The sequence below is a fragment of the Argopecten irradians genome, chromosome 5 (assembly GCF_041381155.1).
Source record: "Argopecten irradians isolate NY chromosome 5, Ai_NY, whole genome shotgun sequence".
Taxonomy (NCBI): domain Eukaryota; kingdom Metazoa; phylum Mollusca; class Bivalvia; order Pectinida; family Pectinidae; genus Argopecten; species Argopecten irradians.
Window position 1 is genome coordinate 16755675 of NC_091138.1, and position 72089 is coordinate 16827763.

At 36.3% G+C, this 72089-nt stretch overlaps 3 protein-coding genes across 4 annotated transcripts; all 3 read left to right on the top strand.

Moving 5' to 3' along the window:
- Positions 1 to 4805: 4805 nt before the first annotated feature.
- LOC138323031 (telomere length regulation protein TEL2 homolog) lies at positions 4806 to 13568 on the top strand. The gene is made up of 14 exons (XM_069267351.1): positions 4806 to 4872; positions 5592 to 5728; positions 6119 to 6201; positions 7892 to 7978; positions 8353 to 8441; positions 8588 to 8679; positions 9135 to 9251; positions 9413 to 9484; positions 10185 to 10432; positions 10647 to 10746; positions 11397 to 11461; positions 11651 to 11766; positions 12152 to 12234; positions 12592 to 13568. Exons 2-14 carry the CDS (start codon positions 5609 to 5611, stop codon positions 12619 to 12621), a joined length of 1302 nt encoding a protein of 433 aa, XP_069123452.1. The 5' UTR covers positions 4806 to 4872; positions 5592 to 5608; the 3' UTR covers positions 12622 to 13568.
- A 923-nt stretch (positions 13569 to 14491) lies between these two features.
- On the top strand, positions 14492 to 32660 carry LOC138323032 (fidgetin-like protein 1). 2 transcript variants are annotated; one of them, XM_069267353.1, is made up of 19 exons: positions 14492 to 14690; positions 15400 to 15554; positions 16112 to 16197; positions 17405 to 17458; positions 17780 to 17862; positions 18189 to 18513; positions 18943 to 19211; positions 20256 to 20363; positions 22296 to 22384; positions 23046 to 23105; positions 23327 to 23465; positions 23631 to 23731; positions 23838 to 23917; positions 24197 to 24267; positions 26407 to 26568; positions 26716 to 26771; positions 27141 to 27304; positions 28933 to 29033; positions 29325 to 32660. In XM_069267353.1, the coding sequence occupies exons 2-19, from the start codon at positions 15409 to 15411 to the stop codon at positions 29451 to 29453; spliced, it is 2223 nt and encodes a 740-aa protein (XP_069123454.1). In that variant the 5' UTR covers positions 14492 to 14690; positions 15400 to 15408; the 3' UTR covers positions 29454 to 32660. The 2 variants fall into 2 exon arrangements, with proteins under 2 accessions (XP_069123454.1, XP_069123453.1); XM_069267352.1 differs by lacking the exon at positions 14492 to 14690 and adding an exon at positions 14874 to 14893.
- A 1879-nt stretch (positions 32661 to 34539) lies between these two features.
- On the top strand, positions 34540 to 44360 carry LOC138324517 (gustatory receptor for sugar taste 64a-like). Its single transcript, XM_069269573.1, has 4 exons — positions 34540 to 35711; positions 37831 to 37899; positions 39407 to 39496; positions 43261 to 44360. Exons 1-4 carry the CDS (start codon positions 34695 to 34697, stop codon positions 43357 to 43359), a joined length of 1275 nt encoding a protein of 424 aa, XP_069125674.1. The 5' UTR covers positions 34540 to 34694; the 3' UTR covers positions 43360 to 44360.
- The last annotated feature ends 27729 nt before the right edge of the window (positions 44361 to 72089 follow it).

Genomic DNA, 72089 nt, shown 5'->3' on the forward strand with positions numbered 1-72089 from the left:
GAAAAACATTTTCTTGTGAATTACGCTATGCAGTATTGTAAGGGTGGTAAGGGGGACGGTACTCCCTAAGTACAAATGGCCAATAAAAAGTTAAATACAGTACAATAAATCAATGTAATAGATATATGTATTTATCTTTTGGACATAAATAAATAAGATAAAAAATGGAAAAAAAATAAAAAAAAAAAATATAAAACAAAATGTATGACTTACATGAAATAATATTATTTTTTTCCCATCAATTCCTACCAGATAAAAGATATTTATGATTTTGTATTTTAACGATAGTCAGTAAAGGTAAATAATACTTTTCTTAAAATGAAATGAAAAAAAATAGTTTATTTTAGTAATTTATTCCATTTACATCTGAGGAGTCATGATTCAATATTAGATTAATATATTAAGTCATTGTTTATTATTTTTTTCAAAATATTACTAGGAAGTGCAACTAAAAAAGAAATGTATTTAACACCATTTTAAAAAAAAATCATGAAGTGAAAGATATACCTTGCATGATGGATACTAATACAGTGATTATTATTATCATTATTACATGTATATATATATATAAATTTATCAATTATATGACTTTGATTTTGATATTTAACAATAATGAATAAACTTTACCCAAAGGTCACATGAATCAAATAGCCAAATACTTTGAACTGACTTCTTGTCATTAGTGCAGATGATCTCATACATTATTAGAACTGTAAAATTTAATACAAAGAATATGGCTTCAAAGTACAGTTTATGTCCAAAAATTGAATCAATTGCATTGACCTTTATTCAAAGTCACAGGGTTCAAATAAGCTATTTGTAACAACTTCCTGTCAATATTATAGCTAAGACGACTGATATTAAACCTGTGTTATGTTTTTATTTTAAGTGAATCCAAAATTGTCCTTTTATGTGACCTTGTATGAATTTTAGAAAAAAACCTAGTACATGTATTATTATATCTATGACCTTTTATACAGTATATTGACCGTTGTCCTTTGGATCTTATACTTAGATGATAGCATTAATAGATTGAAAATACCAGGTAGCAAGTGACCAATGTGTTCTATTGAACGCATGTATTTTCTTTTAATCACAATGAATCTTTGTAATGTATATATAAAAATAACAAAGGTATAGAAACATCTAAGGAGTTTAACGAAATACTTAAAAGGGCATGGTTATGAGGACAGATGGCAGAAAAGGTCAGTCTATATGTCTGGTGAAGTATTTCAAGTATAAAACAACCGACGGGAAAACTTAGTTCAGTATCATTAAAAGGCCAACTGTTGCTGATGGATATTTTATTATGAAATTTATTTCAAAGATTACGTCTAGAAAATATACAGCATGACAGTTAACTTAAGAAACCTGATGTATTTGTTTGCCATAATTTGCAGCATTTGACACTTCCTTTCGGATAAGATCATTGGAGAATACCGGTATGTGCATGGACTTTGAGGAAGCTGCTCAATGGTTTATCTTGATTAACAAAACACCATCTAGTTTTGAAATTGGGAAAAGAGGACGAGGCAATTACATGTCTTTTTCATGATTTTGTACGAGGGGTAGATATTGTACTGAGTACAGTGCTGAGGATAATAGCGCTGTGGTAGGACGCTTGAGAAAGGAGTACAATTATATCTTATTAAAACACACATAATTTGGTATGTGTTTTGTGAAAAGACATGTCAGACATCTTTCAATTAAGTGGAATTGTGAGAACGATGGGAAATGTTTTTGTATGAGAAAGAAATACATATAACATGTCCCTTTGAGTTTCCAATATAACAAGATTTATGTTATGCGTGTATTTACAATGTTGCGATAATTAATCTTAATTAAATGTCATACATAAGCATTAAATGTGCGGACAATTCGACTCAGCTCTAATTCTTTTACATATTACCCAAGAGAAGGCAAATTAGTGCTATAATTGTATTAGGTCTACAATGTCTCTTTTGAAACATATAACATAAAATATTGACAAGATTCCACCGTCATTTTTTAGTATTTCTAATTAAATATCGTTGGATATATTCAATTCGTTGTTCAATACGAGTAAGTAAGTTACAATATGGCCGCTGTAACCCATGCAGGGAGAGCAAAGTCACGCACGTTAAGCAATTAAACTACAAGACCACTGAGAAGGTTATGAATATGGTTTTTAGGCAAGACAATCACCTAATAAGGTAAACCACACTACTGTCAGACGCGAGTTTGAGCAAGTTCTAGACAAAAGTTTGCAGATACTCTACGAGCAAGGGACAGGGTTCGTCAGCATACAAGAAGTTCGGACCAAGAAATGTGTAATGAGCGGACAGTGAGCGAGTTTGAACATCTACTGACACTATGGTCACAACCATGGCCTCTTTTCAGGCATTATCACGGTTAAAAGCCGAATAATCTAATTTCCATTAGAATGGGGTTTTTTTCCGAAATAGGTACAAATTTTTAATGTTCTCTTTAGACTGAATTGTCCCTTTAAACATGTGAAAAATGACATTGAGAGTGAGAATTTTATTTTCTATGATGGAGGTTTTGGCCCTTGGTAACAGTTCAGTAGAATAGTCATAGTGATCATAGTGATATTTTTTAGTTCATGGTGTTCTACAGAATACTATTCTTAAGTGTTCCCAATATGTAATTGAATACCTAACGGTACATTTATTGTCGTTGGTGCTCCAGAAACCAATGAGTATTATGTTCCAAAGGGTACGGTAATTGTGGACATTGTTAGCATGGGGACTGCGATCCTGCGATCAAATACACCGCGTGGGTGGTACCTGATGTGTACTAAGATGTTACTTACTTCAGTTTATATCCGACATTGGTACAGTTACCATGTCGTCAATCTGAAAGAGACCTTGCGATTACAAATCTCAAATTTCACACATTGTATCCTGGTAATGAATTGACATTTACTTTTTAAAACTGGCCTAGAAGGGTTGGGTACAGTAGTTTACCCTGTGAAAGTTTTCTAACAATGTACTTACATAATTACATAATTAATAAATTACTGTATATAAGATTTATAATAATTGTTTTTTAAATGTTCTTCTGAAGAGAAGCATTTCAAACATGGACAGATCTCAAAAAATTGACATCAGGTTTGTGCTATTACATATGGCTGTCATTTGAGCTTCAGATATTGAGAATTATCTCCTGCTTTGTCTTTGATTACCTTAAAGTGAATAGTCTGGGCAAAGCAAAAACCAGTCTAAATGCGTTCATTGGCCTTCCAAAAGTTCTCACATATTAATACGACGGCCAAGTTCTGCTTACGTTTCCCAGTTCTGACCATTAAAGTAAAGGAAAGTTTTGAAAGCATTGAAAGCGAGGCTGTGTGTAAATGTAACCACGGACAATAGTTAAGCGGGAGGACGCAGGGGTGTTAAAAATCCACTAGCCCGACGCCCGGGGGCTACCAAATTTTCAGCTTGGCTAGTGGAAAAATTTTAGCCATTACTAGCCCGGGGCTAGTGACTTTTTCAAAGATATCTCAAAACGAAAAAACATCAATATTTAGTCATGAAATAACACTTTAAAACATTGCAATTCTATGTAATATTTGTATCTAACTTTAAATATTAATCTGGAGTCATGTTGGAGTCTAATTTATTTACGACTGTAGACAGGTACAGTAGACCTCCCGATCACCACAGTGAATGGTGTGCTGCATAGCATTTCATGTGAAAGTTTACGTAATTTGCAACACAAGTTCTAGAAAAACAATATACAAACCATCAAATAAGTCATCTCAGCTATCAGATCAGTAAATTTTATATAGTTACAAAAACGATGTTAAAGAACTGGAATCTATTCCTCAAAAAGTCGGCAGCAAAGCCATGCCTGCAGCAGGCAGCCATATTTGATTTATGGTTATTCTAATATCAGGTCAAAGGTCGGGGAATCCAGAATCCGGTTTCAGGATTAAAAAAAAAATCTAAAAATTGTGTTCTAGAAATATCACAGATTAAAGATTTTCTTAATGTTTATTTTGATTTAAATAAAAAAAAAGTAGATGCAAATAATAAAAAATACTCACTCAATTAAAAATATTTGAATTTTATACAGTATGTTAAAAATACTGGGTATTATAAATTTTTCATTATTTTTTTTGGCTGGGCTAGTAGATATTTAGGCCGGGCTAGTGAGATTTTGGTGTCTACTAGCCCTGGGCTAGTGCTTTTTGAAATAAATTTTTACACCCCTGAGGACGTTTTAGGATTCCTATACTTTAAAATTAATTTCTTCTGTACGCAGACAGATTTTGGCGAGATTTTTTATTTTTCTATTTCATAAAGAAATTATACTGGATACATATTCACACCATTTTTGTACCAACTTTAGCCATCCTTGCCCGACTGTTCACTTTAAATGTTGTCAGCATTTTTTTTCTCATATTAATTACTAATTACTGTACTAACATTGTAGGTAAATGTTGTTCCACAATATTTCTAGGATACTTTGCCACTTCACACACCAGACGTCATTTACTAATCAAGGTAAGTAAAACAAATGATGATGAATTAAAATGTCTTCAGTTGTTTAACCAGATTGTGCTACATAAGATCATAAATTCATGAAATCGTACATCTTATGTAAATATTCATAGCTTTATAGGTTTGTCTTGATTGTGTGATTGATTGAAAAAAATGTTAAAAAATAAAGAATTTGAAAAAGAAAATTTAGGAATAGACCTGATTTATACAATTTGCTCTACAGACGATGAACGGAGATGCTGAGGGTTTGGGGAGATGGAAGTGCTTTACGACACACAGTTCAGGAGAACAACACGCTACATCACTACAGCTTTACTGATCTGTTGTCACCACCTCACAGAGCGAGATACACCCGCACACAAAGATGGTATGCATTTTATTAAAAATTCTCAATGAAAGTTCTTTTATACATTTCTCAAGAAATGTTTCTTTCTGTCAGTATCACATTAGTCTCTCCAGGATTTCTTGTTTATATGATGTTTTATGAAGATATAACTGACAAAATTAATTGTGGTAAAGGTCTCTAAGATACATACGTGTATTAGATGAAAGATCACTATTATCTTGTTTATATACAGGTACGCATTATAGGTAGACTTGCCACCATTCTCTAGAATATTGAAATAATCACCAAAATTTGTGCTTGATAATTTTTGTCACTATAAAAGTCGTAAATTCCGTCTCTAATTCTTGACTATGGGTTAAGGAGAGAAATTATTTACTGTATTTTTGCGCGTATAGTACACACTCTTTTTTTTCATAAATTATCAAAGTGAAAAGTTGGGATGCGCACTATACGCAGGTACAAGGCATTGCCAGGTCCTTGGTGATGATCACATGACAGGCAGGTCCTAGCTAAAGTGTGCAGTAACATTTTGTACATGGTGTCGTGATAGGGTTATGATTAAATACGTGGACCTTTAAGTAATATTAGATCTTATTGACATCTTGAAATCATAGTGGTCAGTCTAAAGCTTGGATAATGTGTTGTTTATTACCAATTCTTGCCCTGTATTTCGATTGATGTGAAGAACTACTGCACATATGTTTCATTAATTCCTGTGTTTTTAATTGCATTGGAGGTAGAACTGCTGCGGCTGCTGATGCCAGGAGTTCAGTGTCACCTGGGGATGTCTGACCACAACACTCGTTCCCTAGGGATGGTGGTGGCCAAAACTGTTACCAAGGTGATTGACCCTCATGGACCAAAACTGGAATATGAGGTAAATAGTTAACTGGAGCAGTTTAACTTTGTTTTGAATATTAAGACCCATGCAGGTGTTCAAAAGGTGATTTAACTTAATCATTGATTAACATGTATATGCATTGATTTTGTTACTTTGAAAACCCAGTGACTTTTCCCTTAAATTGTTTACAAAACACCATTTTGAAGTTCTATTAAAGTTTGTAAAGGTAGTGTCACTGGAAACTTTTTGAACAACACTGTTGTTACATATGTGAAGAGAAATTATGTCTGATTAACCATATACCAGTTGTTAGTTGACTGTTACCAATACGAGTGGCCAGATAAAATTGTGATCATTTCCAGTAAGTTGTGCCTACATTGTGTTGTTGATCACAGAATAACTGATATCTTGTATTTTCATTGACAGCTCGATGAAACTGATGAGTATGTTAGCTCCCTACTGTCAGACACAGCTATACCAGAGGACCCCGCCATTACAGAATGTACTCAGTAGGTTATCACCAGTCTTAGATATTACATGTATTCTCTCTTATTATATATTACCTATAATACTGGGCCGTAAAATCACCAATTCAGATTGTATGATATCAAAAATGGTATGATCACATCAAGATACCGTAAAAACTTGTGTAATTTGCGCACCTTTTTCTGTGCAAAAAATAAAATTTGAAGTTGGGGGTGCGCAAATTATATTGATAGAGGGAGATTTAAAATTTTACGGGGGACAAAAATCTGTCCATTCTGAGGGGCTGACGATCTATGAAAAATGTTGATAGGTACCGCTCTGTGTATGGTAGCCATTTTATATGATACAAGGTATTAAAGATTGTAAAAACAATGCCTCACACCTATTAAAGTGGATTATCTAAGGCTAATTAAAGAGTTAAGTTATGATCACATCGTCTTGTTTCCATTTGCCCTGAGAATTCAATGGCGAATGACTGAGAGCATGGCTTCTACTGACAGCAAGCGATGTATACCCTGTGCACCTCGTAGTATAATGGGACAGCCACAGTCAGTGACTTTGGCCGGGTCAATCTAGTTTACCTGTATTTTTTTAGGGGAGAGAGGCTGTAGAGAAAGTCTGTAGAGAGTGTGTGTATACACAAACATAACGTATACCCCAGCTGCAGGCCGTGTGCAAAAAGTCAAAACACACGTGGGATTTATAAGATGCCTAAACTGACCTATATTTAGACTTTTAATAAGTGGTTTTGCAATTTTATTACTGCAGAATTAACAAGCTACAAGGTTAGTGACATATTTCAACCGTATTGATAAATATAAATTAGCCATTAGCTTTTGCACATGAAACCTTACGTAGGGCCCAGCTGAAGGCCGTGTGCAAAAAGTCAAAACACACGTGGGAATTTTTAGTATTTTAATAAGTGGTTTGCAATTTTATTACTGCTGAATTAACAAGCTACAAGGTTAGTGACATATTCAACCGTATTTATAAAATATTATAAGCCATCAGCTTGGATCTGGTACCGTACAGGTAGTGAGTTTACTCGCAATGTGATTGTTGCAAGCTAACATACGTATCCGCTAGCCGATTGCTGTTGATTGTTAATGATCTCAAACACACTAATTACTTATTGTGACAATTTTTTTAAACAAATAGATTCAAATCTTTTTAAATGTTCCTGATTACTATTTTCATGTGTAATATCTCAAAGCATTACACAGAAAAATGTCACCTTCATACATCGATTTTTATAATAAATTAAATATAATGGCAATGCTTTTAAGTTTTTACGGTACACAGAAAAAATGGTTATAATAAATTAAATATAATGGCAGCAATGCTTTTAAACCTCCTGCCGAATAAATTCAAACTGTGCAGAATATTCCAATGAAGTATTCAGTAAACACAAAATATTTTAGTTGATCTACTTCCCACATTGTTAATTCTACCAAGTAAATCAAATTCACTATCATGTCTGGATCCATTGTTAAATTATAAAACAAGGGAAGTAACTCATTATGATTTACGAAAATCAGCTACTCACTGAAAGAGTAATAAGATTCCTCTCATGATTATAATGTTAATATGGTAATAATTACTGTCCTTGCTAGTGTGTCCTTTTGGTTTCTAAGCGTGTTTCTTATGAACAAGAGATGTCATGGAAATAAGTAATAAACTGGAAATAGTATAAAACATCAATTCTGTGTGCAGGGAAGTTGAGAGGATGGAGATGGTGCAAGATGATATCAATATAGAAATGTCTGCTGACCAGCCTCAGCAGCAGTCTGATCTCGACAGGTAGGCTTCAGTTGGAAAGTTTAGGGGAAGGTAGTGTGCTATTACAGTACTAGTGGGTATGGTATTTCTCGCCAGGTAAAATTGTGTAGGATAGTGATTTGCATTCAAGAAATTCAAGATTTGGTAGCAATGTAAATACCAGTACTGGGTTGTTTATGCAGATAAACTGAAATTACAGGTTTGTTTTCATGTAATATTCAGTATAATATCTTGTCAGTTGTATATATTTACAAGTTTATCACGTACATACATGACCATGATATCACAGTCTTAATTTAAATTGCATTGCTATACCTGGTCTAGTAACAAAGCATTTAGAACCAATAGAATTTTGTGCTCTTAACAGCTATTCTCGGAATTTATTTTGTTGTCAGTGATGATGACTTGGAACCATATGACATGTCAAACGATGTGAAGGTCACCAAGGTCAAACGTCCAAAATACCTGAGGGATTGTATGGAAGGTAAAAAAATCAAGTCATCTACAGATTTAATTTTCAGATGAAGTTAAGAAATATAGGTTTTCTTTTTTTGCTTCTTTTCAAAATCTTCTGTACACTACTCTGTTGTGATATTGATAATGAATAAGATTGTTTGATTTTGCCCTAAGGTCTGATCTGCGCCGGTGACCCAGAGAGAGTAGATACTTGTCTAGAGGCAGCAGATGGATTGATAAGGGCTTTACCTGATGGTCTAGCAGAGGTAAGAAATGCAGCACTGAGATAATAACCATGATAACCGTAATCGACCCAATAAGTGTCCAGAGCACTTGAATTAATGAAAAAATTAGGATATGCTTAGTAGGACCAAATTTGGAATTACCTTTCACAAAATCATAGTGCAAAAATCAAGCCATCAATCAATTGGTTTATGTATTTTTCAGTCAGCATTTAATTTAAGGTAGGAAAGTAAAATTGAGGCTTCAAAAAAGGGAAAGCAGCATATAGCTAGGGGTAGGGGCATTTATTTGGTCTAATACGACAAATGCTTGCCTTTTACATTCAGTAGTTGAATGTATAAAGGCCAGCTACATACATTAACTACTCTAGTGTAATCCATTGCATATTGTGATCTGTCTACATGTGTACGTGCGGGGAGATAATTGATCTATTTACAGGTATGAAAAGTAAATAAATTATATTATTTTTCACTTCTAGGTGTGTGAGGAGTTTACTAAGATTCTCCTACATCTATCAGATAAATCTTCCAACCCAAACTTCACCAAACACAGATTTAGTGCCATGGTAGCTCTCACGGTAAACACACCTGTCCAGGTAAGTGTTTGCACAGGTATTACAATATCCCATTCTCTGTCAAATTTCCTCTAAGAAAGTTATTTGTTATGTGTGTATAAAGAGCTATGCTTTTAGTTAAGTAATTTCTCTGATCCCCAGGAATAACCATGTTTTACTGTATTTGGTGTTTTGTTTTACAGTGTGCCAAGTATTTAACCCATCAGTTTTATGAGAGGAACTACAATCTACGCCAAAGGATGGACATTCTAGAGGTAAGGGATTAAAAGGTGCCCTCTGACACTTATGATCCCATCTTTCATCTTGTCATCATTCCTTTAAAAAACGATAAAGGACTTCTTTATAATAAGTTAAAAATTCTAATTTTAATCAGCTACTAATGAAAGAGAGCAGAGTTTGTAATGTGGTGACCTGCACTAGATCATAGTGTCCACTTTCAATTTAAATGGAGATTCCTTCCATATACCGGTACTATGTGTACAGTCTTATGGCAGAAACATAATATGTGTCTACACCTTCTAAATGTTTGATGTTAGTACAAAAATGTGTATTGGAACCATGGTGTTATGCAGGATATTCCACTTGGTTTAAATAAGGAAGTACAAGTATGAAAATTAACTTTGTAACAGGAGAGGAGAAAGTGTAGTGGTCAAACTATGAGATTTAGGTTCTATCAAATATACCTGGTGCTAAATACTGTAGTTAACTCATGGTGAATTAATCATGTTTCAGTAAAATTAGTCCCACCTTTGAGTGATTTTGACTACATACGGTCTCACTAGAAATACAATATCCCAATTATTGGAAGTTGAACTAGTCACACTGATCAGTTGATGACATTTTAAAACCGATACATGTACCTGGTCACTTTTGACAGACCCTGTGCAGTCCTACTACAGCTACCGGTACATACCTGGTAGTGCCTTCAGTGATCCTACTTTACCTTCCTTCCAGGTACTTGCCACCAGTGCACAGGAACTTTCCCAACCTAACCAGTCTGTACCGAAACCTTCCAATGAGATTGTGGCCTCCTCCTCTACACCTGACCCAGAGGACTGGCATAGTGTTGTACAGCGAAGAATCGAGAGTAAAACCCGCCGATTTGTGAAGGGTCCCAGTAGGCCTGTACCAGCCCCACAAATCAATAGGTTTGCTGGAGTAGCTGGGCAATTCTTCTATCCACTGATGAAACATTATGACAGGTGAAGGGTTATTTTAGGTTCTAAAAGATACATGTAACTTTTTTTTGCATCTTTGCAAATTTTCATGAACTTCATATAATGATCATTTGCTTTGTAATACAAATTAGGATATACAAACTGTGCAATTTTGTATTGAAAATGACATTTATTATGAGAAGGTACTGTTCCTAATGTTTGCAGTAAAAATTCTTATTTTCATTTTTGAAATTTCCAGGAGAGAAAACACTTTTGATCTGATAGGAGAAGACAGCCTTGTGCTAGGCAGACTGGTATACACATTGGGTGTAATCATGTACTGTGCTGTCAACACTATGGTAATGATATTCTATAATTGTGATGTTTTATTATGTACAATTAACTACAACTAAGGTCAATTTTATATTTGTATACAATAAAATACTTCAAAGGTAAATATGATTAATTACATAAAGCCAACCATGGAAAAAAATTCAATTTAAAACTAGGGCTATGATAATATTGCCATAAATAAAATGATAACAATCTTCTTTAAAGATGCTCCACCGCTGACAAATGGTATTTTTTCACTATCAAAAACAAGAAACAACAAAAAAAAAAGCAGACGATTTAGTATTTTTCTTCAGTTACAAAAGTTACTTACTTTACACCACCACCATTGAAAAGTTTGAGCTTCTTATTTTACTTCAAGTTAAAATATGAAAAATAATTAATTGCATCCCGAAAAAATTCTGTGTCACTATATCCTATATGGAATGAAGTACTGATTGCGCATGCACCAAAGGCAAAACAAATTATTTTATATTATTTGTTGTGTTGATTAGACATATATATAAACGATAAAACACCAATTATTCTTCAAATGATTAATGTCATTTATGCTCTGTCGGCGATGGAGCATCTTTAACAGATCCAAAATTGTTTACATTTTGATATTGTTTATATACTGATACTAGGTAGTCAATGTATCACATTGTTTGTCCAACAGGAAGCTAAGAGGATGGGAGCCACCCTACTTGAATATGTCTGGGTTCTACGTCTTCATACAGACAGGTAAGTGAATTTTATTTTCAAGAAATTACTTAATTAAATGGTATTATGATCAGTAATGATGTTGTTGAGAATGTGACAATCTTAATTGTGCAGACTTGCAGACGGGTATCTTAAACTTAAACTTTTAATGTTCTTCTGTTTCAGCAATTGTACGACTTTCTAGATTTCCTGTCTGTTTTAAAATTTCAGAATGGTGTGTCACGCTATATTGTTTGCTGTTTCCATGGTGATGCTGTCTGTTCCTGCCCATATTCTCCTGTCTGACCTCCAGACTGAGGTCATGGAAATGAAGAGTTGGCTTGAGGGTGAGTTTCACCTTTGATCCTAGCGTCAGTTGATACAGAAAGAGATCACCCTATGCAAATAAATTATCATCTACTAAATACAATTCATGTTTAATTCATAAATTTATTTCTGTTCCATATCTTTTATATTGTATTTTTAAGCAAAAACAATATATGTGTTGGTAAAAAAGTGTCTGTTTTGCTTTTTAATATAAAGACAGTTGTGTAGTATAGGTTTAATTTAGTGGGAATCACAATATGAACCTGTGCCATCCTCAATACTAAAGGGGTTACAATCACTTTACACCACTTGAGGATAAACCTGTGCTAGTGTGTTTATATAAAATACATGTAAGTAGTTGTATCAGATTATTGATGGGAAAAACAATATTTTGTGATGTTACAGATGTTGTTGAGAAATCCATTGATAAGGAATCTCGCAAGCTTGCAGTTCAGTGTCTCATGTTGATGGAGAATGTCATCAGAAAGGTTAGAATCTGTCAATTGAAACAGTAATTTTCTATTGGAAACAAAATATTGTTGATTCTGCTATGAGTTTATCATAGAAATTATAAAAACCAATCTAATTTTTTATACAAAAGATCTAGACCTTTGATAAAGTTTTTGAATGATGTAGAAATTTTAAAATCAGACAAATACATTTAATTTCAAATAGATTTTGAATGTCTAATTTCAAATATGCCATAAATTAAGTACTTAAGTTTTCTTGGTAATGAACATCATCTCATTTAATTCCAATTAACTGGAATTGCATTTAAGTATTTTTTCTGAATCTAATGTTATTGATAATAAGAAATTTTGTTCATACTTTGGGTTTTTTTTCAGGAATTTCAAGAAAGTGTAGAACATACCTGAACATTTATTGAAATACACAGATAATGCCATTGTAGCCAGTATACCTGATGTTGGACCACTCTGATTCTGTGTCTTTGCTGATCTAAATCTGCTCTGTGTAATCATAGCAACTGCCTTTATCGGTTCAATAAATCAGAGTTTAACAAAATTGGACTGGAGGATTAGTCTTGCCATGAGATAAAACTAAAACAGAACATAAATTGGACTGGAGAATGAGTGTTACCATGAGATAAAATTCATAAGAGTACATAAATTGGACTGGTGAATGAGTGTTACCATGAGATAAAATTCATAGAGTACATAAATTGGACTGGAGAATGAGTGTTGCCATGAGATAAAATTCATAGAGAACATAAATTGGACTGGTGAATGAGTGTTGCCATGAGATAAATTTCATAGAGAACATAAATTGGACTGGTGAATGAGTGTTGCCATGAGATAAATTTCATAGAGAACATAAATTGGACTGGTGAATGAGTGTTGCCATGAGATAAATTTCATAGAGAACATAAATTGGACTGGTGAATGAGTGTTGCCATGAGATAAATTTCATAGAGAACATAAATTGGACTGGTGAATGAGTGTTGCCATGAGATAAATTTCATAGAGAATATAAATTGGACTTGCCATGAGATAAATTTCATAGAGAACATAAATTGGATTGGAGAATGAGTGTTGCCATGAGGTAAATTTCATAGAGACCATAAATTGGATTGGAGAATGAGTGTTGCCATGAGATAAAACTCGATCATACAGAACATTAGATGTCCTTCTGTCACCACGATACAGACTATTCGTAGCTATCTGAGCCACCACACCCTGTTTGATGTGGTGAATGCATGGCAGCGCCTGCTGATCCTACATACAGAACATTGTTAATCAAGTGAAAAAAAAGTGTTACATACATATCTGATAAATCATTATTAAATTATCTCTTAGAATGACAATATCTTTTGTGTTTTTTGTTTTTTGTTGTTTTTTTTTCACTATTTTATAAGTGTTTCTGTTTCAGTCCATGTTTCAATCCTTTTATATTGAATCTCAGGTCATACTATTGTTGCTAATGATTGATTCTGAATAACAAAACATGAATCAAAGAAAAGTGCAATCATGCATCTCATTGACCAATATGTAAAGCAAATTAAATCGCCAGGGAGGGTTTTGAATATTTGAATGAAAAAAAACCTTTTTTGTATACACGTACATACAGAACAAGTTGTCTTGTAAAAAAAGATAAATTATTTAACCTCCTTGGTTTACTTTATTGCATTGAAAGCTTGACATTTGATCTAATATAACAGCTGAGGTCAGTTCGATTTATATGGCATGATCAGCTTAACAGGATGACAATTTATTTAAAGTATATTCAGTTTAATTTTGTGTAGATATCATATACATTGTACATGCATATAGTAACTTGACTTTTGACAATATTTGAAATCTCAAGCATGCATTATGCAAATTATGGCACAGCTTGCTTTAAAAATTGAAAGCTTTCATAACAAATTATCAAAAAAAAAAATATATATATATAACATATATATTAGGCAGCGACTGATTGAGTCTCAAGACAGATGAGGTGTTCTAAAAGGTATATATAGAAATGTCAGCTACTTGTATACAAGCTGCTTCATCAAAGAGCTTGGTAAGCCCAAAAAGGTTAATGTATCACATTTTATCTATCCGACATTTACATACATGTACTGATGTAGTGATAATAAATTATTCACTTAAAAAAAATGGAGAAAAAAATCCAGCATTTCCAACTTGATAAAATTCATGGAGGAATTTACTAAAATTACATAAAAACATGATAATTCATATTTTGTGTTAAATATTGTGCTTGCACATGTTATTTAAAAAAAAATAGATATGTTTAGTACTTTTCTTATACATGTTTCTGAATCAAATGCACCTTTACGGTATACTCAAACGCACATATACGCTCTCCTATGTTGGAGTTACAAATATTATTGTAGCGGGAGAATGGAATTTTGTAAACAGTAAATTCCTTGTTCTGTGATGATTCCACCATAAATATACACGTTATTTGAATAACACATAGATAAGTATGTTCTATAGTTATATTCCGTCAAGATTTATTGGTCATTAATCGAGGAATTGTTCTATATTTACAGAGACCACGCGCGAGGTAAAAATTCACGGTCTCTGCTCGATGTTCAGTGGTCTTGCATTGTCAACTTGATGACAGACTGTGCGCATCGACATAAAAATGGATATCCATGGTCGACATAAAAATGGATATCCAATGGTATTGTATCCGTTCATGATCAGTAGCTATCAGATATCAACATACAAATGGACATTAAACATTTTGTTTTGACTAAAAATATAAAATGTAAACATATTTCGGACATTTTCGGTATGTAAACAATGCATGTTTAATTAGTTTTAGTAAAGCTAACAAAAGATTACTTTAAAAACCACTTTGATGATGATCAGTTTCAGTCTTAGTTAATCTTAGATACTCCAGTTATTCGGTATATTTCTACGAAATTATAACAAAATACCAAATACATATATATATAATTGTGAGGAACTTTAACAATGTTCAAAATATTTCAGAAATGTATTAATATTATGGCCATAATCGAGAATCGAATGTTAGTGTTTAAAAAGCAGCAAGTGGTGTTTGAAGTAATGCTTTGAAGATAAAGACTGCAAAACATGACATGAGTCTAACATATACTATAGCTAGTAGTAGTTGATAACCGTTTGGATGCTCTAACTTAGACAAATATAAAATCTAATCAACAGAGACTATCTATGGAATTCCCCGAAGATGGAGTGTTCCTGCATCACTTGCAGTCCCAATTGTTTGATCCTAAACTCAGTGAAGGTCGGGTATCAGAAAAGGCAGACCTCACAAGACAGATCATAGCCAACCTCAGACTGGCAGCAGATGCTAATATGTAAGCAGCATTTTTTTGTAGACATGATGAATAGCCTAGAACATGTACACCAATAACAGTTTCAAAATTTGATGGGTTTAAGTCTTATTGTTTACAAAATTCTGCACATGGATCACCATGGAACTAATGCCAAATAATGGGGAGACTGCACGATTTTCTAATTTGCTTCAATTAATTCATTTCTTGAATACTTTTAAGCTGTTTGGTTCATCATGCACCACAGTTTTGTTGTATGGACATTGGTGGACTGCAGTGCATGTCTAGGCCTTATAATATCAAAAACATATTAATTTGACTTTTTTCCTATAGGCTTTTTTAGCATACATTTATATGTGATTATATTTTGGTGCAGTCTTTCACTAAGTTAACTTTCATCACAGAAATATTAATGTACCAACCTGAATAAAACCAGATATTCAATACCCTTAGGCTAAGAAGCGTATTGAAGATCTGGTTTTAATTAAATTGAGGAATGTGTATTGCAGTTTGTTATTCAAAGTTATAAATTTATATTGGAATCAGTTTTGACCTTTTAAGACCTTTGTATTTTTCTTCAGAATATCAGCTGACAGTGCTAATCACCTGATAAGACCGTTTGAAAATTCCTATGCTTGCCTGATAGACTCCCTAGATAGCACGGCAGGTATTGATTTAAACAAATTATATTTGTGTATCATTGTAGTATATTGCATCAGGTTCAATAGGAATAATTAACATACCAAGTGATACCCGATGATGTTTATGTGGGACTATTGTTATCCCCCCCGAAACGCATTTGCAGGGGATATTAATATTAAATTGTGCTTCATCCGTCCGAGATTCTTTTCCAGGCTTTAACTCAAAAACCGTTCAATGCAGCTCCTTGAAACTTTCTGTTTACATCAGATAAGTGCCCTAGTTGTGCCTTTTGCTATTGTGGACCTTCAATTTGGGATTTTTTTTTATTACCATGGAAACTTAGTCAAAAATACCAAGTGTTTCTTTTTGTTTCTGGCTATAACTCGAAGTCATTCAACGCAGATCCATGAAACGTTCTGTATATATGAGACAAGTGCCCAAATTACAGTTTTTTTTTGTTACCTGCTGTTATTTTTTTCTTAGTTTTATTATACTTGCATACATTTAAAGTTATACTTGTTTAATTGTTACTTTTACCTTAATGTATTTGGGGTTTTTATATCAACTGCGGGGCGCCGGGATAATGCTACACTTTGCGGCTCCTTGTTTCTCTTGGTGATGGAATGACATCAAAAGATGATATCTCGTGCTAAAGTCATTTCAGTGGGAAGATAAAGTTATGTTACATCAACACTGGAGATACTAGTCCTATACAAACGTTATCAGGCATCATGTGGTACATTAATAAGTCCCATTGGATTATTTAATATGATTAATTCGCGACCACAATGTAAATATATACTATCCATTATAATGATGAAATAAGAATGTGGATCATTTGTATGTACATATTTCGTGTTTGTTTCATATTCTATGAATGAATATTTTCCCCTGTGTAACTGTTATACACATTTATCACAACAACTTTATATGGTTGACACTGTAGGGTATACATCTGTATATATAGAAAATGATAAACTTACTTTTCTTTCCACATTATAAGAAATTAGAATTTTGAATTTATCCAAACTCATCTTATGAAATTGTGGTATGGATGGAGATCCAAATGCACTTACTTTGCAAATACATGTGAGATTCAATGTAAACTGGCATATGTACTTTAATTTAGCTTGTACAAAGAATACACATGTCTTGAATATCATATCCAGAAGGATCCTTTTGAAGAGGGAATAAATTGTTACTATACAAACATAAATCTACTTATTTTCCAGGGTTGAACAACTTTGCGGAAGGTGCCCTAGCCCTGTGCTCCCCTCATAAAAATGGTATGGTACAAGTTGGTGGAGAAATCATTATGACTTTTTTTGTGTGAATTGTTTGAAAATTATTTTCTTAAAGCAATGTTTCATTGTAGTAACTGCTGAAGATGGTTGATGGTCTTATTAATAATAAAAAGAATGTAAGACCTTTTCATATAAAATATGTAGATGGAAATAAAACGTAATTATATACCAAGACTGTATAAAAATGTATTAAAATGGATATATGAAAACTTTTATAATTTTTGACATTGTTCTTTTTATCCATGTGAAAAAAAACGTTATTTTTATCTAAAGAAACTTACTGTAATTATTCTCTTTTTATAGAAAGCAGTAAATGGCAAACATCGCTTACTTTGGAGAAACTAAAAGGAATGAAATGTGTGCAGGATGTGATGAAGAAAGGCCAGGTATTGTTTGGGTTGAACTCGATTCGTTACAATGGATCATACAACACAATTTTATCTCGCAATTTGAAATGAAATATCTGAAGTGTTGTCAGTCTATTGTCAGTCTTAAAGCAATTTACCATCTGACAAATATGCCACATCATTTATTGATTGAATTATCACATGAAGATATACTTTAAATGATATTGATTTGACAGGAATGAATGATAAAGAATAGAATATTTTAATTTCACTTAGTACTATTATTGTAATATTTTATTTTGGATCTGTGCCTGTGAGATATAGTGCAGCTGTCCAAAATGTATTTCAAGATACTCCTATTTCAGGCTGATGCAGACATGTTGATACCACCCTCTCACAGGAACAAGGTTCTATTTTCCCGGAGAGTTAAACCTACAGAAGTACCTATATCTGGACTTGATCCTGGTCAGAGCAACAGTTTAAACAATCCAAGTCAAAATAGTCATCAACAGATGGATGTTAGTAATGGTTTAGCAATATCTAAACACCAAGATTTCAACACTAATACTGCGGACCAAGGCAACTGGTCAAATACGAACAATGCTGGACACCAGAAGAATCCCCTTTGTAACAGTAATCCACAGCTTCCAGGGTCTATGAACAGAAAACCACTGTTTTCTGGTACTAATGGTAATTGATGTTGAAATTGGCGTGTGGACTGGTGTATATTTTCACATTATGCACATATGTATTGTGATTCTGTCTAGTGCAGTAGGCTTAAATCTTAAATCTTTGTTTGAAATTACCAGGCATTAACTTTCAAAAACCTACAACCAAGAAATATGATATTTTGTTTGCAGCTTGCAGGGCAAAGCACTAATATGCAATCCAATCAAAATCCTTTGACCTTCATTCAGGTTCTTGAGGTCAAATGCTGTTTCATCAATAACTAAAAGGTCTAGAGCATAAATATAAAATCTATGGTATACCAGTAGTATTGCCTAGGTTATTACACTATTTAAAAAACTGATCACTGTACAAAGTAACATTTATACAACTGTAGCAGGTGTGTGATGCAGGCCCTTTGGGCCCTTGTTTAATGATTGGCATGTTTTACAGGTAATGGTGCTTATGGTCAGTTTGGAGGACAGTCTGGACATTTAAGTGGTCAGTTCAGAGGAGCATCAGGACAATCTAGTGGTCAGAATGGAAGGCAAACAGATTACTCTAATGGCCAGTTTAGAGGACATGGAACACAATCTAATGGTCAAGCAGATTTCTCTGGTGGTCAGTTCAGAGGCAGGCAAGGACAATCTAGTGGTCAGTTTGGAGGACAAGCAAATAATTTAAGTGGTCAGTTTGGGGGACAATCCTGGAGAGGAGGACAGGTGAAGATATTAACAGTTAACTCACCTGAATGTTTTAGCAAATATACATTTATAAGCCCTCCATCATCAGATGGTGGGCTATTCAAATCTCCTTTCATCTGTGGTCCATCCGTCATCCATTAACAATTCTTGTTACAGATATTTCTCAGAAAGTACTGAAGAGATCTGTCTCAAATTTCACATGCAAGTTTCCCTAGGGCCCTAGCTGTGCACATTGCATTTTGGGACTGATCGGTGAACAAGATGGCGGATAGGCAGGCATTTGTAATTTTGATAATTTAAGTTTGTTAGTGCTATTTCTCAGAAAGTACTGAAGGGTTCTGTCTCAAATTTCATGTGCAGGTTTCCCTAGGACCCTAGTTGTGCATATAGCATTTTGGAACCATTTGGTGAACAAGATGGCCGATAGGTCGCATCTTGGATTTTGATAAATGAAGTTTGTTTCAGCTATACTCAAATGATCTGTCTCAAATTTCATGTGCCTGTTTCCCTAGGACGCTAGTTGTGCATATTGCATATTGGGACCATTTGATGAACAAGATGGCCATCTTTGAATTCAAAAAATGAAGTTTGTTTCGGCTATTTCTCTGACAGAAAGTACTGAAATGATCTGTCTCAAATTTTATATGTAGGATGTAGTCAAAGTTTGAAAAGCAGAGAAAAGATACCATTTTCCATTGTCAGACATAGATCATTCTTTGATGGGTGTCAAGAATCCTCTGGGATCTCTTGTATAACTTATAATTACTATTGTATTGTTGCATTAGTCAATTTAAAGTGAACAGTCGGGCAAGGATGGCTAAAGTCGGTAAAAATGGTGTGAATGTATCCAGTATAACTTCTTATGGAATAGAAAAATAAACTTTTAGATGGAAGACACAAAACATCTGTTTTCAGTGTTTGAAGTTACCACAGGTAGTAATGTGATCTACATTTATGTGTTTTACTGAAAGGAAAGTTTTTCTTTTTTTTCCTATTTTCTTTGAAATGTGCAATACTGTTTTCACCATGACACCATAGATGAGCTATTCCTCTATGTTGTAGGGTGGAGGTATAAAGAGACCGCTGAGTGGAGGTGATGACAATACAGACAATCAGCAGGATAATGGTGTCAGTACAGGGGGAGCCTTCAGGACAGCCAGGGAGCAGTTAGTTAGTACATAAACACATTAGGTATTGTAGGTACAGGGGGAGCCTTCAGGACGGCCAGGGAGCAGTTAGTTAGTACATAAACACATTAGGTATTGTAGATACAGGGGGAGCCTTCAGGACGGCCAGGGAGCAGTTAGTTAGTACATAAACACATTAGGTATTGTAGGTACAGGGGGAGCCTTCAGGACGGCCAGGGAGCAGTTAGTTAGTACATAAACATATTAGGTATTGTAGGTACAGGGGGAGCCTTCAGGACGGCCAGGGAGCAGTTAGTTAGTACATAAACATATTAGGTATTGTAGGTACAGGGGGAGCCTTCAGGATGGCCAGGGAGCAGTTAGTTAGTACATAAACATATTAGGTATTGTAGAGTCAGGGGGAGTCTTCAGGACGGCCAGGGAGCAGTTAGTTAATACATAAAAAACATTAGGTACTGTAGGTAAAGGGGGAGCCTTCAGGACGGCCAGGGAGCAGTTAGTTAGTACATAAACACATTAGGTATTGTAGAGTCAGGGGGAGTCTTCAGGACGGCCAGGGAGCAGTTAGTTAATACATAAACACATTAGGTATTGTAGGTACAGGGGGAGCCTTCAGGACGGCCAGGGAGCAGTTAGTTAATACATAAACACATTAGGTATTGTAGGTACAGGGGGAGCCTTCAGGACGGCCAGGGAGCAGTTAGTTAGTACATAAACATATTAGGTATTGTAGGTACAGGGGGAGCCTTCAGGACGGCCAGGGAGCAGTTAGTTAGTACATAAACACATTAGGTATTGTAGGTACAGGGGGAGCCTTCAGGACAGCCAGGGAGCAGTTAGTTAGTACATAAACACATTAGGTATTGTAGGTACAGGGGGAGCCTTCAGGACAGCCAGGGAGCAGTTAGTTAGTACATAAACACATTAGGTATTGTAGGTACAGGGGGAGCCTTCAGGACGGCCAGGGAGCAGTTAGTTAGTACATAAACACATTAGGTATTGTAGGTACAGGGGGAGCCTTCAGGACGGCCAGGGAGCAGTTAGTTAATACATAAACACATTAGGTATTGTAGGTACAGGGGGAGCCTTCAGGATGGCCAGGGAGCAGTTAGTTAGTACATAAACACATTAGGTATTGTAGAGTCAGTGGGAGTCTTCAGGACGGCCAGGGAGCAGTTAGTTTATACATAAACACATTAGGTATTGTAGGTACAGGGGGAGCCTTCAGGACGGCCAGGGAGCAGTTAGTTAGTACATAAACATATTAGGTATTGTAGGTACAGGGGGAGCCTTCAGGACGGCCAGGGAGCAGTTAGTTAGTACATAAACACATTAGGTATTGTAGGTACAGGGGGAGCCTTCAGGACAGTCAGGGAGCAGTTAGTTAGTACATAAACACCTTAGGTATTGTAAGTACAGGGGGGAGCCTTCAGGACGGCCAGGGAGCAGTTAGTTATTACATAAACACATTAGATATTGTTATTACAGGGAGAGCCTTCAGGACAGCCAGGGAGCAGTTAGTTATTACATAAACACATTAGGTATTGTAGGTACAGGGGGAGCCTTCAGGACGGCCAGGGAGCAGTTAGTTAGTACATAAGCTCATTAGGATCATGCTTGGTATATTTTAAAGTACATTGCAGGGTGTACATTGTAACAATTACCGGGTAATTACTATTATCCAAGTAGCAACAGTGAATTATTCCACAATGAATAGAAATTGAAAAGAAATCCGGTAATTTTCGTTGTTTTGGAAGTAATAGCAATTTATTTTCTTACAGCCAGACTGTGAAATATAAAATTAAATAAAACTCTAAAACTAAAATCTTCTTCTTAGTAAAATCACAAAATTTGATACCTTTAAAAAGTTTACATTAAAGTGCTTGATATTTAATATATAGTCATGATTGTTAAATTAACCTGTGTGTAAAGACATGATTTTGATTTTCCTCAGAAACTGGAGAACCAGAAGAAATATGGAGGAGGTGGGGGTACTGTTTCTACAGCATCCTATGGTACTGGGAAAAAGTCACTGGGCACAAGGTAGGATCACTGAGTACATAAATGTAGGGTCACTGGGTACACTAAGATACGGGCCACTTAGTGCATTAATGTAGGGTCACTGGGTACAGAAGTGAATGGGTACACTATAGCTAAGATACGGGTCACTGAGTACATTAATGTAGGGTCACTGGGTACACTAAGATATGTGTCACTGAGTACATTAATGTAGGGTCACTGGGTACAGAAGTGAATGGGTACACTATAGCTAAGATACGGGCCACTTAGTACATTAATGTAGGGTCACTGGGTACAGAAGTGAATGGGTACACTATAGCTAAGATACGTGTCACTGAGTACATTAATGTAGGGTCACTGGATACAGAAGTGAATGGGTACACTATAGCTAAGATACGGGCCACTTAGTACATTAATGTAGGGTCACTGGGTACAGAAGTGAATGGGTACACTATAGCTAAGATACGGGTCACTGAGTACATTAATGTAGGGTCACTGGGTACAGAAGTGAATGGGTACACTATAGCTAAGATACGGGTCACTGAGTACATTAAGATAGGGGTCAATAGGTACACTATGATACGGGTGCCTGAGTACACTAAATAAAAGAAAATAACTTAAAATGCAGATTACAGCTGAAAACTTTTCTATGATATTTTTACATGTGAAAATAAAACTGTTACAGGAGAACCGGTCCAAGTGGCAAGTTTATACCTCCTGTCATCAACAAGGGAGAAGATGATGGGTGAGTAGTGTGTATTTTGTATCCTGTATACTCTTTACAGCAGTAATGTTTATAGCATTACCACAGATCTTCTCTGAAGAACATGCAATGGAATATGATAATAACTTTTCTTGTTACAGTTTTTAATAGAATTGCAAGCTTTATATTAATGTGCTTAATTTTAAACAAGAAAATTATTTCAAACTGAATTTCTAATCAAACATTTGAATTTTTGTGCTCAGATCTGATGTAACCATGAACAAAGTCCAGAAGTCTGTGTTTGGGAAGGGAGCCTCTTCTAACGCTGCTTCCTCTGATGAACCGGAGGATGAACGACTAAAAGGAATTGAACCAAAGATGATTGAGCTGGTCATGAATGAGGTAAACTACAGTCACAATTTCAACCTCATTTTCCTTCATAGACACAGTCAGCACTTAATATATGATACCTGTACACTTAGTTCCTTTTCCACGAAACCAATCTACAGCTCTGTATTTATAGTCTGTTAGTTACGTCCTTTTCATGTAATCATTTATATGTTGTAGATTATGGACAATGGACCACAGATGAACTGGACGGACATAGCTGGATTAGAATTCGCCAAGAAATGTATCAAGGAGATTGTTGTTTGGCCAATGTTACGACCGTAGGTATCTTTCCTATAGTATCTATTTGTAGCTAAAATTTTGATGTTTATGAACATTTTCATTTTACAAAACAACACTAGTAACGATGCTCCTTATTATTTTTAGGGACATATTCACAGGACTGAGGGGACCACCAAAAGGCTTGCTCCTGTTTGGGCCTCCAGGGACTGGTAAAACCCTTATAGGTAAGAATTAACATTTGAAGAAGTTGAATGATTAAAAGAAGTAGGGTGGTAAGGGGCAGTATGAAGCTTAAATACTACTGGAAACACATTTCATGGGAGTATACACTATTTGGAATTATAATTGTCTGATGACGAAGAACCCTTTAGTTTCTACTGATGTAACTATTTTTTTAATTACAGATGTTGTACTGAAGGATTAACAAAAGTATCCATAAAACTGAAGGCTATATCATATATAAAATATTCTGTCTTTTAACCAATATTTATTCTCTTTTACAGGAAAGTGTATTGCCAGTCAGTCAAAATCTACTTTCTTTAGCATCAGTGCCTCTTCACTTACATCTAAATGGGTGAGTCATTGAAATACACACGGTTCACTTATCTGAAATATGACACTTTCTTTTCCAGGATCTTGCAGGCAATGTCATTGTCAATTATCATTAATTTTCTGGTCTATCCAAAAGGGATGAGGACTTATTTAGATTTTGATGTAGCTTGATATAGAGATACTGTTTATGGTAATATATCAATGTTATGTGTTAGGTTGGCATGGGAGAGTAGATGGTAAGATTTTGATATGGGAGAGTAGATGGTAATATTTTGATGTTTTGTGTTAGGTTGGCATGGGAGAGTAGATGGTAAGATTTTGATGTTTTGTGATAGGTTGGCATGGGAGAGTAGATGGTAAGATTTTGATGTTTTGTGTTAGGTTGGCATGGGAGAGTAGATGGTAAGATTTTGATGTTTTGTGTTAGGTTGGCATGGGAGAGTAGATGGTAAGATTTTGATGTTTTGTGTTAGGTTGGCATGGGAGAGTAGATGGTAAGATTTTGATGTTTTGTGTTAGGTTGGCATGGGAGAGTAGATGGTAAGATTTTGATGTTTTGTGTTAGGTTGGCAAGGGAGAGTAGATGGTAAGATTTTGATGTTTTGTGTTAGGTTGGCATGGGAGAGTAGATGGTAAGATTTTGATGTTTTGTGATAGGTTGGCATGGGAGAGTAGATGGTATGATTTTGATGTTTTGTGATAGGTTGGCATGGGAGAGTAGATGGTATATTTGATGATTTTTGTGTTAGGTTGGCATGGGAGAGTAGATGGTAAGATTTTGATGTTTTTGTGATAGGTTGGCATGGGAGAGTAGATGGTAAGATTTTGATGTTTTGTGTTAGGTTGGCATGGGAGAGTAGATGGTAAGATTTTGATGTTTTGTGTTAGGTTGGCATGGGAGAGTAGATGGTAAGATTTTGATGTTTTGTGTTAGGTTGGCGAGGGAGAAAAGATGGTAAGATTTTGATGTTTTGTGTTAGGTTGGCATGGGAGAGTAGATGGTAGATTTTGATGTTTTGTGATAGGTTGGCATGGGAGAGTAGATGGTAAGATTTTGATGTTTTTGTGTTAGGTTGGCATGGGAGAGTAGATGGTAAGATTTTGATGTTTTGTGTTAGGTTGGCATGGGAGAGTAGATGGTAAGATTTTGATGTTTTGTGTTAGGTTGGCATGGGAGAGTAGATGGTAAGATTTTGATGTTTTGTGATAGGTTGGCATGGGAGAGTAGATGGTAAGATTTTGATGTTTTGTGATAGGTTGGCATGGGAGAGTAGATGTAAGATTTGATGTTTTGTGATAGGTTGGCATGGGAGAGTAGATGGTAAGATTTTGATGTTTTGTGATAGGTTGGCATGGGAGAGTAGATGTAAGATTTTGTATGTTTTGTGTAGGTTGGCATGGGAGAGTAGATGGTAAGATTTTGATGTTTTGTGTTGTGTAGGTTGGCATGGGAGAGTAGATGGTAAGATTTTGATGTTTTGTGTTAGGTTGGCATAGGGAGAGGTTGGCATGGAGAAGATGGTAATTTGATGATTTGATGATTTTGATGTTTGTGATAGGTTGGCATGGGATTTGAGTAGCATGGAGAGTAATGTAAGATTTTGATGTTTTGTGATAGGTTGGCATGGGAGAGTAGATGGTAAGATTTTGATGTTTTGTGATAGGTTGGCATGGGAGAGTAGATGGTAAGATTTGATGTTTGTGAGGTTGGCATGGGAGAGTAGATGGTAGATTTGATGTTTTGTGATAGGTTGGCATGGGAGAGTAGAGATGGTAAGATTTTGATGTTTTGTGATAGGTTGGCATGGGAGAGTAGATGGTAAGATTTTGATGTTTTGTTAGGTTGGCATGGAGAGTAGATGTAGATGGTAAGATTTTGATGTTTTGTGATAGGTTGGCATGGGAGAGTAGATGGTAAGATTTTGATGTTTTGTGATAGGTTGGCATGGGAGAGTGATGGTAGATTTGATGTTTTGTGTAGGTTTGGAGAGTGTGTATGGCATAGATGTAATTTGATGTTTTGTGTTAGGTTGGCGAGGAGAGATGGTTAGATTTTGATGTTTTGTAAGGTTGGCAAGGGAAAGAAGATGGTATTATTTTGATGTTTTGTGTTAGGTTGGCTAGGGAGAGAAGATGGTAAGATTTTGATGTTTTATGTTAGGTTGGCGAGGGAGAAAAGATGGTTAGAGCCCTGTTTGCTGTAGCTCGCTGTCACCAACCTGCTGTTGTGTTCATTGATGAAATCGACTCACTGTTGTCCCAAAGATCAGACGGAGAACACGAGGCGTCACGACGAATCAAGACAGAATTCCTAGTACAGCTGGTCAGTGATGTTTTACTGTATGTTGTACATGTTTAGTAGCTTTATTAAACCCAATGAAACTATGATTGAATTATGTGACTTAATGCCGTTGTTACAGTTGATGCAAATGTGTATATGAATTAACAGAAAGATGTGTTACTATTTTAGGACGGTGCTGCTACCTCCTCAGAAGACAGGATCCTTGTGATAGGGGCCACCAACAGGTAGGTGTTACATTAATCAGTGATAACTAGTATACAGATTTATAGTCTTCACAGGTACAAGTTAATCATAGCTTTCTGTCAGTCTGATTAAAATACTCTAAGTAGATCTGATGATGACCAATAAAAGATAATGTACAAATGACCTTTGTAAAATAAACACAACTTGTCCAATTTCAATCTGCATTTGATAATGATGCTACTGACATAACAAAGAAAACTTTGCGACATGGTGACTAAGTATAATGGAGCTAATTTCCTTTATCAAGTGATCAATTCAGATCATCGAGGTCATTTAACAGTAAACATTATTTTTTTATCACTGATAGACCACTGTCGATTCCTCATAAATGTAATAAACTTTATGTTCAGACCTCAGGAGATTGATGAAGCAGCTAGGAGAAGATTTGTAAAACGTCTGTACATCCCCCTGCCAGAATCCCAGGCTAGACAGCACATCGTCCTTAACCTCCTCGCCCAGCAGCGTTACCAACTGACTGAGGGAGAACTCGCACTTATCCAAGACAAATCAGAAGGTCAGTAGAGTTTTGATCTTGATCAAGCATCTCCCTAGTCTATTTTTAGGATATTTTGCCTTGAACAGATATCTAATTTTTGCTGTTGTTTGATCATGAAAGGAAATTTTCCTTTTCTGCCTTTTATCTTTATCATTAGTCAGTCATTTACTCATTTTTTTTAAATTTTTTTTTGACCCAAAACTGGCATTTTCCTCTATTCATTTTTCATTTGACCTGAAATAAACATACGAGAGATGTTCCGAAATTAATGTTACTTGCGCAATATCTCGTGGAAATCGTGCTAAATGGGCTTAAAACTACCTCGTGGCGATAGCGTGATATCTGAAGCATGATATAGGTAAATATCTCGCTCACAATTACACTGACCTTGGTGTTGTGTACATTGTTTTGTAGCGCACTCATTACACTCTATACAAATATGGTTGGCAAGAGAGTTGAAAACGTAATTGAAATTAGGGCCTATATCAAAGGTAGGTCTCTACTTGGCTTTAAGCCGGTGGATATTTATCGTGAGGTCTGTGATATATATGGGAAGGGTCAAATGTCATATATGACTATTTGTAGGTGGGTTGTTCGATTTAAGTCGGGACACCAGCAGCTTAAAGATGCTGCCCACACAGGTCGCCCTGCAACAACAACAACAAAGCATAACATTGAACTAATTCAGCAAATCCTTGAAAAAGATGCAAGGTACACTGTCCGGCAGTTAGCTAAAATGACAGGCTTGTCTTTGCACGTATTTATTGCATTTTAAAGAAACATCTTAAGCTGGGCAAGATCAATGCCAGGTGGATACCCCATTTACTAACTGACAACCAAAAGAGGTCCCGGGTTGACAAGGCCAAATCCTTATTGAAGAAATACCCAAAATACAGCAAAAAGGCTTTTGATAATTTGGTCACAGGTGATGAAACATGGGTGTATTTTTTCGAACCCAAAAGAAAATGCTCTAATTGAATCTGGGCAAGCAAAAACGCCAGGCGCCCTAGCATTGCTAAAAGAATACGCACCGTGAGGAAGGTTTTGTATGTCATATTCTTTGATAACAAGGGTCCAATCATTCAAATCCCTGTTCCAAAAGGCAAAACTGTCACAGCGAAGTATTATAGAGACGTTGTACTTCGAAAACTGAAGAAAGTCTACAAACGCCGCCGCCCACAGACAGGTTTGAAGTACCTCAGGCTCTTACATGATAATGCGCCAGCACACAAGGCGCGCATTGTAACAAAGTTTTTGAAGGCAGAAAAGGTCACTGTCCTCTCCCACCCTGCATATTCACCAGACTTGGCCCCCTGTGACTTTTTCTTGTTCCCCAAACTAAAATTTCACCTGTCTGGAACAAAATATAAATCAAGAAATGCCCTTGGCTCTGCCATTTACCAGTATCTTATGAGTATACCAATTCAAGAGTACGGAAACTGTTTCCAAAGGTGGATTAATTGGTTGAAACGTTCCATAAATGCAGAGGGGGAGTAATTAGAGGAACAGGGCAAAGTAAAATAATCAGAATTACTTCTATCAAAGAGTAATCACCAAAGTAACAATAATTTTGGAACACCCCTCGTATCTGACCTTCAATGCACCTTTATCACTTTCTATAATTATGATCCATATTTCCCTCACAGGGTACTCTGGTGCTGACATGGCCAGTTTGTGTAGAGAGGCAGCGATGGGTCCCATCAGGAGCATGTCGTTTGGTGACATTGAGAATATCTCTGCTGATGAGGTAGGATTTACAGTTATTCTGTAGTCATCTTCTTATTATCTTCTTACATAACCTGTATAATGAACATTCTTCACCATTTTGGAAGATAAAGATAAAAATGATGTTATTTTAAACCAATATCACTCTTTTGAAACATTATTGGTCATTTGCATCATACTTGTCCATAAAGACAATTAAAGGGACAAAGAAAATGGACCAATAGCCAAGTGGTCATTGTACACAGGTCAAATTCCTTCTGAATAATGTAATCATTGCAAGGTTTATAATTACTGAATATGGTTTCTGTTACAGGTGCGACCGATTATTTTTTGTGACTTTGAAGAGGCTTTCCTGCAAGTAAAAGCAAGTGTATCTGATAAAGACTTGGACTTGTATATAGAATGGAATAAAATGTATGGAAGTGTCGGAATGGGGAAGTAGACCAGGTCAGGAAACGTATGTCAGATGGAGGTAAAATGTGGAACATTAGATTAAGCAAGTTAGTTATAACTGAAGGGAGATAAAATGGAGAAAAGCAGATTTAATAAAGCAGAATTGCTGTTAACCAAGATGAAGACAACAAATTGCAGTTAACAGAATTAGGGGTTACAAAAGGACGAAAGGAAATAGTAAAATAAGAGACTAGTCTAAAGGTTACTGTATACTTACATACTTACCTGAAATCTTATTTTAGGGCTTTCCCACTTCAGACGCTGCACTAAAATTGTAATCGCCGTATATCCTTCATGAAGTCATTGCACAGGATCCATCATTGTGATGACTTTTTCAAGATTGCTTTTGTGCTAAATTTTGATTGCTGGCATTTGGTTAGAAAGTCATCCTCATTGCACATTAGACATATTTGGCTGGGATCATGCTAATTGAATTTGGCCGCTCTGATTTGTAGCTGTATGTGTAGGTTATCAGTCAAGCCAGGACTTCGGCTGTCTTGATATCCCTGGTCGAAGTTCCAGTACTTATCCAGATGTTATGAACTGTGTTGAGAGGTTGGTATTGTATTTGAAGGTAGCCCAGTGAGAATTGTTTTTCCATGCTTTCAATACAGTCTTTTTTTCCTGAGGTTGTTTGCTACCGTTTTAGCATTCTTTTCCATATTGTCTTCTTTGGAGGGTTTTAAGTATGGTCTAGGTTAAGAGAAGGCTATATTTAGAAAAGTTGAGCAGCTCTTGCAGCAAAGGACGCGCTGCTGGGTTCATTCATAAGCGGAGTACGGCAAATCGGGTGGTGTAGAGGTTAAGCCACTCGCCTTTTACCTAGCCGTCCAGGGTTCGATCCTCGACACGGACGTGAAGAAGTAAGGGCTCACCTGCCCGATCACGTCGGTTTTCTTCGGGCACTATGGTTTCCTCTCACACCAAGATCCACGCTTACATCCGGGCCATCGAGAGTGATTTGCATGAGTTGTATAACTTGTTTCATAATCGATGTAATTTGGGCACTATGGTTTCCTCCCACACTAGGATCCCTCGCGCGCTTACATCTGAGCCATCGAGAGTGATTTGCATAAGTTGTTTAACTTGTTTCATAATCGATGTAAAAGAGATTAAGTTTATATTTATAGTAAGGGGAATGATGGCATTATCCGCTGAATCGATGTTTCTAGCGATATCGAAGAAGAAAGTAATGACGTTCCTTTCTAGCGTTATCGTGATTGGCTCTTCACCTATCAGAAGGTAGACCGGAGTACTGGCTATTGAGGTGTGGTATCCTTGAGGCTGTTTAAGGATCTTTCTTTGTACCTTTCGATGTTCTCCATGTCTGTGATCATTAATGACATAACCTCTAGTCCAAAGATTAGGAGGGGACAGCATAGGTTCTCCACAGCTTGTGTTGTGATCGGTGACATGCCCCCGGGGGCCAATAGATGGTATTTCTTGCTGGTTGGATCTTCTCTTTGACATCAGATGTTCGATTATGTCATCTTCGATGTTCACCGTTGAGATCTGGTTTTTGCTGATTCCATATATGATCAGTTCTGATTTGGACTTTGATGGTAACTCGGTCCATTTTGGTGTGTTGGGTGAAAAAGTCCTAAACAGCTTGCATTTCATGGATCTTATTGGCAAGTAGCTATATGTCGTCGGCGCATATTGGGCTTGCAATGTTGATGTCACCAATGTATGCTAAAATTGCGATATATTCGTTTCATATGCCTGCTCAGTATGTGGCCTGGATGAATTCCGTCTTTATAGAGGTCAAAATTATGATAGGCTTTCACCTTCCCCGAACCTATAGTTCTGGTTTGTTTAAGGTCCTGTAATAATTTTGGCGATGGGTTTCTTTTGTTGGTAATGATGAGTTGTCGGGTAATTTAATTTGCCTGTCCAATTTTTAAAGACAGGAGCGAGTCTTGTTCTTTAAAATCCTCGAAATGTTCATGTTTGTGCAAGTGGGTTCAGCGGATGATGGAATATACCAGGATTTCTAGATGACTGTTGTGATTTGTTGACTATATGTTCCTGTTACTTTTCTGATGTGATTGAGTTGGGCTTCAAGATTCTTGATAACCTCTGGATCCCTGTTGAGATATAGCTATTTGGATGGGCGTTGGATTACCGTAATATCTCATTTGCCAATTCAGGGGTTATTTTTCCGGTGCTGGCTAAGAGATATTTGATGTTCAGTTCCAGCCAATCTGCTTTTCGCTTTGAGTCGTCCAGGGTCGTTTTCGATTATGCAGTTTGACTGGTTGGACCTAGTTGTTCGTTTATGAATTAATGACGGACCTGGTGATTTTATATTGTTTTCAGGCCAACCTTGACAAAGCCCTCACAGGCCTGTATCATAAACTGCAGGTCCGTAAGGATTTATACTTGAAATAATGACTTTTACAAACGGTCGAATCGGTTGTTCCGAATAAACGAAAACGGCCAAGTTCTTTTTCAGAATTTAAATGATGGATATTTATGTGTTGCTATGGCTGTTTGATAGGCTTATTTACAAAATTCAGGAGTTGCTTTTCGGAGATGTGGGTGAGGGGATACAATACGATAGCAGGTGGATTATTATAAAAATGTGTGATCGGATTTATTATTTACATTTTGATTTTGTCGTGAAGATTATCCTTTTAAAATCTGCAAGTCTGCGGGTATTCAGATTGATAAGTTCAAATTTGCCGGATCGTGTAAAAACAAAACAGAACAAAATAGGGGCGGGCCGAGCCTGTAAAGACTTGCTTAATTACGATGTAAAACTAAACAAAAAGATATCCTAGGTAAAAGTGAAGATGATAAAAATACAGATATACCGCTATAATAGGTGTTTGTGGTGGAAAACTTTTGCAAAGTACTTTAAAAATTCCAACGACTCGGTTCAGTAAATTTGATGGTCTTCCCACTTCGGCTTTCGATGCGTCCATTTAAACTCTGTTCGTACCTTAAAAAATAAGTGAAACATATTTTTTTTGACAGAAACTTTTAACTATACGGAAGCAAATTATGTCATATTAAGACAGGATGAAATTGTAATGGGTGGGGAGGTGTGTGTGTCACAAATTGTTTGAATTTAAACAATGCATGTATCAAAGGTTAAGATATGGGAAAGCGCCTATTGTGAGAGTGCTTGAATGAGAGAAAATCGTTGTGTGTTTTGTTATTTGTTTTGATATAAATTGAATATCAAAAGTTATTGAGTGTTGTTCTTTTGTTTCATTTTGAGGTGGTATCCTATGGATCCACGGAATAAAGTTTATTCTGGATAAAATCTGACTTACCGTGAAGATTGACAATCATATACTATTTTGTGATGTTGAAACGACAGACAATTTTTAGAGAAACCCTAACAAACAAAATATCATACACAATAATTAAGCTAGTGAGCTTATTAATTTGTCCGCCTGTCTGTTCTCTGTCAGCAACCCGTTAAAAATTCTACTTGTCGTAAAACACGTTTTTTTTGTCTGGATCATATGGTTTTGTCTGGATTTGAACCAAAATATTTATTCTTATGAATAGGGAATTGCTTTTCCTCAAATAGTGACTAAATCCTCAGCAGAAGATCTGGCTCTTGACCATGTATAAGAAAACAGCATCATCTGTTCCAATTCTCGATCAAAGTAAAAATAAGATTAAACAAAATTAATGATAATATGCCCGATTACTTAATTGTCTAGTTCCTAAATGTTTGTCGTTAAGTGTAGATGTTTGTCTGCTCTATAAAATTTCTTTTCACCTTTGAATAATGTTAATATATCTATGACAAAGCGAGTCTTACACTCTGTACATCTATCAACATATACACATACACGATGTTTACTTGGTGTAAAAGGGTTTGCCAATATTTAAACTACTTGTTAATTCATCAGTTTTCATCGGTAGTTGACAGAAAGTTATGAAGTTATATACAAAATTGAGCTCGTCACCAGGGAGATTTTGATGTACCACGTTTGTAACTGACTAGAATTCCTATTATTTCATACCTCTTGAGCTCAAACAGCCGTGAAATGATCCTTATATTAAACATTATTAAAATATATCCGTAACTACAAACTTCGACATTAAAATTTTATATCTGATAATTATAAGATGTTTATACTGTTATAAATTATAAACAACACTGTATATCTTATGTATTTTGCTATGTACTAGTTGTTACTTGGGAAGAGAATTCATATAGGCTTTGCCTGTTGTTCAATCCTTTTTAAAATACTTTTTGAAATAAAATTTGCTGAAATTGAAATCCTGAAGTAGATTTGAAGAACAACTATAAGCGCTGCTATTAGTTTTCAGTCGCTCCCAATAGTGTTGCAATATTAATAAATTTTCTGTGAATGGGCTCTATTGCAAGTATTCAATTGTATTCAGTATTGACCTTCCAAAATTGTTATATATTTACACAGATTTTGAGAAATGCATAAACATTTAATTTAAACGGAAGTTTACCTAAATTGCATTAATGCGATTAACAATATAATTTTGAAAATGAAATATAAAGAACCAAAATTCATAAAAATTGTAAAGATAATACAATGATTGGAGCAAAATCCTTCCTCGTGGCCATTGAAAGCTTCAGAATACCAATGTAAAATTTGTCCAGATATCGTTTACTATAGGCTAACTATCCATGTAAATTGACCAAACTCGAAACTTGTTGACTACCGTGTTTATTAACCTAGTCGGTTATTGTTGATTTTGTTTCCCTAGAATTGTAACATAGTCATTTAGTCACGAGCGCTACCAGCAGGCACAGGATCAGGTGGTCCAACGGACCGGACATGTATCACTTGTGTACCCAAGGAAGCATGAAGAGTAACGGATAATATGATGTCCAAATAAGGACATGTCTGTTTATTTACAAATCGTCCATCACTTCCAATCTCGCCATCCTAGACAAACTAGCCAGAGTACTGTCATGTTGACAGAAGCAGCATCGATTGACCACAAGTGTGACGAAACGCCGTGCTTTTATATTACTTAGCTTAAAACTAATATCGAGATGTCATGCGTCTTTTGTCCAGACTTTCTTCCATCATGTAAGTGCAAGAACGATGCCGAACCGTACTGCACCACGCATGCTAATAACAACGTGATTGCGTGAGTAGTTGTTTGAGTGTTGAGGATGTTCTTGAGAAGTTCATTTACGTATTCATATTCAACATCCAGCCGTCTTTAAATCACAGTTTCAAATTAACCAAGGACTGCGCGCTTCTCTCTACAACGAAAAATGCCGACCTTGGTGATGCCGTTCAATGGCGGGTCCATTAACAATGATCCTTCTGAACCGGATAGTAAGAAAACTGACGAATCGAGACGCGGTTTAAAGGATTCATTGATTCCGATTTTGTGGATAATGAAATTTACAGGTCTTCTTTATGGCGTAAGTCTCGGTAGACCCTGTCGAAAACGGCCCGTGTCACAGGATACCACCGAACGCTACTGTTCCCCAAGTCTTGTGTATGGGATCTTTGTCGTCCTTATGCTATGGTGTAACGTCGGGCTGTCGCTGTGGTCATTCAGTGGGATGACGTCATTTGACGGCGTCGTGTGTAACCAGATTATAACGTCCATTTGGTTTTTCCAGGTTGCGAGTACAGCGCTTGGTAATTTATGGCTCAGTAAGCGCTGGAATAAAATCTTTTCAGCGTGGGACAAACATGTGAAGTCTTTGGACCCTCGTCTTGCGATTTCTGACAGACGACTGGCCGTTGTTGGAGCCGTGCTATATGCAGTATGGTTATTAGCCGAGTTTGGATTCGTGGGTGTCGGCGCCTACCTTTTGGGAGGTGGTGGGATTGGATCGGGCGGTTCCTTTACCGATCACCACCACTTTAATGTCTTTTTCCAGTTCCTCTTCGTTTTGATTTTCTTCTATTTCATTTCGGCATGGTATTTAATGACAGCCGTTTTTAGCATTTTGGCGATTGGACTTTACCGAGCGTTTAAAGCATTCGCCAAACTTCTTGAAGAGAAATTTTTGGACGAGAAATTTAAAGGCAACATTGAGCAGTTGCGCCAGCAACATGGCTGCCTTGTCCGGTTACTGGGTATGGTTGACGGCCTGGTCTCCCTGTACATCCTGTTGATCGTCGGTACCATCATCCCTCTCATCATCTTCACCCTTTACTTTGTTCTGTTTGAAAGCATCGATACCTTTTCCTACATGGCGACCTGGTGGTCGGTATCACTCAGCTTTATACAGATCATGTTGGTGTTCATCGGCGGAGGACTAGTAAATCACATGGTAAGTTTATCGGCGGAGGACTAGTAAATTATATATATATATGGCAAGTTTATCGGCGGAAGACTAGTAAATTATATGGCAAGTTTATCGGCGGAGGACTAGTAAATTATATGGCAAGTTTATCGGCGGAGGACTAGTAAATTACATGGTAAGTTTATCGGCGGAGGACTAGTAAATTATATGGCAAGTTTATCGGCGGAGGACTAGTAAATTACATGGTAAGTTTATCGGCGGAGGACTAGTAAATTATATGGCAAGTTTATCGGCGGAAGACTAGTAAATTACATGGTAAGTTTATCGGCGGAGGACTAGTAAATTATATGGCAAGTTTATCGGCGGAGGACTAGTAAATTACATGGTAAGTTTATCGGCGGAGGACTAGTAAATTACATGGTAAGTTTATCGGCGGAGGACTAGTAAATTACATGGTAAGTTTATCGGCGGAGGACTAGTAAATTACATGGTAGTTTCGGAGGACTGTTTTTACGCGGGACTGTAATTACATGGTAAGTTTTCGGGGAGGACTAGTTAAATCACATGGTAAGTTTATCGGCGGAGGACTTGTAAATCACATGGTAAGTTTATCGGCGGAGGACTAGTAAATTACATGGTAAGTTTTTCGGCGGAGGACTTGTAAATCACATGGTAAGTTTATCGGCGGAGGACTAGTAAATTACATGGTAAGTTTATCGGCGGAGGACTAGTAAATTACATGGTAAGTTTATCGGCGGAGGACTAGTAAATTACATGGTAAGTTTGTCGGCGGAGGACTAGTTAATCACATGGTAAGTTTATCGGCGGAGGACTAGTAAATTACATGGTAAGTTTATCGGCGGATGAATAGTTTAAAAACCATAGGGATGTTCATAGCCGCATGGTATGTTCATTGAATGGTGAATCAAATGGTAAGTTCATCAGGGTCACATGCGGAGGTTTGTGAATTACAGCTTCGAAATTCTTTTAATGATACGAGTTCATTACCGTAGGGATCATGAGTTACACGGTAGGATGTTTGACTAAGGTCTCGTGAACCACAATGTCTTAGTACGTTAGTTACGGTTTTTGGATTTGCATACGAAGCCACAGAAAGACAAAAAGATCCGTTCGTCCGAAATTCTTTTACCATGGAAACCTAGTTAAAAATACCAAATTACTGTTTCTTTTTGTTTCGGGCTATAACTCAAAAACCGTTCAATGCAAATCCATGAAACTTTCTTTATATATCAGATTACTGTTACTTTTTGTTATCTGCTGTTATTTTTTCAGTTTTACAATACTCACAAACATTTTAAAATGTACTTGAATAATTGTTACTTTGACTTGATTATACCAACTGCCGGGCGCGGAGGATAATGTCACGCACCTTGTTTAAAAAAAGTTTGAATAGTTTGTCTATTGCAGTCAGTTTTTAAATATAGCTCGTTTTGTGCATTTTATTCTCTCTTCGAATTCACTGCCCATCATATTAACCAAAGTGAAAGCTAGTGTAAGGAACGACAACTCTGGTAGTGATTGTGGGGCTTATAGCCCGACTCTAAATCCATACCAGTGGAGTAAACAATGTTTGCCTATAGCTACACTTAAACATTTGTGTATTCGCCGTTTTAGAAAAGCATGATTTTGTTTGAAAAGTAACTTTTAGATAAAACAATTTCCTACTCCCAGGTGATTGTTACATCGAAAACAGACTTCAATACGATTAGGAATTCTTATGATATCAAATATAAAAAATAACATGTAATCTGTAGATAAAAAAACAATTCCATTCTGAATTTTGGATATAAGTTATCGAAAAATTCTGCTCTGTGTTTATATGTGAACCCCGCTAAATTTTTTATTTAGAGTATCGTTGTGTCTTATTGTTGTACGTATTGTAGTAGTGTCATAGTATCTTCCTGCACCTCGGCCATTTCGATACGGATATCAAATAGTTCTTTTCTCATTATTTTTGGCTAGAAGTCTAGGGTTTCTTTCTATGATGGTTTGATTTTTGGCTCCGTTGTTATGCGACTATTCTTAAACTACGTTTACATGCATAGCTTAGTAAATATTGTTGTCGATGGATTAATAATCCTGAATGTAATAACACAAATTACCACAATTGATACTCATGTTACAGGCTCACTACCCGGCGGAGGTATTATATGATATAGATCTATCATGCCGAACCTCGGAGGAGTGTCATCAGGTTAGTATAATATTGACATATCTTGATATGTCTCTGAACGGTTCAGTGATCTAACTGATTTTGTTTATTAGGTAGAAACGACTGGGGAAGATTTGTCCGGTTCATGGAAACTTGAGTTATTGACGAAGGTTTTAATGGCCGGAAACCCAAGCGAAGCGAGATCGCTTTTGCGTTTCCGACGATGTTTGTTTGCGAATGCAATCAATTGTCCAACAGTAATCGTATACACCGTAGTTTTGTCTTTGTAAAATTGGTGGTCGTTGTTTATGCCAAAGAGACCAGGTTTATGACAGCTATTTTGGGAAAAGGGACCCTAAGCAAAAATTGAGAACATATAGAAAGTTTACCGTTATTATTTTTGAAAAATTCTGGAAAAAATATACCATCTTTGCGAAATGCCTTCAACTTTTACTAGATATTAATATTATTGTCGTAGCATTTAACATCATTTTGGGATTTTAACTTAATTTTCACACAGTTGGAAAAATGTTGACTTAATTTGGGAAAATACAGCTCTATTTTTCAATTGGTAATTGGCCTTCTACCGGAACCTATAGGTCTGGCAAAAACCCTGGAGGCATGCATGCTACATGAACACACATAAAACTGTTGATGGAATTATTGGAGATGCCTACAACGCTATTCTGACCTAGTTTAGAATGACAGACGCCTTATTGTGATATCATTGGTTTTGTGGTTTTATACTGAATGATGCAATTTGTTTCACAACTGATTGTGGCATTGTGATTGTGTGGTGTGGCCAGCAAGGATATGGTATGATACCATAGTACAAAGTCGGGTTATCAGTCCGTTTGAATAAGTAGATTCACCAAAGCTTTAATGTGACAAGCTGGTATCAGTTGTATCATTTCAGACACAAAAGAACAAAATGGAAAATGAATATCATATTGTGCTTTGCGATAACACCCTAGTAGAAGACATTCCCCTGTATGATAATATTTAAAATTTCATTTTGACTCGCCCAGACAAATTGCTCTTTAGGCCACCATGTAAGGTTTCGTTGTATAGGTTCTTTAATTGAGATGGCATTTTGGTTAAGTATTTATAATTTCTATTCCACCAATTATGTATACATGTAGTTGAATCGTTTCAGAAAGGTAGACAAACTAATTCAACACATAAATTTGCTGCTATTTTCTTTCAAAATATAATTTTGCATTTTGTTTTGCCCTAGTGGTTTTGTTCGAACTAATCAATATTCACATTTTATTCTTGAATGATATTCATTCGGTCGCCAATTAAAAATTAAATTTCTGTAGATGTATGCCAGTAAATGCGTAATGACGTGCAAAATATACTCTGTTCCTTAATCAACTACATGTACACATTTTGGTAAATGAATGTCACATTTTAGACGTGACCATAAATGTATCGTAACGTTTGCGTTTTCTAGGAATCGCTACTGTTTCCGTATCACTGAATGGATTTTGATGAAACTCTTTGTTATCTTTTAATGTTAATTTATATCTCCAATCATTGTTTTTAGATCACAGTGTTTCTAAATCAGCTGACCAGCCACTCGATAGGATTCACAGCCTTTGGACTATTCACAATCGACAGACCAACCATTATCGCGGTAAGTCATACGTTTCCTAGGTCCGCTTTCTATTAACCACATCCGTAAGTCCATTTTCTGAAGTAAACACTTGTGTGTGGGCCCGTCAATCGTAGGCTTACTATGTATTCTACGTTTTCTTGAGTTTACATGTAATACACGTTCGTCAGTCAACTTTTGAAATACGATTTATTGGGTTCATCTTCTTTAATACACGCTTGTCGATTCATTTTCTAAAATTAAAGTGTATGTATTCCTGAGTATCTCTAAATTCTTATTTACTTTTCTAGTTTTATAATATTGAGCTCTTGTCTACATTTTGATTCTCTATTCGTCATATCCATACTCAATCGACATACCACAGTGATATATTATCACATCTGTTAGGTTACTGTTAGGAACCGTCGCAACACGCTGTGGCATTAAAACACTTCAATGCAAATTTCTCCTATTGAACAAAAAAGTCCATTGTAGCCTTCTTTTTTTCTGAACTCAAATAAAATAAGAATTTCAGTCCAAGAAATGTTCCGATCGCTACATTAAAATGTATGATGTGAAACTTCGAGCTTCCTCCTTCACACCTTTTGCCGTCCAAAAGATACGACTTTATTGAGCATTGATTCTAATCGTGTTGTTAATGAATGTGTGCTTTCGGTTTCGGTTGGCCTGTGATTCTACTTTGATCGTAGGACACCATCTGACCTTACTGAAGCTTCATTGTTATTAATGAAACTTATCCGTCTGCATTGTATTATTTTTTACCCAGAATAACTATGATGTAAAAGATGCCATGAAATACAACATTTTGAATCCCAAAGAAATTTATCTTGATTATTAAAGATGACAATGCAAGTTGCAAAAAAAAAAAAAAAATAAATGAAATTAAAAAAGAGAGACTGATTTTTGCATGACTGCTAAGTGAATGTGCTTGTTTAGAATTACCAAAAGGTGACATTGCTAGCAATAAAGAAATTTTGAAGTATCCAATAATCTTTTACACATATATACAGTAATTGATATGTATTTATGCATTAAGATTTTCATAAGCTTGTCTTGGTGACTGGTGGATGATTATAAAGTTGTTTTAATTCTGTATCATACTACACAGTGAAATTGCTTCCATCGGAACCTGTTGTGGTTGCCTCCCCTACGATGTAACAAACTTTGTAATATTTTTCATTATTTTCCTCCAGTCATGCGAAACAAAATCATGGAGCAGTATGATTTTTTAAAATGTTTTAAACACAGCAGCCTGTATGTTTTAAAAGTCATCATGTCCATAACCACCATTTCCCGTACCATTATGTCGCGTCATATGGAAGAAGTAGAGCGTTCGATGTCTGCCAGAGATTTCTAGTTTTGGTTTCTTTTGTAATCTCGGTGATGTTATTTTACCTTTCGTATTGTGGTATAATCTCGGTGATGTTATTTTACCTTTCATATTGTGGTATAATCTCGGTGATGTTATTTTACCTTTCATATTGTGGTATAATCTCGGTGATGTTGTTTTACCTTTCATATTGTGGTATAATCTCGGTGATGTTGTTTTACCTTTCGTATTGTGGTATAATCTCGGTGATGTTATTTTACCTTTCGTATTGTGGTATAATCTCGGTGATGTTATTTTACCTTTCGTGTATTGTGGTATAATCTCGGTGATGTTATTTTACCTTTCGTATTGTGATAATCTCGGTGATGTTATTTTACCTTTCGTATTGTGGTATAATCTCGGTGATGTTGTTTTACCTTTCGTATTGTGGTATAATCTCGGTGATGTTATTTTACCTTTCGTATTGTGGTATAATCTCGGTGATGTTATTTTACCTTTCGTATTGTAGTGTACGACCTTACTATACGTAACTGATAGTACTGTAAGTTCTAAATATTGGATTCATACATTTGTACGGTATTATATAATAGAACGCATTTTGATTTTCCTAAAACCAGCAACAGTATGATGAAAGGTTTGCTTCGAATGTTCAAATAAATATCCTGTTTCTATCTTAATAACATATCGGTTATTACAAAAACATTACACTGCAGAGTTCAAAATACATAGAAATAAATGTGTGATAATATTTTGTAGAATAAGAATATGTTTTGTCTTGTATTCATGTAAAAGGACATTTCGAAGAGATATGAAAACAAATCTCGGGTCCGCCAACTTTGATTGAAGTGTTACTAATTAGGAAACGGACCACTTGGATCACCCAGTTCGACTGGTGCGGCGCGTGCCATTACAAATACAGCAGTGACGATTCGCAAGGGTTCTCTTGTGTATGAATTCCCCGTTTCCACGTACACCGTTTTACAAATAATTTCTTGCGATAACATACACTGGTATTTGTCTATTGTTGGTTTACATTTTTTTCTGAATGTAGTTTATATTGTAAGCAATACTCTTCTGGCGAAATATCGCTAATAACGTGTCGTTAATCTACCAAAATAAATCAGAACTGAATGATAAAAGCGGTTTATTATATTGCTTCGTGCGGTGTAAATAGACAGTTCCATTACAACCGACTTTACTCCTGAAAACCCATTATAGGGAATATATTATAGAGAAAACGATCCCTAGGCACGTTAACACGCCGCAGTGTGTAATCGTTTACTTTGCGCCTCTAATATACGCTGGTTTAGCGTGTCTCAGAGTGCCTTATTAACTAATCCGCTGTGAAAATTTACAGCTAGGAAGATTTTCTCTAAATATAACTAAAATTTCTAATTCGGAAGTAAATTTGGTATTATTGAGCGTTTAAGACAAATTGTTATCACATGATCAGTTTGCGCTGGTTGACGTCATTTACCAAGATTACAAAGTATTGCCTCAAGGATCGATCTACTATTCTATCGACGTTCTAACACCATCTTAAATCGCGCTCACGCTATATTGGTAATGTGTCATTAAATTCTACACGTTCAAGTTAAGTCGTGAAAAGCACATGCATATTTCATTTTTTCAATAATAATATGTTTTGTTCTCTCCGCCACCGTCACATGGCGTATAGCACTATCATTGACCTTACGTATACTGTTCCTCGCTGTTACAGTATGGATTCATCGTGTGCTCCCTCGGGAAAGTCCACATGTTTTGATCCACTCCCGCCGCTACATCTGTGAATAGCGCAACAGACTTTAAACTATTTTCTAATCTAAGGTAACAAATCTTCGAAATACAAGTGTATCCGTCACTTGAGAGGTAAATCTAAATCAGAATGAATTGCATAGGCAAAAACATGTTTTCAATGCGCCATCAATGATGCTGATACTCATTGAACATTCTTTCCATGACCTAAATAGGAAACATTATGCATTGATATGCCTGCCATTCACAGAGTCGAGATTTGATACCGCGATATTTTCTCCTTATCTGTTACCATGGTATTTCTGCTTTGCCTCTTTCGCATATAAATGCGGTAGCTTTGGTTAGCGAGAGGTCATAAAATAGTTTATTTGCAATAACTTCCAAACATACCTAGCTCTTAGTCGTCCCGTTAACGGCAAAGGTTTTATACTTAATAATAAACTTACAAAATATCCCAGATTATCAAAACACAATGCCTAATTATTTTCTGTAATTACTGTATGAATAAGCATTAATTCTCAAACCTCTAACAATTACTGATAAAGTTATACCATAGGTGAAATGTCAAAAGTTACGAGACACAGAAATGGAATACTTTAATGGGCGATTTATGTGGGCGAAAACGCAAGTGTGGTTTATTTATAGAATTCGCTTTATTTTTGTTTGCGATAAAAATGGTCTTTTTTAATTATTTTTACAGTTCGCCGGCAGCATCGTGACGTACGCAGTGGTCGTGGTGCAATTCGCGCCATCGGAAGGCGCCGTCGACCAGTTCGTCTGTAACTGTTCGTGTGTGTGAAGTGGATGATGGGGCCCTACAGACGACCGTCAGCCATATTTATCGGAAGTTTAATGTTGTTACTACAGTACGCTTCATTTAAGTTTTGGGATCACGCAATCTACAGACGGAATTATATCCGATGTAAAAATGAGTTGGCTACAGCTTGCTGCAATTGAGTACGGATCTAGTACAACGGATGTCAGTATATAAAAACACATTATATACATGATGTGTCCATTACCAAACAAACCACACGACACCATTAGTCCAAAATGATTCGCCGATCGATATCGGTTGGCCGATTGACTTGGCTGCACTGTTAGTTGTGTAATGCTGTTAGAATTAAACCTGTCTGTTTGATAGTATAACATTGTAGTTTAGCTTCACCAGCATTGTCATGGCAACGTTTGTGTTTACGTCATCAGCACGTGCTAGCGACAGGTGATTGATTTCTTTCTGCTTGTGATTTATATAAAGAATGTCGGACAGCGTACGGCGATAGTGAAAATGACGCGTGCGACTATATCTGCCAGGAGAAGACATTAATTATAAATTCTATTATCTACTCGGCTTGTCATGTGTATCTTTGTGTTAGGCAACGCCTCGCTGTTGATTTAGGATCATGTTGATACGATATTCCGAAAGAAATAATTCCATCATTTCAAGCAAGAAGTAGTAAATGAAATCAAATGGATGATATGAAAACGAAAACTATAAAATTAGCAAGACGTGTTACCAAAATTCATTTCAAACCTTCAATGTTGAATTCCGTCAGTGCATGACTTTGCTATACCGATATATTCAGATTCCGTATTGAACCATGATGTGTAGAGGATCAACAATCTGTAGTTTATTTCTACTATTTTCACTCAACCCCTTTTTATAAGTTTCCAAACATCACACCACTTCAATATCGTTTTCAGTGTATCATTTGTTTGATACAGATATCTTTAGCAAAGCGATCACAAGAGTGAAAGAAATATCATACAACAAGTAGAATACACAATTTGTTTTTTTTAATAAAAAGTTTTATCTTCGATATTTCCCAGTGTGTCTTATCTTTGTTATGTTGTTAATGCACGATTGTATGGTTATGTTCGTACACGCACGTCGCTGCACTTCTGTTCGTATAGGTGCGACTTAAAATTCTGTTCTTGAAGGCCATACAACCTGTACGTAAGGGTGTGACTGGAAATATTATGTTCGTAAGACATGATTGTGAAAGTTCTGTTCGTAAATTTGCTACCGTAAATATATGTTCGTAAATATTCTGGAGTTTGATAATGACGAACGTAATAATTATTTACAATGTTTTCCATCTGCACATTGTTGCATTAATGCTAGTTTGACAATAGCTCAGTATATGTTAGAAGCTATTACATTATAATTTCAATCATTGATATACCATGTAGTGTATCATGTAGGTAAAAAGTATAGATTTAAAATATGAATCTCCAAGTTTCGCCTATAAGGCAATAATTCCGGATAAAACGTTTAGCATTTAGAAACGCATTTGAAGATACATGATACGGTTATGTTTTAAAATTCCACGTGGTTGATACCGATAATGTTCCATTGCCACAATGTACGCTACTTTCCCCGAGAACAATGGTTTACTAACGCGGTATCAATTTCTCCACCTTTAACACATAATGCCAGTAAACTAGCCAAAGCTACGTACGCCACAAGTTACTGAACGTCTCCCCCAACACCCTTACAACAGATAGGCCATCATCGCTTTTATTGAACTAGACCATCGATGTTTTTATTGAACCACTTGAACCGAATGACCAACCATTAACCTCATTACTGTTGACTGAGTTACTATCTGCTTCCAGTATATATGTGGGTCATCCTTTCTGCAGATTCTATGTGTGGGGTGTTAGAACTTGTCTCTATCGAAGATATTCACCATAACGTATGTAGTGCCAACATGAATAAAACTTCATCAAAATTGTCCGTCCCTTCTTTCTACTCTGCAGTGAGAATGACCAAATTGTTAAATTCTGGATTGAATGTTGCAAACGATCCTGATTAAATAAGTTTGATGCCGACGGTGTTACGTGATTATGATTGCTACTGCAGTGCCCCGAAGAACATTGCTAAATCTAAACCTTGCCATGTTTGGGATATACAGTATTTGCTTACTACTTCTTTGATGGTAAATATGTTTTCCTTTTGAATTTATAAAAGTGAAAACAAAGGATTTAAAAACTGAGAAAAATAAGAATAAAACCATTCACAGGAAAGCAGAAACTCTATCTATATCCATCTGGCAACGAAGTGAGGGTGGGTTGGAGGTGTATTCTGGGATCGGTTTGTCCGTGCGCCAATATATCCTTTAAGTCGCAAAGGGTTCTGCATAGATTGTAAGAAAATATGGCGATCAACATCCTTGAGGAAAGAAGAGCAAATGGTATCAATCTTGGCTCTGACCCCCTGAAAAAAGGCGGTGCCCGATAGAGAAATTAGAAGTAAATCTTTAAAATCCTTGGACTACTATAGACCCCAAAGCTTGGCATAACAAAACAGGTGAGGGATACTGGCCCATTGGGCCTCTTATGTTATACACCTTTTCCACTTTTATCGAATCAATACAGGTAATTGGTTTAATAACAAAAATCAATAAACGAGCTCTGTTTAACAAGGTCAAAATATGTACTTCCAGTTACTATATTAAGAACAATCAATTTCTTACTGTAGCTCTATCCACATTCAATAATTGGTGCATATTGTCGATAAATTGTGTTACATTGCAGAAAAAAATTACTATTTTGGCTTAGATTACACATATAACCTGTGATTTCAAATGTTTTATTTGCACTTAAACAACTAAACGTTCTTTCGATAGTCTCACGATCAAGAGCATAATGCAGAGTGTTTTAAGGACCTTCTCTGCCGAGAAGTCAAAAATGTTGGAAAGATATATCGGTGTGCTGCATTTGTGTTAACAATCATTGATAGTTACTTGACATACTGGGTGATTTAACTGAAATTCCACAGCTTTGACCCACAGAACTGGTTGTCTGATAAGTATGAATGTTTTCAGGGTTGACAGAACCTATGTCCTTAAAATCTGACAGTTTATTCAATAAATCTATAATAATATTAAATTTTGATGATTAAAACATTGCATTCACAATTGGAAAGATTCAACTTGCATAAAGTCTGTGATTACTAATTTTTCAATGTTTGCAGCTTGAAAGGAAACACTGTTCAGTGTGCTTGGTCTTTTGCCCACCTACAACATTTATGTTGTAATCATTTCAAATTCAGAATATTTCAGTTGCACTAACATGTCAATAGATTATATTTTCTAAATTAACACTTACATGCTTGGTATCATCACATTACAGTGAACTGACAACAGATGCACAGCAGAAATTAACTTTATATAGTTCAAATGCGGTCACACTGGTTTATAGTGATAATGCTGATGTAAGCGCAGGCAGCATACATTTTCACAATGACCTATGAATAGATTATTTCGTGTTCATGTATAAGAATATTTAAACAGTCTAATGTTGACACATTTTCGCAAGCTACAAATACATGGATAAGCATTTTAAAAAAAACTTCAATAATCTCTTTTTTGAAGGTTGAAACGAGACTTTGACGAAGCCTTAACAGAGAATATTTTAAGTGACGTTTTCTTGACGTGTAAATAGTGTTAAATCAATGATGTCATTATGACGAAAACATCGTCCAGCAGTATCAACATATTACTTTCATAACCTGAGGTTGTGTGCTGATATAGAGCAATCATTTTAACATCTTGAAAGTGTTGCATATGATTTTCTGTTTTAATAGAATGTGGAGTTCAAACTTTTAAAAAAACCCATTGTTTTTATTATTGAATTTGAAAATTCACTCTCAATTTATCAAACCAATATTTAAAACGATACCTATTAAAATCAAGACGTAATGAATATTTGAGATCATAAATGGGAACTTCATTCCTACTGCCATGAGAACAGACAGCCACCTGAAGTAAGAAGAGACATGGAAATGGGTCCGACGTGTCTATGACGTAAGTACAGATCTCAACGACAGAGAGCAGGTAAGCTTGGTTTCTTTGTCAACAGTCAACATAATTATATCGGGAGAAAGTTTTGTTTATTGGGAAATGACTTAGGATATTTATATTAAATCATTAGGGTGGCAGAAAACAGTAGATTTGGACAATTTATGAAAATGAGGCACATGCCTTAGAAAGATGGCATTTCCGGTTAAAACGCACTTCCGGAGCAGCCCAAAATTGTAATCTCTACCACTTTTATTTATGCTTATTTTTTCAAATATTGGATATTGGATATTGGATGTACCAATTTCAGAATATATGTTTTATGTTGTTTTTTTTTTAATTTTTTATGCATTGTTCAAAACAGGGGCTCTCCACTTAATGGAAATATAGACCGGGGCCAGGCTGTCATTCTGTGGTCTGCGACCTAGAGATATATTAACATCTGGTTTTGGAGTTGGGTTATAATGCTGGCCAGGGATTTCAAAATGGGGAAAAAAGTAGCAATGGGTAAATTATTGATAAAAACTAAATCATCATATTCTGACCAATCTAAATCTTTATGCAGGTCATACGTACCACCAATTTTATTTGAATTTGCTTTTAAAGATCCAAAAGTTAAAGGTCGCGCCCACAGCTTACATATGAAGCTTGTTTCCATGCTCGACATATCTACATGATTCCTGTGAATTCTTCTCGCAGGTAAGTACATTTTTCTCTTCATGTTGTCACTTTCAATTTTAAATAAGATATGATTTGATGACTTTGTTGCTAAGCTACTGTATATCCGGTTATTTTTATCCCCCGCGAAACGCGTTTGCTAGCTTTTCCGGTCAAGACTTCCGGAGGAGCCCAGAATTGTAATCTCTAACCCATTTTAGTTATGTTTATCTAAAAAATGAAACTTAAATCAAACCATCCATATCGGATGTACCAATTTCAGAATATATTTGATTTTTATGGGTTTTATTATGCATGGTTCAAAACAGGGGCTCCCCACCAGGGCCAGGCTGTTCTTCTCTGGTCTGCTACGTGTCTACCGAATATCCGGTTATTTTCATGACTTTGTTGCTGTCTACCGAATATCCGGTTATTTTCATGACTTTGTTGCTGTCTACCGAATATCCGGTTATTTTCATGACTTTTTTGCTGTCTACCGAAAATCCGGTTATTTTAGTGACTTTGTTGCTGTCTAACGAATATCCGGTTATTTTCATGACTTTGTTGCTGTCTACCATATATCCGGTTATTTTCATGACTTTGTTGCTCTCTACCGCATATCCGATTATTTTCATGACTTTTTTGCTGTCTACCGAATATCCGGTTATTTTATTGACTTTGTTGCTGTCTACCGTATATCCGGTTATTTTCATGACTTTGTTGCTGTCTACCGTATATCCGGTTATTTTCGTGACTTTGTTGCTGTCTACCGTATATCCGGTTATTTTCATGACTTTGTTGCTGTCTACCGTATATCCGGTTATTTTCGTGACTTTGTTGCTGTCTACCGTATATCCGGTTATTTTCATGACTTTGTTGCTGTCTACCGTATATCCGGAAATTTTCGTGACTTTGTTGCTGTCTACCGTATATCCGGTTATTTTCGTGACTTTGTTGCTGTCTACCGTATATCCGGTTATTTTCGTGACTTTGTTGCTGTCTACCGTATACCCGGAAATTTTCGTGACTTAGTTGCTGTCTACCGTATATCCGGTTGTTTTCGTGACTTTGTTGCTGTCTAAAGAATATCCGGTTATTTTCATAACTTTGTTGTTATCTACCGAATATCCGGTTATTTTCGTGGCTGTTGCTGTCTACCGAATATCCGGTTATTTTCATGACTTTGTTGCTGTCTACCGAATATCCGGTTATTTTCATGACTTTGTTGCTGTCTACCGTATATCCGGTTATTTTCATGACTTTGTTGCTGTCTAAGGTATATCCGGTTATTTTTATGACTTTGTTGCTGTCTACCGTATATCCGGTTATTTTCGTGACTTTGTTGCTGTCTACCGAATATCCGGTTATTTTCATGACTTTGTTGCTGTCTACCGAATATCCGGTTATTGTCGTGACTTTGTTGCTGTCTACCGTATATCCGGTTATTTTCGTGACTTTGTTGCTGTCTACCGTATATCCGGTTATTGTCGTGACTTTGTTGCTGTCTACCGTATATCCGGTTATTTTTATGACTTTGTTGCTGTCTACCGTATATCCGGTAATTGCGTGACTTTGTTGCTATGCTACCGTATATCTGGTTATATTCACAATTTTGACCAAAAACCAGAAAATCCTTTTTTAATACAACGCGACTAGCGTTTGTATTATTGCTATACGGTTTACTATTGATGTGTAGGACTGAGTAGGACTTGCCCTACAATGACATCTAGTGGTGACCTCTTGAACCATTTCATTCATAAACTTCCATTCATAAATTTCCTATTCTTTGAATGATATTACTTTGGACCAATCAGTAATCATGGGAAGACCGCTTTCTGATTGGTAGAACACACAGAGTGTGTATAGAATACATAGAGTGTTATATAATACACAGCCCATCTAGGTCATCGCTGTACCTTATGCCAGTACTCCCCAACTGTTGCCTGCTCCTCTATCCAACTTACATAATCTCTGTTTATGATAATTCAAATTGCACTTACTATCTAAGGCTTATAGGCCTAAGAGTTATGAAGTAAACTAATCAGGTGTTCTTTCTGTGTACCTAAAAACAGATCTGAGGTAAAGGCAAAATAACTTATATGGCTACCCTCGTGTGTGCATGGTTTTACCAAAATAAGTGTATGTGCAACATAAGGAACAAGAGTATTTGATAAAAACTCATTTTAATGAAGACTTTTGTTTTCTTTGTAATTTTCATGTGGGAACTTTTAAAATCACGAAAAATGTTAAACAAAACATATATATTTTTGTGATCAGTTGAATGTTCTTGAAATAATTGATTTATGGTTTATATATTTAGATTTTGGAAATTCGTTTGATTTCATTCTATTTTCTGTTTCTGTTACGTTGTATTTGCAGTACTTTGAGTACTTTGATTACCTGTTTTAGAATTTCACGATATGGCAATAATTGTTGTCATTAATCATTCCCTCAATATTGCGCAGCTCCCGATTATAGCAATAGTCCGCAATAGCAAACCTAATGGACTATACGACGTTTTATTTTCGAAAATTTAATCGCGTTTGATTCTTGCCAAGTGAAAGTATTGTCCTTCTCTTCACGTTTGAAAATTTAAGGTATTAGTAAACCGAGCTCAGCAACATCACTTTACCATTGTACTTTTTTGTTTACATATTTCTATACTTGTTGATCGGTTGGTGTAGTGGTTAAGCCACTCGCCTTTCACCTAGCCGGCCGGGGTTCGATCCCCGACACGGACGTGAAAGGTCCAGGGTCACCTGCACGATCACGTGGGTTTTCTCCGGGCATTCCTCCCACACTAAGACCCCTCGCGCGCTTAATCCGGGCCATCGAGAGTGATTTACATAAGTTGTATAACTTGTTTCTCAATTGATGTAAAATAAATAAAGTTTATATTATATATACTTGTTGATCGGGTCTATACAGTGAAACCCCAGTGTTTTAATATTCTTTCCGTTATGTGAAAGAAACATTAGCGTCAACTGTAAGATAATTTGAACCAAAAGTTAATAGTCATTTAGGAAACCAATCGCTCAACCGAGATCAATTCCTCCATAATACATCGTCAGTCAGGAATGTGATTGTCTTGTCGATATACTTGACGATAAAACCAGAACATTTTATGTGAACATACTGCTGTTAACCAACTGTCATTAGCGTACGATTTAGTTTCGCGAATTTCGTGATCCAAGTAAAGCTTATCTAAGCAAATTACCATCTACAACATATTTATTGATAAGAATTTCGATTTAATTTAAATCCGCGAATTTTAATCTCAGCGAAATTGTTTTGAAATGAAAACCGCTAAATTTATTAGCCGCGAAAGTAAGATGGTTGACAGTACTGACAGAGTCTAAACATTCTACTTTCGGTTGAAGTGAGCCTTCCTGATTTTCAGATAGGGCGTTAGAATTGTCGATGCTGCTCCTATTGCATTATCGTAAAAGGCGACTAACTTCAGGATCTTATATTTTCTCTTCTTCCTAACTGACTTTATTCTTCCTAACGTCTCCCTTGACCCGACCTCACTTTTGTCCTTCTGTTGAGCGCTCGCCCCATTTGAGGTAGTCTCTGGGTTCTGCTTCCTGTCCGCTTCACACCAAAGTCTATAATAGTGGTAGTTTCTGTTCCTGCTTAGCGCTCAGCATTAAGGTAGTGGGACGACTGGTTCCCCCGCTGTCAGTAATGTGACCGGGTTGGGTGTGTTGCTTGGTGTCTTCCACAGCATGCTTCATTGATATAGCACTATAAAAAGGGCAATAGTTCCATTCAATGAGAAGACACAACACGAATATACCACAGTCTCCCAAAACACGCACCATGCACTTCATACACTACACACCGCATGCATGGAAGGGTGTCCTTACATGACCCTTGCTGTTAATGGGACGTTAATTAATCAAACAAATAAACAAATCCTGATTTTCTTTTACAAGCACATGTTAAATTTTAAACCATATATACAATGTAAACGTTTCAAGTTGTTAACGCCCACAATCTAAAATATTGTTTTTGATGTATGAATATATGATATTTTTTTTCTGAAACAGGTTGTAATTAGAATTTCAGCTTTCAAATTTCACACACATCTTCGAGAATCAAAACCCGAAAAAAATAAGACTGTCACTAGTCAATTCGGTCACAGAACAAAACAAAAAACAAAAACAAAACACGTCGCAGTAAAACAGATATTTCCACGAACTTCATACACACATTGGTCATGGTTGATGCCTTTTGCTATTTTAGGTTTCATTTTTGCATTTTTCCGTAACATGGAACATTGCTGAAATAATTTTTGTACCAGTTCGTTTCCGGAGCATAACTCTAAAACCAGAGAGATATTTCCACGAAACTTCATAGACACATTGTTCTATGGTCTAGTAGTGCCTTTTGCTATTTTAAGGTTTTCATTTTTTACTTTTTCCGTAACCATGGAAACATTGCTGAAAATATCGTATTTTTGTACCAGGTTCGTTTCCGCAGCATAACTCTAAAACCAGCAGAGATTTTCCATAAACTTCATAGACACATTGGTTTATGGTCTAGTAGTACCTTTTGCTATTTTTAGGTTTTCATTTTTGCACTTTTTCCGTTACCATGGAAATATTGCTGAAATATCATGGTAAATGGTAAATGTTACTTTGCAAAACTCCACCCATCTGTGTGTATATAGTCCATATAAATGTCAAGCTGTACTGAAACAGCACTTTGGTTTTATGGTCTAGTAGTGCCTTTTGCTATTTTTAGGTTTTCACTTTTTGTACTTTTTTTTCTGTAACCATGGAAACATTGCTGAAAATGGCAAATTTTTGTGTAAGAATCGTTTCCGGAGATATTTCCACGAAACTTCATAGGCACATTCTTTTTAGGCCCTTTATGACACTGTCATTGTACTAGTTATAAACAGGTTAATAGTTTTTCAACTATATGCTTCACATTCATAAAACTATTCACTTTGCTGTATCTGCACTTACCAGAAAAGAAAGAAAAAACATTTGGATTATATTCATGGCAGTGTTATTTGGTGGATGAAAGAAAATACGAATTTAAAACTGCGGTCAAATTTGAATGATATATGTGTCTTAAGACATTAGACAACACAGACCTTGAATTTAATACTGCGTGGAGTAAAATATTTAAAAAGAACGGGAAAATTATCGCCAACAAATGTCAAGGCTGTATACCTGATTCAACAATTGCAGCCCCGCTCTACTTGAATTATACTCCATCTTTCTTTAGCTCAACTTTTTTTTTCCTGGTTTTTTTTTCATACACATGACTTTCCACAATCAAACTTACTTCAGCTTTGATATCTCCATTGGCGGGGGATCTGAATGACTATGTCCTTGTTTCTTGTTATGTTTATTACATGTATTACCAAATAAAGGATACTGAAACGTGGTTTTGAGTGTGAATATTTTTTATAAGTCAAACTATTCGCGTTATGATAATTTTCGTGCTTTAAATTAATATTGATCTATTTATTTCCACATTCAAACTTGCTGATATATTCACTGATATTTTAGAAAGTAAAATAAGCGAAAATGTCCAAGTAGTAAAAAAACTCTTACTATATTGATATACACTTTGGCTCTGTCTGGGATTTAACCCCAGAGGGAGTTCCTGCGTTTTGTCTTTATGGCTCCTTTAACTCATGGTTAATGTAGATAAAGCGTTGGATGACCAAATGAATTCTCAGTGACAATTGTAAGCAAGTCTTCCCCTGTTTCCTCCTCATTTAGAGTGTTTGTAGTTTTATTACATTGAAATTATACAGTGATTACCATAAAATGGTTTGATATTGGAAACCTTTATGTAATGTGACGGCTTGGTTTTTCTATTAGAAGTTGTTCGCTTTAACTGTCACATATTAAAGGCATTGTCGTTCACTGTGTAATTTTCTGAAACGAAGTGTTGCTAGAATATGAATATGGCAGGATTGTATCAAATGGTTCAAATAAATACCATTGTTTTACATAATGGCATTTTCAATAAACAGAAATTCCTAGCCTGTTTCTAGACAGTGTGAATAATTGATTTGCAAGGTAATATTTACATTTCTAACACTTGCATACAGAGATTCGTGTTGTTTTTTATCTACGATACAGCGAAAAAAATCGATTAATCGGGAGTTCGGATCATAGTTCCTTTATATTTCATGTGTGTGTGTACTGAGTCAGAGAGCGTATTATAAGATATAAAGCCGGTAACTTATCATTTCCTATTAAATAATTTGGACAATATAAGGTATATTTCAGTGAGTAAAAGAAGCCTCCGCTTCTAATTCCGGTATTAATTCCCAAGTAAGAGTCGAACTGCAAATCATGAAAATGGACATTCAATCATAGTAATAAGTAAGCCTATACTTTCCTCAGTTAAAAAAATTTAATGATCAAAATATTCTTATCACAATAAAAATGAAAGATCATATCCAAATTAAACCGATTATAGAAACAGTTCTTCCCCCTTTTCTCTGCAGAACTCAGCTTATTTGTACGGTCGTCAGATAAGAAATAAAAATGTTCTGATAAACAAAAAGCCGCAAAGCATGGCATTATTCCCCACGCCCCACAGTACATATAAAAACCCAAATACATCAATGTCAAAGTAACAATTATTCAAGTATAACTTTAAATGTATGCAAGTATTATAAAACTGAAAAAAATAACAGCAGGTAACAAAATGAAACTGTAATTTGGTATTTTTGACTGAGTTTCCATGGTAACAGAAACAATTCCACAAATTGAAGGTCCGCAACAGCAAAAGGCACAAATAGGGCACTTGTCTGATATAATCAGAAACTTTTCTGGAGCTGCGTGAAACGGTTTTTGAGTTTTAGTCCGGAAACAAAAGGAAACAGTAATTTGGTATTTTTGACTTAGTTTCCATTGTAACGGAGAGAATTCACAAAATGGAAGGTCCGCAACAGCAAAAGGTACGAGGCCACTTGTCTGATATATACAGAAAGTTTCAAGGAGCTGCGTTGAACGGTTTTCGAGTTATAGCCCGGAAAACATCTCGGACGGACGGACGGACGGAGCCCAAAACAAATCAATAACCCCCGCAAACGCGTTTCACGGGGAATAAAAAAACGAATCAACAAGAGTTGTTACAATATTTTCGTGATTTTCCACTGATGTAACTCGGAAAGTGTAGTATGTTGATTGTACGTCCCTACAGACCTAAACAGGCGTGACTCGCTTTTGGTCGTATCGATTTGCCATGAGAGCATCACAATCTGGGTCTGTTCGATTACACCGTTTTACAGGTGCATACAAACAATGGCTGGTGAAGACTTTCATTAGGAAATCTTTATCCGTGAATTATTGATCACTTATGAGTAGGACAGAGTTTTAGGCGATAGTGCTAAGGAAACGTTATTTGTCAAACACCCAGAATAATAAAAGTTATTGTCACACTACCGGTACTCATGTTACATGTTTTAAAACATTTTTTTCGTGGGGAGACATGCTATACTCTAAATACAAATATAAATGAAATGTTCTTCAATCATGGAAACTGTACTTGTATTGTACAGGAAACTAACCAATTCTTATTGCTGCGTTACTAGTCGCTTATTTGTATAATTTCGCTAGAGTTGCTTCCCTTCTGCCTAGGTGTCGCGTGGTCGATTTTCTAATCACTGCATTTTAAAATAGTCAGGAAAGCATCTAAATGTTCATATCTTTACTTTCTCTTTATACTGTCAAAAGGATTCCTATGGGACACTTACATACGGTCACATTATACTGACAAAGATTCAATCGGTCATTCCACTTTATACTTAATGCAAAGTAGGATCAGAGACTTCTTGTTATAGATTTGCGAATCGGTGGCAAGGCGGATGTTAAATTGAAGTTAATTAAGAATAAACACTATTTAGAAGCGGGAATGGTATTGAGATCCTAATATCTTGCCGGCAGTGAAGTTTTGGTATACAGATACTAGTATTTCTGACATTAAACTTAACGAGCATCTGTCAAGCTGACGGCAATGTATTTAATATAATATTTACATACTGGTGGTACGCGGATACAACTAAGCTTACAAAATTAACATATATTTTCTTGACTCACAAAATACATTAGATCCGGAGTGCTGGTTACGGAAAATAGGTCTGCGGCGAATAGTATTCTGGTCACGGCATTGGCGATATGGACATAATGCTAGATTTGTCTGCGGACCCTATTCCTAGCACGAAAACGACTGCTTTTCATTTGATACCCATACTAAAGTGGTAATCTGATTTAGTTTATCGTAATTACAACTCGGTGTACGGAGAAGAGATATGGCGTCATCGTGCCTCATTGTCACCGCCTTCCCGAGAATTAATTACGTTTACGATGTAGAAGGATGTGTCCCTCGGGACACAAAGAGGGAGGGGGGAAGTATTAAGTACTTATCGATTGGTCCAACTGATCACGTGCGGTCCATCGTCCGACGGCCGTATTTCCGCGCGCTGACGACTGGCTCGCGCGTGCGGCGTCCTCTTGCCGGCACGGAATTGCCAAGACATGGCCCAACGTTAATTGTGACATAATAGGTTTTAAAGAATGTCTATTGATTAAAGGAAATATAAACCCGTGTGTAATGGGCATTTAGCATTTTGTTTTACGGCGTTTGTCGTTAAATCGATTGCAATAACATCCCTCGCGCTCGCAGTCCCGGAATAAAACGTGTTCCGTCGGAGTGTCGCAATGGAAGCTTCTAAGTCGATCTCGTGTTTGGCCATAAACCTTATTTTCTATATCCTCCGAATGACATACACATAAAGTACATATTCGCTATATTCCTAATGCGGCGTTTCCGTAAATGGTAACGGCAACCGAATTTAATCAAGAAAATTCAATATAAAACACAGTCAAACGGATTAAATATGGTTGATGATTTAGAAAATCTAAAGACTATACAGTGATGTTTCGTTTCCACGTCTGGTTTAAGACCCCGGGCGCACGATATGCTGATTGACAATGTCTGCGTGTCGGTTCTGACACCTAATCCACCTTATTATCTACGTAAGTATGCCGTAACAACAGCAACGCAATTGGTATCAATTATTTTACCTAATAAATTGAGCTGTGTGAACAGTCTATGCGCTTTTCAAACAGGAAGCGATATATCCATGACGACGGCGTTTCCGTCTTGTTGGCCCTAAGCGGATCACCTAGCCCTGGGGATTAACTTCTCCCAAGGACACCCACCACAATCCCTCATTAATATCGATTGTTTGGCCAGTTTATCACCAAATTGCGTGGATAAAGACCAAGTAAACAAGCGGCCGACATCTAAACGTTTAGACTAAAGCGAACTGATATCATAATAGGCTCTATATGTTTAGGGTTTATGTAGGAAAGTGTATAGAAGCGTGGTTACCCTACTTAGCTGTAGTCAGTGCAATATTAAACAAGGACCACTTTCCAATACGTTATCTACCTTAACGACTATATACACAATCTTTAAACAGAGAAAATCTGGCAATAGATCGCCGTGGTCTTAGTTAACAGTTTACTTCTGCTTGTAATTCCATTCATTTGTGAGCTTTTTTATTATTATATTTCTCCAGTCCGAATCTCTTGTAACGCCCTCATTTCCAAGTTAAACAATGTTTTATACACATGTATGTATAAACAATGGATGAAACAGATGGTGCGATAAAGAAGCCGCGGATTTCTCTTCAAATGATGCAATATAAAAACAAAAAGCAACGGTTTTGACATTAAGTATAAGGTGAAAGTTAAGGAGGAATTTTAATTCCGTGTCATGGTGTATTAACTGTTTCGACAGATTCTCTGCACACTTGTGTATGTCAAAAACAATAGTTTTTGCATTTTATTACCGCTTTATCGAGGCTAGTGCGTGATTTTTATACGTGTTTATATAGACTTTGTGTTCACAATTTGTGTCTCACATTATTTTGTTTTTATGATTAATGATGAAATAGTATCCATATTGGAATTGGTCCCCTATTTATTTTTGTATGATGTCGTGTTTATCGAACACGTGTTCCGTAAATGTGTTTTCCGTTTTTAACTCAATCCGAAAGGATTCCTTTGTCGTGTTGGCCAGGATTTCCGACATGGACAAATGGCTCAATAATGACTAGACGCGAGAATAATGTTCACAAAATCAATGACGTTGCGTGACGGCATCGCATTTTGCGTTTCGTCCGATTGTCCACGTGACTTGCCAAACTCCATGCTGTCGTTAGGTAGCAACGTCTGTTCTGTATTGCTCCGTGTTCACGTGTTGTTACCATCCTTGTTTAAAGTGTTGACCCGCAACAGTATTTAATCTTCTTCTGTCGCAGACTGTATTTCGGTTGGTTAACATTTAGGTTCGTTTCCATGGTAACCTAATGTTAAAATTATCCTTTTTCCGTCCTTGAAATATCCGGCTCTGTAAAGCAGTATTTCTAGTCATTAATAGTATTATATTTCAGAATAATACAATTGAGAAGGGTAAACACAAGACCGAATTATATTTAGTTCTGTGTAATTTTAAGTCCAATAAAATTTTCGAATGATTTATTACCCAGTCCGTGGTAATAAGCTTAATTTAGGAATTAATTTAGATAGCAGACCGATTTTCTGATGATGTGCATGAAGTAAGTTGTCAATAGGAATGGCTTAATATCTGAAATAGGTCTTTAAACTTCGATCTGAAAAAAAAATTATCGGGTTGGGCTATCATTTGCTAAATTAAATATGTGAAATAACTTTCCATTACAGAAAATTATCAAATCATGGTACGACAGCTAGTATGTCAACTTTGTCGATAAATAGCTACTAGTCAAAATGACATTTTAATGTTCTTTAACCAAATTATCTCAGTGAAGGGGAAAAATTCTGCATTAAATGATTTGTCATTTTGGCCTGCAGGAAAGCAGACATCAAATATATATTGACAATATATTGATACGAAATCGTTTCTTGGCTGATGAGATATTTATATCATATAAAACGTCGGTTTGATCCTGAAATACTGAAGTGCAATGTGACATTACATAATTATAGCAAATCCATTAAAATATGTCCAATAGTTGTCCCTGCAACATTGTGTTTCCGAACCAATTTTGTGTTTTATCATGGCCTGAGCCGGCATGTGATGTGGTGTTGGGAGCCAGTAAGGGTACAATTGCATTGTTTTATCCTTATTGTATCTGTTTAAGAATGAAATAGTTTACTGCGCTCCAAATGCTTACTTGCCTGCTTTACGATTAACGTGACGTTTTACCCAGTTGAAAACGCTACCCAAAAGGGAATACTTTTAAAATATGTGATACAGAATTCTCAGTTTACAATCTAAACTAACAATAACTCTTCTGAACAAAAATAGAGGTGCCGAATAGTAACTGTGGCAATTTTTAGATGTCATTTTCTTTCCTATTGCTTATTATCTCTATTTGAACATGAAAATAATGAAATCTTGAAAAAAAATCCGGGAGATAACGTCATGCGACAACATTTTATATACGAAGAGAGCAAAACATTCACGACCGCATTATCGCTTGAGATTGGCCGAACAGGTTTGCCAGCCTTCCGACATGTCGGACAGTGGTTCCACCTTGGAACGGAAACGTTTAGTATGACAGTTTCAGCAGTACCTGAACGTACTATGATGTTGATTCAGGACTACGTCAACTCGCAAAAAGGCATCTTGATGAAAATATTAAAGATGAGACGGAATATGTCACTCTTGTGAATGAAGGAACAGTTGTAAATAATTATTTGCAGAAAGAAAGAGGAATTCACGTTTGCGGGAGATGTTGAGAGTGACCATGACAACAGAGACGACTCTGTGACAAGGTCGGTGTTGGTAAAGTGAGTAAACATGATTACTCCCCGACAACCTTTAGAAGAGTAAGAATATATGGAACAATGTTTCTGATCGGTCAGGAGGAATTTCAAGTTCCAAGTGTCACTGATAATCGTCGACTTGTTATATTTTGTGTTCTCTTTGACCTTTTTGCGTGTTTAAAGTGGTATATCAGTACTGTAAATAAAACCTTATTAAAGATGAAAACAATGTTTGTTGAAAAAATCGGTAACGATATAAAAAGTGTCATTAACTGACAGGTAGCAACAAGAGAGAGATAACTGTTGATTTGTCATTAACTGACAGGTAGTAATAAGAGATAAATAACTGTTAATTTGTCATTAACTGACAGGTAGCAATAAGAGAGATAACTGTTGGTTTGTCATTAATGGTTTTTTTTGAGAAACTATTGTGTAGTTATAAATAACATATGCCCACTCGTGTTTGAATCATGTTTACATTTTGTTTGCCGATTATCAAGTGCAAACAGTCATATGGCAGTATTCCATTTGCTCCACACCACAAGCCATTTTTCGTGAATATTGTGGTAAGAATAGCCAAGGCCAGTTGTTTTGACATAGAATGAACTTAGGGTAATTTTGAGAGGTGCAATATGGCTTTTGTTTTGAATGGAAATGCCCAAAATGCTGTCACACGAGTTCCTATTCTTTTCAACGGTTCAACTGGTTCAACTGCTGACCTGTCTCGACCTAAGCAGCCGAAGATCATAACGCCACGATCGCGAATAAACCGTATAAGAATCATCAAAGAAGCGAACCGGCAGCGTCAAATCACAGTTGAATAACAATGGGACTGTAGTGTCTTGGCGCTAGATTTCTCGGCGCTTGAGGCATTGTCCAAATGACTTATGAAAACATCATCATGTCGCACGAAACCTTCCAAATGATTAACAATGCATTCCAAATTTCTTAAAACGACCTTGTTACACCATCCGTGTAGAGAGTCAAAAATGATTTGAGTGTTTCACAAGGAAATGATAAAGACATGGTAGAAAGTGATTGGTTTGATGATGGGAATTCGTGGTGTAAATTTGATCTTTAATGGCCGTAAAACCGTGGCCGTCATCGATACCAATGAAGACAATGACAACTCAACGCTGCATCGGCACTGCTCCACAACGTGAAGTCCTAAGTCGTACTGTTTGTGCGCATGTGCAACGGGATTTTGCAAAGATGAAAGTTAAAAGTAATCATACTGGTAGACGTACGTGATCCCGGCGTTTGTTATGGATTACCCTGTTGTTGTTTATCTATTGGTGCGGAAAATATCGTGATAAGATGTTTTTGTATATCCCATATATAGATGAATTTCAGTAAAAATGAACGCCTATCTTTTTAAATGCATTGCGCAATGTTTCTCTGACATGAATTCGTGGCGCAGGTTTTATAGATCATTCCAGTCAGCTAAACTATAGAACATGGATTTGCCACATGGAAACTTGAATCATTCCGTCACTCTGTACGAAGTTACTGACAGTTTGGATATCGACGAAACTATTTATGTCATCTCAATACTACAAAGAACCAGGGGCTTGTTTCGTAAACCGATTTTTCCGAAGTCACAGAAGTCGAACATTCGATCGCCTCTTATCTACGGCATAGTAGTCACAAAGGACGGAAATACGTTTAGTGTCCAATCTACATGATCAATTGGGACAACCTACGTCACTGGAAGGGATAACGGACACACACACAAATGTCCGCTTCGAGTTAAATATTTGCCGAAACCTAATGGACATCATAAATCTTTTAAAAGTTATATGCGATGTTTTTTTTATTGTACTGTGATTTTAAGATGTGTGACACTTAAATAAAATAATATTGTATTGTATTGTATCTACTAAACATATATCGCACGTCAAGAGCAGTATGTTGATATAGACTCGATGAAGAAGAATCTGGATGTTGTCAAATTAGCTCGAATAATACGAACACCTCGCTTTAAAAGTAGTTACATGGCATGCGTCTCGTGCTGCATGAAATAACATTGTAACAATTATCACATAGAATAGATATGACACAGTATAATAATACAATGCATAATTTACATAATTTTGTAGTCTGATAATTTTTACTTAATGGTGTTATTATCACTAGTGTGTAATATGTAATATTCCAAAGCTCACACAATATTAATCGGCTGACGTTTGATTGATTTTCGTTCAAGAAATAATAGTTTTACGTTCTCGCTCGACTACTGACATGCGTGTTCCCGCCCTACAGCAAAACGATCTATATGGAGTAGGTCCGTCGTCAAGGGAGTATACTCGTTATGCCTTGGTACTTTGAGTGCGATACGGCACGGTTAAATCGATCGAGACCTCAATTTGCGGAACAAGTCTTTACGATCGTATGACGTCAGTTACCCGTAGTTTGGAGCGATATGGCGGAGATCAGGGTCTAAGTGTCACGAATGTCATTTGTTTAACACGTCTCGCTATTATAAACCGACAATTGTGATAGTGAACGTTTGTAGAGGTGGGTTTCTTCAAATATAAACCCTGTTTATTTTATATCGCCGGGAGTTCACGTTACAGCGTTTACCTACCTAATATAACTTTATCTAGAGGATAATAAACTATCAACATAGCACGAACTACAAGAACAGAGAACCCTTCAAAATCGTTAGTCATTATAATCACTCCACGGACGACCATATGTCGTAACGCTTTACACGTCAGCTTCCGACAATCTACTTATCCCACACAAATTACTCGTTTGGAAAGTTCCCGTAAACTTCGTCCGGCTCCATCGCCGGAAATAAGATATTAAATTGCGATTTTGTTTAGGCTACACCGGGAAATATGTGTTTAGTGTAAAGACTTTGTCGACTAGAGCTGGCGCAAATTCACATATATTAAATAACATTTACGACTCGCGTTATGCATTGTATGGCAAGACATTTAAATCTTATTCACGTCTAACAGATCTATATACCACTTTAGGTGATCGATTTTTAATCAAGCTGAAATCAACAACAGGCACGACCTTTTCTTCGTGCGTGTGTTTGTTAATATGTAGATCGATCTGTACCATGCGTTGTGTGGATATATTTCATGTTTTCAGTAACGACAACTTGGCCAATCCGTCTGGCTATCCGCTATAATCAACACACGTTTCTGTTTGCCGAGAGACTCTTTAGCTTTATATTGGATTTGTTAGCCTGTCGCGTACTACGTCTATACCGCGTACCCCGCATGTTTGCCGCTGGCGGACACATTAGCATCGCCCAATGTAATCGCACTTCGCTTTACCAACGCATTCGTATTTGTCACGAAATGTTCAAGCTGTTTTTGTTTAACTTACAGAAAGGTTTAAGAGAACTAAAGAAATGCTCCGTTGAAATTCTAGACAGCTAATTGGTACTGAAACTTACAGGCTCATGGTTACGAAATGATTGCATGCGTCAATGGGCATGATGGCCTGACCGGAAATTGAAAAGCGGAACTTAACATATGATGACGCAAATGAAACGCCAACTGTCATTAAGGACCCGGAACACAAACCGACATTTTCTATCTGATACACTACAGATCTAGCCGTGTCCTCGTGCGAACAACTTAGTTCCGTAGGGGCATGTACCGGCGGCGACGCGCCACCAACAACTGCTCGGCCTGTTGTCAATTATACGCTCGCCACATACGACGGTTATCAACAATTTTCTCGCCTTTAATTAATGACGCGGGCTTTAATTAGATAAATTAAATACCAGTTCGCGGTACTTATAAGATGCCTCGCCATATGAAACACTGTCTGTCGTTTTCGCTGTATAAATATACGATAAGAAGCGATCGTCCTATAAACTGGTCTGTATGTTGCAAATATTTTACTGTATGTAAGTCTAACACATGTTATCGGGACGACTGACCTGATATAGCAGGGCTGTACCTGCCCGAATCGAACACCAGTGTAAAATATATACGTTGCCTATCGTGTCTCACACAAAACGTTTGAAGCGCGTGCTATTTCGCGTCCGTCATGTTTCCCCTTCATTATCGCCTTTTTCCCTCTCAAACTGGCTCGGATAAATATTTCCGGCTTGTAAGTATGTAACGAACTGCGGCACGGCGTGTTCGGGTAGTGTGATCGAATTCTCGCCTGTTTTCTATAGTCCGAGCCAGAAAAGTCCGCCTTTTAAACTTATTAATGGGCGTTTGTAGCGGATTACTGCAAAACTCGGGCAATGTCTAGCGTCACTAAGATTCAATCCTATAGCTTTGAATTAATTATAAGCCGGGGCATTAGGAACTCACCACGTGCACACGAGCGTGGGTCGCGAGGAGCGAGAATGCTTTATTGCGTCGAATTTCCTTCTGCATTTATTATTGTTCCGAGACGGACGATAAGGCACGTGTGTTGCTCGAGCCCCGCGCGGCAATTATATCTGTTTCTCCATCCTTTTAGTTGATAAACATAAAGTAATCTTTCTCCCTGATATATACGTGTACCAACAGGATGGCCTTTATCTAGAATCTGCGAATAGCTCAGTAACGCAGTGTCGCTTCCCGCTTCGCTCAACCAATATTTATCGCCAAAGCTTATTACTCTCATTAACGTAAATTCCTGATCAAACAAAGACGCAGTGACTGTGTTGCACGTTTAACATACATACGCATGGTCATGACTCTCCTCCTTGAAATATCAAATTTAAAAGTCGGACGTGCCTTGGGAGGCGTTTTCGGGGCCGCGAGCTGGTCCGGGAGACGGCGCGGGTTTCGTGGTACATTAAAACCGTTTTACGACAAGCGTGAAACATAAATAATCAGACACACAAATGACAGCTGGAAAGTTTGATCGCGTGCTAGCCTCTCGCGCCGACTATGTAAGAAATATATACATGAGGCGTGCAATTAGGGGATTACTGGTCGTCTGTATGGCGAAAGGCCGGTATAGATCGCTAGCAACCAAACGGAACAATTTGCGTCAGTCGGATAGCGACGGCGATCTCGCCTTTGATAGATACCTAATTTTAGCCATCTGAAACTTCAGACTTATTACATGATGTATGTAGGTATAGTGAGATAACGTTTCCGTTCTGGTCAGGCGATCGGGAAAGTGTTCGTGTCGCGTACAACCCAACTTTTGTATCGCGTACACAACCACGCCCTCTAGCGAGACTAACTATCTGGACAAAGCGAGCATTATATGAACATAAAATGACATCCGAGAGTACAGTTCGGATCTAACTAGGGTATGATGTGTACGGAAAATTTATTGACTCCGTGACACGACACGTCTATCGAAGTTTGTGCGGATTGAGTTACGCTTTCATTTCGTCACGGCCCATTGAAATTATATAAATATTAAATCAAAATGTACTTGAAACTCTTGTGTTTTCGATATCCGTCGCATCATACAATATGTTTTTAATATTACATGAATTGAAGCTCCCGCTGTCGCCATTCCTCCACAGTACGATACACTTTACAGACATAGAGATCATAAACCTGAAACAAAGTGCATAGCTAATTGATACGTTTATTGTCAATAGTTATCCACCACTGTATACCAGTATAGAGTAAACCAGTATAGAGTCTACCACTATATACCAGTATAGAGTATACCAGTATAGAGTCTACCACTATATACCAGTATAGAGTATATCAGTACAGAGTATACCACTATTTACCAGTATAGAGTATACCAGTATAGAGTCTACCACTATATACCAGTATAGAGTCCACCACTATATACCAGTATAGAGTATACCACTATATACCAATATAGAGTATACCACTATGTACCAATATATAGTATACCACTATATACCAGTATAGAGTATACCACTATATACCAGTAAGGGTATACCATTATACCAGTATAGAGTATACATAAGATATACCATATAATACCATAATACAGTATAGAGTAACCACTATATACTATAGAGTATACACTATATACCATATAGAGTTACCATACCAGATAGATATAACCACTACCCATAGTAAGAGTTACACTATATACGTTAGAGTATACACTATATACCAGTATAGAGTATACCACTATATACCAAAGAGTATAGAGTACACATACCTAACTACTAGTATACCACTATATACCAGTATAGAGTATACCACTATATACCAGTATAGAGTATACCACAGTACCAATATAGAGTATACCACTATATACCAGTATAGAGTATACCACTATATACCAGTATAGAGTATACCACTATATACCAGTATAGAGTATACCACTATATACCAGTATAGAGTATACCACTATATACCAGTATAGAGTATACCAGTACAGAGTATACCACTATATACCAGTATAGAGTATATCAGTACAGAGTATACCACTATATACCAGTATAGAGTATACCACTATATACCAGTACAGAGTATACCACTATATACCAGTATAGAGTATATCAGTACAGAGTATACCACTATATACCAGTATAGAGTATACCAAAAGAATAATGCTGAGTTCACTACATACGTTGCCTTCTTAATCCTTATTTAATCTAACCATCAGTCGAATTACAACAAATTCCTGTAAGATCGGCGATTCCGCATTAATCATCGTACCTTCTCCATTTCTTTACCATGCATTGTCTTGATATATCATAGGTAAACCATTAATGATTTTTTTCTGTGTAACAACTATTATCGTAGAAGATATTTACCGTAAAAATCACAAGATGATTTGCTAAAGATATGTGCTGATGAAAATCATGCGAAAGTTTAAGGGTCGGTGATATCTGATTCACGTGTATACATATCCTCGTATGACATAATATCCGACATGACATATCGGATGTTTGTCGACAGATACCTTCTGGTACTAGATATACTAAGCGGATGATTTCAATGCGTCAAGGGATGTTTGTGCATCCGGAACGCTTTGGCCAATTATCATTGTGCATATTATCTTTTCAAAATATTCAATAAATTATCATTGTATTTTCTACGTTGAATTTCTACTATTCGAAGTTATGATACAAATTTAATTTGCTTGACATCACCACGCCATCAGAATTGTATGGATACACAACACGACATCAATCATATCTAAGATAAGATGAATATGATTACAATGTCTATCGCATATGTAGACATTGGTTTTAGATGTTATTTTTTCTGAAGCGAGTGGTGATCGATCCCGCATTTGGTTGGAATACTTCCGTTATAATGATTGACTATTGCTATACACAAGTGGCATTCAATGCTGCATACATGTAAATGCGGAAAAGCGAGAGACGCTGAGGACATGCGTCATTATGAGTCTAATGAACGATATGCCACTAAACCTACAATATTTCGTATGTTAGATAGCTTTGAACAGTGAATATGATTACGTATATTGAACAATATACAAAACTGATATTACATTCAATGATGAACATCATACACGAGATGACATTTAGGAAATGCCCTAGTATATCAAAATGTAACTACTGAATATTTGGAAAACGAGACTGTCTGAAGGCAATCCATACGTTTTATGTAAATCCTAAGTAAACTGGTGTCACGCGAAAGTGATGAACACTGTGATAAGAAACGTTATCTCAATACTGCATGTAGCAGGACAGGAAATCACTCGATTTGATAGTTAACGGAAATGACTTGCCCAGAAAACGATATTACAATAAACAACTGTATGTCATAACAATGTTATGTAATTAATTCAATCGCACGTGGATTTGTAGTTTCGAATCAGTTGATAAACCGGAAACCGTTTAGACCTGGTGTTTTGTTTATATTTTACCCCTTAGATATATCTTTAATTAGGTAATATAACGATTTATATAAAAGAAATGACGATAGGCCTAATACGGCAGAATAATTAGGAACTAAACATTCGACTGAGAGTTTGATTGGAGGTTAATGAATAAAACTTTCTGAGGCGATGTAATGAAGGCACTACCCACAATTCCTAACAGTGGTAACAATGGTATCCACCGCTAGGAATCATGGGTAGGGCCTCTTAGCTAATATATGTGAACCTCACGGGTGAGATGAGGTTGAAGTGGGTGCCTGGTCTAGTAGAGGTATAGGATAGAAGTATAGGTGAGATGGGGACAGTGAGAGTTTGATATGAGAATCCGGATGTAACACAAAGTGAAAATATCTTTATCAGCTAAAACCAGAAAAAAAGGATATTGGCTGATTGAGTCATGCCATCTTTTCATTTGTCTTATCATTACAAATACATCATAATAGTTACAAAGTGATTTTGCAATTGATTTCATTTTCTATGGAATCTATATTGAGTGCTCACGTGTTCAATTATTGTCCAATACAAAATGCTTATCTTGGTATGTATGTTCACTTGATCGAAGTCTTGTCGTATGAAGCGATTAGAAAGTAAGTAATAATTATCATGTGATTAAACCATAAGGCTGATATGTATCGGACAAGCAACTGCAATGTACTTAACAATTTTTACCGTAGATGATTTTGTTTTTTCTCTCTTTTACTCCAGTTCTTATCCTCCTCTAAAAACTTGTTAAAAACTTGTAACACTGACAGTTAAATAACGTTAGACAAAATAAAACCGATTAAAAGCTAACGACAACTTTTAAGTGCCAACAGTACGGGGACCAAATGCCATTTTATGCGAGTACTGAATTTAGAGCAGTTACAGAAACTCTGATGACAAAATGTAATATAACTTTACAAGTGCCTAGCCATGCTGTGCAGACGAAGTAGTCTATGGAATAGTGTTTATCTTAGGCGTGTTAAAAACATTAATTGGCATTTATACCGAGTGGTAACGAGTGGACGAACGCGCACATACGTATGGTAGTTGGCTTCAGAACGTCAGCTTCTGTTAGTCGGTAGGTGTATTAATAGTTTATTTCCGTGAAACAAACGTTAGTTCAGCGAGAATACTATTAGGCAAATAGAAACAGAATGAAAATATAAACATTGAAATTGATCAGCTTTAGACTACAGCGCTTGGTAAGTAAACAATAGTATGGCAGACCAACATGTAACGCCACATTGGTGTAGTACATAAAACAACGCGAAGCGGTTTATAACGAGAGTTCACTCAGATTTTTGTGTTATATCTCCCTAACATAAAAAAAAATGTTCAAGTTAATCCTTATAATTCAATTTACTAAAGATAATCTCTTCAATACTCAAAAGTCATTTTAGGACTTTTTTGTCTATGAAATCATTACGCAGTCGTTCTCTAGTTTCGTATTATTTGTTCGGCAATCTTTCCTGCTGTCATCTATTTTTCGGCACACCATTGCCTCGTACCAACTATTTTTCAGTAACATTTGCCAGGTACCAACATATTTGCGACAGTGCTAGCCTTATACGAACGTAATTCTGGCAATGTTCGCCTGGTGCCATCGCATTGTTCGACTGCTTCGCCTGGTACCAACGTATTGTTCGGCATCATTCGCCTGGTGCCAACGCATTGTTCGGCAATGTTTGCCTGGTACCAACGCATTGTTCGGCAACGTTTGCCTGGTATTATTGCATTGTTTGGAAACATTCGCATGGTTCCAACGCAATGTTTGGCAACAGTCGTCTGGTGATATAATATTTTTCGGTAGCTTTCACTTTGTCTTTCATGGCTTTGCATTATGTTTGATCTGTTAATGTGTTCGGCACAAATAAACTGTTACCACATCTTTTTATCTTAATTTTAATACATTTTTTTCTGCATCAAAAACATAGTGCGAAAATCTTTAGGGTCCTGCCACAATCTATGGTTTTAACGAGCGCATATTAAACGAACAAAAATTGGTCATCTTTTTTTCATATGTCGACATCCGCTCAACAAAACATAAAGGCGACAGTAATACTGTCTAGTACTTAAGAAAGGAAAGTGTGTTATATAAACCAATCTTTGGAAGTAGTAGACAATAAAAATGGCATAACAATCCAACACAAACCCAAAGTTACGTAGAAGATGCGACTTCTGTGTCAACAACGTAGGTCATATTACCTCGTTTATGTTTTGCTACAATGGTCATGTATTCATCATTGCTCGATATTTTCTGATATTAGACGCAGACGTCTCTTTCCGGTTGATCCACTTATCTCCATTTCAATGACGTGGTATTAATTTCATTTAGAAAGGCCAATATCTTTTCCACGTTTGCAAAACAATCGTAGAGCATTTTGTTATGGGAACGACTTTTAACAATAATCTCTCCAACTCATTTTAAAATTGCTGAAGTTTAATACCTTATTTCATCTATAAAATCCGGAATGAAATAAACGTTGTAAAGAATGGCTGTTTATATACTTATTCCTAGAATCCGCAGGCTTCATAAAACAGCCAATTTTTCCTAATCCAAAATATTGCTTGCGAATATTGTCTGCATTCAAAGTCACCTCAGCATTTGCATTACATTTATGCACACAGGTACTATCGTAATATTGTATAGGTATATTTTATTTACATACTTTACTGCTGATAAAGAAAATATGCATGACAATAGTTCATCGCACAATTATTATTTATGCGTGATACACGCGGTTGATACGGACGACAGACGGACGTAATTACGACGCGACTGGTTTTGTTGTGGGCTTAGAGCCAGAATGATAAGATGTGATATCGGTCTATCTTCACAGCCTCCCCAGCGAGTCTCATAGCGACGTCTCACGACAACTCGATACGGAATCTGCGTCATCGAATCCTGTGACGGTAACCAAGTTGCGCGAGACTTCCGCTGTAACCCCATTATGTGCGCTAGCTACACCAAATTTGCCGTAATCACTCGCGGGGACAAGGCATGATTTTATTACCACGCCTCGCCTTTCCGACATTTTATTTTCATTAATTCTCTGAAATAAAATGTTTCTAACATTTTGTGACAACCTTTATGTGGTTTCGAGATTATATGTTAATTTTTAAACGTTTGGTTTTAGAAGATAAGTATTGACGTAGATAATGTTGCAGTCGGCGGGAGAATCACAATAAGTGCTCGTTGAGTGTGAAGGAGAATTTACATGGTATTAGTGCGTGGTGATTATCGGTATAAAATGTTTACGCTAACAGGGGATAGATTTTATGTGTTGTGTGGCAGCAATGCATACTGTACAAGATAGGATGCTCACTTTATCGAACGAACTTATTAACATTTTACGTGTTCCTGCTTACTGTATATAGTTCTGAATTTATTTTCTGTCGGACGAATACAGCGATGTTGATATGCCAAATCACGCTATCCTTTCTTTAACACGTCGGCGTCAATACTACTACAGCGGATGATGTATATAATATTGGTCATATCATCACATCTATTGATATTCCATCTTTGCATATTACAGAGTTTTTGGGTAGGTATTAATTGTTACGTCATTCTTTTCTGAGCGCAATTCACGTCGTTTTCTCCGAAAACTATGACGTTACGCTCGCAAATACTTGCCGTCACAATCAATACCTACCCGCAAGGACAGATAACTCTGTAATATGCAAAAACAGAATAGGAAATATCGCTTGTCTCCTTTTATTGGATTTATCCAATATCAAATATACATTTGTATGCTTTTTTGTGGGGTTCTTGTATACATGCAATTTTAAAACTGATCATTTAGCGACTTTATCTAAGCTTCTCAGATAAATATTTGTTATACTAATCCGAAATCTCAAAGAAAATGATGTTAACTAAATACATTTTTTTGTAAATCCAAAATCTTTCTCAGAAATTGATGATTTAAAAAGTGGTTTGTTAACGTGTGCTATAAATCATCTTTTGCTTACGATTCAATTTAACGGGCGAAAAGAAATCGCACAAATATATCACTGCAAATTGTTTACCAAATGCAAGTGAAGAAAACCCTTAGATGTCTTATTCGCGAAATTATATCGTAGTGAAAAAGTCGCTATGCGTGAAAACATGAATGAAGTCGCCATGATGAGTCTACAGTCGTTACGACTACACCAAAACTTAAAGAAAATAGAGAGAGGACATCTACTAAAGATTTCATTTAGAAAAGTCCCTCTTTAAATTGCAAACTTAGATGTAGTTCTTATAGTGTGTTTGACGAAATTCGAAAAATAGCATGTTGCTTTTCCACATTCTCTTTAGTATGATGATCACTACATTCCGGAAACGTGAGGTGGTAAGATTGCTAATAAAATGGAACATATAGACGTGAATTAACTTATGTATAATGTCATATACTGTGTCAGGAAATAGGCAGCATGCTTCATTGGGCTCATCGTCATGAATCATAATTAGCTTAAAAACGGTCATGATATGAAGATAAAACATATACGTTTACATGACACACGTATGTATGAGG

Excerpts from the sequence above, each read along its gene's own strand:
- LOC138323031 (XM_069267351.1), top strand. The coding sequence starts at position 5,609 with ATGCCAGGAGTTCAGTGTCACCTGGGGATGTCTGACCACAACACTCGT. Across the intron at positions 6,202-7,891 it reads GCCATTACAGAATGTACTCA|GGAAGTTGAGAGGATGGAGA; the intron begins GTAGGTTATCAC and ends TTCTGTGTGCAG. Across the intron at positions 8,680-9,134 it reads TACCTGATGGTCTAGCAGAG|GTGTGTGAGGAGTTTACTAA; the intron begins GTAAGAAATGCA and ends TTTCACTTCTAG.
- LOC138323032 (XM_069267352.1), top strand. Across the intron at positions 23,466-23,630 it reads TTGAGCTGGTCATGAATGAG|ATTATGGACAATGGACCACA; the intron begins GTAAACTACAGT and ends TATATGTTGTAG. Across the intron at positions 23,732-23,837 it reads GTTTGGCCAATGTTACGACC|GGACATATTCACAGGACTGA; the intron begins GTAGGTATCTTT and ends TATTATTTTTAG.
- LOC138324517 (XM_069269573.1), top strand. The coding sequence starts at position 34,695 with ATGCCGACCTTGGTGATGCCGTTCAATGGCGGGTCCATTAACAATGAT. Across the intron at positions 37,900-39,406 it reads CCTCGGAGGAGTGTCATCAG|ATCACAGTGTTTCTAAATCA; the intron begins GTTAGTATAATA and ends CATTGTTTTTAG. Across the intron at positions 39,497-43,260 it reads ACAGACCAACCATTATCGCG|TTCGCCGGCAGCATCGTGAC; the intron begins GTAAGTCATACG and ends TTATTTTTACAG.